We start from the raw sequence: 72,089 nt of genomic DNA, 5'->3' as shown, positions 1-72,089 counted from the left end.
GTTTTTGAACTTTATATAAATGAAATTACCCACTATGTACTGCTTAGTGTGTGGCTTCTTTCATTCAATAATATCTTTGAAAAAGAAAATGTTTGAAAACAATGCAAATGACAAGAGGTTAATATCCAAAATATACAAACAGCTCATACAACTCAATATCAAAAAAACAAACAACTCAATCAAAAAGTGGCTAGAAGACCTAAATAGACATTTTCTCCAAAGAAGACATACAGATGGCCAATAGGCACGTGAAAAGATGCTCAACATCACTAATTATTAGATAAATGCAAATCAGACCCACAGTGAGGTATCACTTCACACCAGTCAGGATGGCTATCATCAAAAAGTGTATAAATAATAAGTGCTGGAGAGGGGGTGGAGAAAAGGGAACAATCCTACACTGGTGGTGGGAATGTAAACTGGTATACTCACTATGGAAAACAATATGGAAGTTCCTTTATAAACTAAAAATAGAGCTACCATGTGATACTGCAATCGCACTCCTGGGTGTATATCCAGAAATGATGAAAACTCTAACTTGAAAAGATACATGCACCCCAGTGTTCAAAGCAGCACTACTTACAATAGCCAAGACATGGAAATAACCCAACTGCCCATCAAGAGACAAGTGGAGGTGGGAAGGGATACATTTGGGAGTTTGAGATTTGCAAATGTTAGCCACTATATATATATAAATAGATTTTTTAAAAAAACAAGTTTCTCTATATAGCACAGGGAACTACATTCAGTATCTTGTAATAACCCTTAATGAAAAAGAATATGAAAACAAATATATGTATATATATGCACGACTGGGACAGTGTGCTGTACACCAGAAATTGACACATTGTAACTGACTGTACTTTAATAATAAAAAAAAGAGAGAGACAAATGGTTTAAGAAGATGTGGTATACATACACAATAGCATATTACTCAGTCATTAAAAAAGAGTGAAATATTGTCATTTGCAGCAATATGGATGGACCTACAGAATATTATACTAAATGAAGTAAGTCAGACAAAGACAAATATTATATATCACTTATATGTGGAATCTAAAAGCTAATACAAAAAAATAAAAAATAAAAACTAATACAAATGAATCTATATACAAAACAGAAACAGACTCACACACATAGAAAACAAACTTATGGTTATCAAAGGGAAAAGGCAGGAGCGGGGTGGGGAGGTGAAAACTAGGAGTATGGGATTAACAGATACAAACTACTATGCATATAATAGATAAATAACAAGGATTTACTGTATAGCACAGGGAATTATATTCAATATCTTGTAATAACCTACAATGGAAAATAATCTGAAAACACACACATATATATACATATACATACACACACACAAGTAAATCACTTTGCTGTACACCTGAAAGTAACACAATATCGTAAATCAACTACACTTCAAAAAACTTAGGGAAAAAAATCCTTGAGAGATTCATCTATGTTGTTGGTTCTCACTGATATATTGTATTTTATTGTATTAATATATTGCAACTTATGTATCCAGTCTACAATTGGATATTTGTATAGCTGATAGTCTAGGTGCTATTACAAACCTTGCTACTATGAACACTCCTGTACACTCTTTGGGTAAACTTACATATGCATTTCTGCAGGGCATATAGAGAGGAATACAATAGCTGGGTCATAGGGTATTATATGTTGAACTTTACTAAAGACTTCCAAACAATTTGCAAAAGTAGTTGTTTCAATTTATACTCCCACCTACAGGGTATGAGAGTTCAAGCTGCCCCACAGCCTTTCCCAAATCTGATAATATCTGTCTTTTCCATTTAAGGTACTTTTAGGGTATATAATGAAACCTTGGTAATTTGCATCTGCCTGCTGAAGTTAATCACTTTACAAAGATCCTCTCCTCCACTGTGACTTGTTTTTTCACTATTTCTCTGCTGCCCTTTGATGAACAGAAGTTCTTAATTTTAATGAAGTACACTTTTTTTTAATTAGTGCTTTTTATGTTAAAAATATTTTGGTACCTCCAAGGTCATGAAGACATTTCCCTAAGCTTTCTTCTAAATGTCTGTTTTTACCTTTCACATATATGTCTACAATCCACCTGAGATTGGTTTTACATATGGCTGAGTTAGGGGGCCAAGGTATCTATTTCATATGGACATGCGGTTGACTCAGCATCATTTATTAGAAAGACCATCTTTGCCCCACCACACTGAAACAACCCCTTTCACATAATTCAAGTGACATATGTAGGTCTATTTCTGAACTCTATTCTGTTTGACTCGTTCTCATGTTAATAACACAGCATCTTAAATACTGTGGTTTTATAACAAGTCACGGTATCTGATATCTTATAATTCCTCTAGGTTTGTTCTCATTCTTCAAAATATTCTTTACTATTTCTGGCCCTTCTCATTTGCATACGAATACTAGAATCTGCTTGCAAACTTGAAAAAAAATTGTCAGGATTGCACTGTATTTATGAATCTATACATCAATTTGGGAAGAACTGGCATCTTTACAATATTGAATTTTCCAATCCATAAACATGATATAGTCCTCTATTTATCTGGGTCTTTTTAATTTTTCTCAATAATGGTGTAGTTTTTACATGTTTTCTTAGATTTATTTTCAGTATTTGATATTTTTTATGCTATTCTAAACGGTATTTTCAATTTCATTTTTGCTTGCTTATTTCTGCTTCATATAGAAATAGAACTGACTTTGTATGCAGCAACATTACTACATGTACTTATTGATTCTTATACAGATAGAGCTTTCAATTTTTTTTTATGTAGACAATGGTGTCATTTGAAAAACATGATAATTTTATTTCTTCCTTTTCAATCTTTTGCTTTCTTTTTACTTCTTTACTTGCCTTATTGTTCTGGCTAGGACCTCAGTATTGAATTACAGAAAGCTTTTCCCCTGAGATAGGGAATGAGACAATTTTCCATAATCCACTTCTAAGTGCAATGTTCTAAAATTCTTTTTTTCTGCAAAGATTTTTTTACCCTTGGATCTTTCATATTCATCCTGGATCACTTGCTTCATTTAAGACTCTCTCTCTCTTTTTTTTTTATAATAAAATATAACTTTGGGTTTTTTTTTTTAAAGAACAGTCAGTACTTGATAAACTTCTGGCATGTGATTTCCATTTTGAACATCAATGTAAAATCTGTTAAGGGATCTATCTCTATTTTCTTGCTTGGGTCTTGCCTTTTTATTGCATTTTGAGAAATGAAAGAAAAATAATAATAAATACACAGATTCGGGTTTATATCAAAGCTATTCAGATTATTTATCCACATTTAAAAAAATGTATTCAAATATAGTTTATTTACAATAGTCTAGTAGTCTCAGGTGTACAACATACTAATTCAGTATTTTTACAGATTGTACTCCATTTAGAGTTACTATAAAATATTGGCTATATGCTTTGTGTTGTACAGTATATCCTTGTATCTTACTTATTTTATATATAATAGTTTATACCTCTGAATCCCCTACTCTTATCTTGCCCCTCTCCCCACTGGTAGCCACTAGTTTCTTCTCTATATCCGTGAGTCTATTTCTGTTTTGTTATATTCATTTGTTTGTTTTATTTTTTAGCTTCCACATATAAGTAATAATATAAGTATTTGTCTTTCTCTGCCTGACTTATTTCACTAAGCATAATACCCTCCAGGTCCATCCATGTTGCTGCAAATGGCAAATTTTCATTCTTTCTTTTGTCTGAGTAACATTCCATTACACATTTTAATTTGAACTAAACTGAGATCAAGATGACTTTTGAAGGCTAAAGATCCATTGATTCATTTTTTTTTCACTCAGCAAGCAATTCTCGAGCAACTGTGATATACCAAGAATGATACTAGGCTCTGGGAAATTTAAAGGTTATATAGTTGCTAATTAATTAATTAGTTCAGTTAACAAGCATTTCTGGAGAAATTACAGTGTACCTGGAATGGTGGAAGGCCCTGGAAATACAGGGGAGTTTTCAAGGAGGTCCTATTGCACAGGGAGAGACAGACATGGATCCTTATCATACAACTTGAGAAGCTCACTGACAGACGTATGCACATGACGAGACACAGAGGGACAGCTGGCATCTGTGAAGACTTTGCACAAGAGGTAACGCGTGAATTGAAGGTTAAAAGAAAAATGTAAGTTTAGGTAGATGACGAGTAGAGGTAGAAATACTGCATCATGAATAAAGGGCCAAAAGCAAGCAAGCAAAACAGCACCATTCATTCATTCAACACACACTTAGTTCAATAAAAAATATTTTAAAAAAAACACATACTTACTGAGTGCTTCTATGCCACAGATGTTGTTTAATAGGCACAGGGTACTGATAAGTAAAAATAGATATAGTCCCTGCTCCCCTGAGTAGCTCGAATGTGAAGGATAAGAAGCATTTATAAAAACATATATATTTGTCTAAATATTCATAACTTACAAACACATTCTTATAACATAGTCTCTGTGTTGTTATATTACTAAGACAAAAGTCAATATGTGTGTATTAAAAAGTTATAATTTCAGAGAAAGTTTCTGACTTATGAATGGGATGTCTCAGAAATTCATTTGCAGTTTGATTGTTCTTAGACAATAGTTTCTAAATGAAACTATATTATAAATGGCGGTTAGATTGACCTTCCAGCCCCAAAAGCCTATTTTACAGATAATACACATGATGTAAAGTATTAACAGTCCTATTTCAAATATACTGAATCATCATTATGTCATGTGTATGGAAAAACAGAAAAATATAAGGCTCTGGAAATATATTGTAAGAGACACAGATCGGAGTCATAGAAGTTACAGTTTAGTGGAAGAGACAAATAACTAAACAACTAAACAACTATACAAATGAATATATACTGATAATCTGAGAGCAGTGCTCAGATAAAATGAAGGGACCAGTGCATGGACTCATGATTTTGCAGGTTATGGTTTACCCCATCAGTATGGCTGAGGTGGCACTCTGGGGAAATACCACCATTAAGAACTAGGGTTAGAGGGGAGGGGATAGCTCAGTAGTAGAGTAGGTGCTTAGCAACATGAGCTCCTGCATTTATTACCTCCAACTTAAAAAAAATCAGTTGCATTCCTATACACTAACAACAAATGATCTGAAAAAAAAAAATAAAGGATACAACAACAAAAGAACTCGGGGTGCAGCTCTGACCATCTCTTGCATTAATTAGAGACCAGCCTCTTTTCAGCCACAGGTTTATACAGCCACAAAATAATTCATATCTTGTCTGTGCAACTTCCCCAGGTTTAGTTACAGCCCTTCCTGGGTGGGTGTCTAGTGAATGAGAATCAGATTCACTAGTTACTGTTTTCCTCCAATGGAAACCAAGTATTGAGTAAAGAAAAGCAGAAGAGTTATTTTCACAGTGTAGCACCTTTGTGTTCCTACACGAGAACCAGCGTTTCACCATCCTTTCTAGCCTCCTACTGCAACATACCAACATTTATGCAACAATATGCACAAGTCAGAAAACCACTTGCAAACCCAGGATGGGATTAGAATACTCGTTATGGCTAATATATTTATTTTTTATTATTAAACTTTAATTGGATGCCAATAAAGTAAAAAATTAAATTTGGTACAAGGCTTGTGGAATAAACCCTTTCCATTTCAAACCCTGTTAAAAATGAGTCTAAAATAACTTGGCTCACCTTCCTGCTTTTGCCATATACAAAATAGTGGCTACATCCACAGGTACTCAGTATGCTGCCAGTTTTATTCACTAAGATTCTTGGTTGCAAGTAACAGAAACCCGGCTGAAAACAACTTAAAGAAAAAATAATTTATTGCCTTAGATTCAGTAACCTATCTAGCTATCATAGAAAAAAAAGGCAGAATCTGAGAATTCAGGGAACACCACCGTCAGGACATTTTACCCACTGAGATTTCGACTTGTTTCTGCTTCTCTTTATGAGTTAGTTTCATACACTGTTACTAAAGATCATCCTCTCCATGAGGTGGGAAAGACGTCACCCCAGTCCCAGGTTAGCTGCTTCCTTTGCAGTTAAGTTGCTTTCTCCCTGTGTCCAAGGAGCAAGAACAGGGAATGATTCTATTTGGCCCTGCACCCCACCGAGATGACTGCCCCTTTCCCAGTCACTTTGGTGGGGAGTGAGATACTACACTGGGCCAGCCCTGGGTCATGTGCCCAGCTTGTGGCCCAAAGGAGAGATCTGCTGTCACAATAAGGAAAATGGCAAATCTTGTGATGCCAACCGAATACAATCACTACCACACAGACTACATGCCAGCGATGCCCAGAATCCAATCTTTTGGATAGCATAAAAAAAGATGTGACAATACCTCAGAATCAACCTTATGAATGATAATTGTCATTGGGGAGTATTGTGAATATAGACAGAATAAGATTGGGGTGAAATTTTATGTGTCATTAAATATTCCTAGAAGTGTAAATTTTTTTAAAACATATTTGTAGTAAACTATTAATCTCTGAAAAATAGAATATTAAAATCATTTTCAGTTATTTTTGAGCTCAAATTTGCCATTTTAGTGGAGATTTTACTATATGCAATACAAGTATAATAAAAGATAATTGAGGCCAATGATTTTTTATTTGGTGGTTGTGCTACATTTTTTCATGATCCATTAATCACATACCCACATGGTATTCATGAGATTCTGTCTTTAAAACAATTCTGTCTTCAACATGACATCTTATAAACATTACTCATAGATTTGAGGAAAGAGGAAGTATACCTAGAGCCAGGATTCCTGCGGGAACTGAAAGCAAATAATAAATATTTACTGTAGTTCAGTTCTCTTTACCATTCCCTCTTCAAACACTTGAAAAACAAATTAATTACAGGGAACAAAGAGCCATCTTTCAAACATGATAAAACCAAAGACCATTGTTTTCAAGATTCACTGACTCAAATGTGAACACTTAAATGATCAAGAAACTAATAAATTTCAGAATATGGTTAACAGCAAGATTTGTAGCTTATGTAAGTTTTGTTACCCAGTCAAGTTCACCAATAATTCACAATATACAATAAACAGAAGTAGTCTTATTATTTATAATACTAAGTCATTTTATCTGAAATTAGTCAAGAATATAGTTATTTTACTCAGAAATGTTATCTGAGTCTTAAGTAAAGCAAATTTGAGATAAATAAGATATTCAATACTCCCTTTGAAATTCTTACACCAAACTTCAATTAGGCTTTAATATTTCAGAGGCTTTGGAATTTGTAGACTCTCGTTATTAAGACTGATTTGATATTTTGGATCTTGTATAAAACTATTTTCTGTAAATTTCTCTGGAATTCTAACTGTAAGGAGACTCTTCTAATCTGGCTATTGTAGCTGATATGACCCTTGATATCGTGAAGACTGAAATGACTCTATGACTGTAAGCTCAGCGTCCTTTTGTCATACAAATGATATTCTCTGTGCTAGCAAGCATTTGATACGTCGCAGGTGCAGAGAACATAGATTACATGTCACTATAAAGACACAGACATTTGAAACCTTTTTAGACTTTTGCACACCTTTTTCAAAGCTTGTAAAACTCATTAGGAGGTTAACAAGTAAACTGAGAAAGCAGCAGCACATGGGAACTGGAATCAGAGTGGAAGACAGGTTTATTGATGGGTCACCTTGGGCAAGTCACTGAGCCTTAGTTTTCTTGGTTTTAGTGGAGATAATAGTACCTACCTTGAAGGACTGTTTAGGGGACTCAAGAAAATGGCAAATGAAGAACTTGGCATGTAGCCATTTCATCAGTAGCTGCTATTATTATTTGGTTCTGTCATAAGGAGTAAGGCTCAGCTTCAAACATTTAATCTTGATTAAGAAGACTGAGAACCAAAAGTTATTTTTGGACTTATCACTAACAACATATCTAACACCAATAGTGGCTTCACTCAGACTTGCCAATGAATGTATATAACTGCCTTCACCATCTTCAAAAGCACCAACAGGCCCTAGTTAAGTGTAATATCCACACAGAATGTTAAACAGCCACATCCCAGATCTCTGAATTCATCAGAACCCAACTGTAAGCTGGGTGTTGGCCATTACTATTCTTGATCATACACCGGGAAAGCCTGACAAGCCCCTGCCTCAGTTAACCCCTCAAAACACTAAGCTTAGCCTGGACAATAAGAGTTAGAATTCTCAGATGCATAGCTGCTGGAGGCCCACTGTCAATACTCTGTCTCAGTGGGTTTAAACTGCAGGTTTAAAAAGCTCCTCAGGTGAGCAGAAATCCAAATTCTGTTTCGTAATGATTTTTGTTGCTACTGTATCATTAATAATGGCTTCATAATAGAGATGTGCTGCTATAATTTTTTCAGACCTGTGATTGGCTTCTAATTCAAGCTACACATCACATATATTAATAGCCTGGTTATTTATCAAGTGATCTTGACTTAAGTCTTACTGCCCAAGCATAGCCTTATGGTTTTGCGGACAGCAGTGGTTAACGACATTGCGGTCTCTGGTGTCTGCCTGAACTCACACCCCAAACTTCGGCAGGTCAGTTAGCAATGCAGGCCCCAGTTTCTCCATCTTCTCAATAAGGATGATCATAATACTACCTCCATAAGGTGGTGGGGATGATTCAATCCAAGTATGTAAAGTGCTTGGCACAGTGCCTACCACAGCATAAACACTCACTAAACCTTAGCCATGGAGAAAGAAAAGAAGAAAAAAGCAGCCTCTGACACCGAGGAGCTGGTCAGGCCTTGGTAACTGGGACTGGCTGTTCTCCTAATGACCTTAAACAATGTCAAAGAATATCAGACAGGACCACTTTAGTAATTATACCTGAACACAGACAAAACATGAAAACTGCCCAAACTATGAAATACAAAACAGTCCCTCTCCCAGCAAATGAATGAAGGCTGCTTCTTTGTCAATTACAGCTTCAGCCTCAGTCTGGTACCCTCCTAAGTAAGATGTATTCAAATATCCACTCATATAATCCCTTCTTCCTGACAGCATCCAATCGAGAACAAAACCCTGCTTCCTTAACCGTCCCCTCTCAAATCACTTAACACAAGTCCAAGTTCTCTAATGAAACTTTTCTACCTCTCTCCCTGAGACACGCCACCACTCCCCAGGGTGCACCCTTTCTCTGGCTGCTGCAAGCAATAAACCCAACTTGTTCCACTCAACCTGAGAAGGTGTGTTCCTGGTGGTTTCTGGCTGACAGGCATTGACGATATTACCCTGGAACTCTTCATAATGAAACCACGATGGGGAGAGCCGGATTTCACCTTGCCACTACATCCTTCTGTCATTTGAAAAATTAGGGGCAGGAGCCAGGAAGCAAATAAGGTCATCCCAACTCGATTTGAGAAGGGCCAACACAGTTTAAGAATTAAGCAGCACTGCAACTTTTGTAAAAGAGTCACTACAACATTTTATCAGAACATTCATTAACCACAAAACACATTCTTAGAATGTAAGTCTGCATATTACCCAGAATCAAAATCACAAAAAACAATAGTATCTCATTGTAAGGTCAAAATTGTAAGGCCATAGGTTGTTCCGATTCATAAATAGGTTGTTTCCGAGATTCATTTAAATTTTTTTCTAACAGAAAATAAATAGTACAATTGAAACTGCATCATAAAAGGTAATTGGGTTTACCCTTCAACCCCAAGCCTATTTAACCCTGAATACACTTGAAGCACTATTTCAAATTCACCATCACTTACGCCTTCATATCCAGGTTAAAAAAAAAATTTTTTTTAAGCCTTTGCAGTGGGAGGCCCATCTTACCAATAACACCAAAATGAGCAGTACAAATCATGCTAAGTGCCAATAACTTAACTCTACAACTGCAGAAGAGGTGTTATCAGGATAGTTTTGGCTGCACCAGGATTTATTATACCTCATAACAAGAAGCCCGGAGTTAAGCAGCAGGCTTGGTTAATTTAGTGACACAGGGACTCAACAATGTATCAAGGACCGAGGTGACTGATCCCGCCCTAACCTTTTGCCCTTATCCTCAGAGCATCAAGCGTGACTGGCTCAAAGGTGCCAGGGTAGCTGCAGCACTTTCCCACACTCCCACTCAGACACTAAAGCCCAGTGAGTAAGAGGAGAGCTTATGCTACGTCCATTTCTTTCTGGGGGGAGAGACAGGAATCTTCCCTTAGAGAAGTGTCTGCCCCCGCAATTTCCCTTACTATGAAAACTTCTCTCTTCCGCCAGGAGTGTATCACATGTCCGTGCCCGAAACCAATCACCGCAAGAGGGAGGCTTCGCAGCCCTACTTGCACATTGGAAACACCACGGAGCTGTGGAAACAATGTTAACGCTATAGGCAACAGTAGGTTTTAGAAGTTCTCCAACTGTTCCAAATGTATAGTCAGACGCCAGCCCTACTGCATTAGCCTCATCAAGTTTCACCCCTGCCTGATATCCGGTGGGAGGTCTGCTCTGAGAACTTAGGAAGGCAAACACCTGAACAAAACTGGGGCTCTGCTAGCAGCCACGAACTGCGAACAGCCAAAGGCCACGAGTGAACAATTAATAGATCAGCCACATGGACATACCTTGCTATCGCCAAGAAAATGGATCTCTGCAGGTCACTCACTAGACCACCTACAAGGAGAAATAAAAAAGATTTGTTGTAAGAAATTTGATGGCTCTCTTAATCCTCTATTCCCTTGCAAAAAGTGGAAAAAGAGGAAAATGCCTTTTAAACTTAAACTAGAGTGTTGAACTAATGAAACAAGGAGGCCACTAGACAGAGATGGCTCTACTTCCTTGGAGGCGTTTGTAAGCAAACCAAAACCTAAGCCTGTAGAGGCCTCGAGGTTACCAAATTGAAACCCGAGGACAACCAATCCCAAACAGCCAACCAGGCTTGAAGCAATAGCCAATCAAGTTTCCTTACATTGGTTCCGGTTACTCCCTTTCTATATAAAAGAACCCTCTCCCCAACCCCAGCTCCTACCTGCAGAGCACTCCCCACCGCTTCCGCTTTCTTGCTTCCCGGGTCCCCTCAATTTTTGCTCAAAGAAACTCTAAGAATTCTTAATACACCTCAGTTTATCTTTTAACAGTTCTGTGTCAGAACAGGGACCCAAGGGCGCCCCGGAGCCCCGGGAGCAGTGAGCAAACGGGCAGAGGTACCTGTGAAGCGCCAGCACCGGCGGCGTGCTCGCTGCCGCTGGACGTGGTGGGCAAGGCCCTCTCGGATACTGAATCCCAGCTCCGCCTTTTGCGTCGAGCTTTCGGACTTTATTGGAGCATTTCCTTCTCCGGACTGGGTCCAGAAACCGGCCAGAACCGACTTCTTACGACTTACAAAGCAGGCCAGGGGACAAACCAGGTTCTTAGAAACTTAGAAACGGAACGAGGACCAGGACACACTGGGCCCGAAGTACAACCTGAACCAGGTCCGATGACCAACTGGGTCCGACTTAGAAACGGAACCGGGTCCGGGGACAAACTGGGTCCGACTTAACTGCACCTGGTCGCGGGACAAACTGGTTCCGACTCAGAAACTGAAATGGGTCTGGGGACCGACTGGGTCTGACGCAGAAACCTGACCACGTCCAGTGTAAGGACCCGGGTGAATAGAACTGTGTTTTAAGGTTAACCTTAACAGAGGTAATCTGAATTACAGTGGCCACAGCGGAGAACTCTGAACCACGTCAGACAGCATTACCCAGGCACGAGGTGCCCTGAGGAAAGGGGGTCTCAGCCAGGCACTCACTATAAAGGGCACAGGGAAGGACAGTTTTCCTCCTCTGCAGTTTCTAGTGACCAGGATGAGACCCGCTGGGACACCCCACTCGCTCCGAATCCAGCAGACAGCGTCCTGGGAAAACTGGCAGAAGCCTGGCAAAGGGTAAGAATTCTTACCAAGGTCAGGTCAGCCCTCCCAGATCTGTGGAGCCTGGTCGAGAGAGGAAGGCACAGTTTCACGTTGTCCCTTCCTTTCCAAATTCACATTGGCAGGAAGGCACATCGGTTATCGGTCCTTTCCTCCCAGGGACAGCTACTGCCTTCTTGTTTGTCTCATTCTGTGTCCTGAGGACGTGGCGTGGCAATTGCCAGGTTGGGGACCTCAAACCTATAGCCAGACAGAAATATGCGTTGCAAGCCATTTGTAGCTAGTACCCCACCGACTGCTGCCAGGTGTCAGTCTTTTGGTTATTTTTGGAAGTGGCTCTGGATCTTGGGAGGGTAGTATTTTCTGCACCCTCTTTGAGAACCCCTCTTGTATCCATGGGGCTGTTCAATACTGACGGGAATATTTACTTTTTGTCACAGCTGAAACCTGAGAAGATATTCAAAAACTTTCTTTTTTAAAAAAATAGCTCTATGGTCAGAAGTTGGCCAAATTGGAAGCTGATACTCAGAACCTGATAGGAACGTTTTTAAAAAGCCTTCTCCCCAAAGTACTGTGCACCCAAAGGGAAAGAAAAACACTCTGAAGCTGTGGTGGAAGGATTTACTAAAACATCCCAAAGACAGAGTTCGATATCTAAAACATAGGAATCTGTTGATTCCCATCTTAGTTGAAGATCTCCCTGACGTAAAGAAGCAAACTGAGCATAACATAGTTGGATAGCTAGGTCAAAGTCTAGATATCATTCTGATTGCAACCCAATTCTCTGAGGAATTTAAAATAACCATACTTTTCTTACAAATTGTGTTTTTACAAAAACAGAAATGTGGCTCCAGGAACAATTCAAAGCCCACATATCCTTTTTACCAATCCCCAGCCTCCACTATTAATATGAAAAGGCTTACAAATACTCTGAAAAAAATCTGGATTTAGAAAGTAAAAGCCCTTCTTGGAGAAACTTACGTCCTTTCTCTGTGCCTTTGAGATATAAATGTTCTACCTGGTCTTCTCGAGGAACTTAGAACTAGCTCATGGAATGCAAACTTTAGGGAGGTAATTCTTATCAGGGGGAAGGGGCGGGGGAAGAGGAGGAACAGCAGCAGTTATTTGGAACTTAGGAGAATGAAAAATATTAAAAGTTTTTTCCACAAATATTAATAAAAGGTTTAGCCATCTGAGCAGGTAAACTTAATGTATTCTATCAGCCAGAAATACAATTTGGATCCAATCATTCTTTTATAAACTAGTAAGTTTTGCATTATTGTATCTATCTCATACAATAAAAATTTTAAACAAAAGCTGTATGATCTCTGCATCTGCCTATATATTGCTGTATGATTCTGACAGATGTGTGATGTTTTTCTACCTTCTGATGGCAGTGCCAAAATTAATTTGTAAAGAGCTCTGTTAATAGGCTCAAAAACAAACATTTATATAAATCAAGTATATGCTCAGAAATATAGAAACCAACCCAAATGTTTTTCAAGTTCATGTGCTCTAGGATAATCTTTGGTCAACAATAGCTAGTTTGTTGGTTGGTTTAATTAAAACAGGTATGTCTTGAGAGTGATCAGCATTAAATAGAATACTTTTATATTACCTAGCTTAAGTAAAGTCAAATAAGCTCATGTAATCTTTGTTACATAATTTGTTAGGAAACAAAGGTAACTTAGGATGATGGCTGCCTGTTCAACGTCTCATGAAATTTTCATGAGTAATCTAAACAAAATTGTTAAGAATAAGTAAACTAAAGAGACGTCAGTAAGATAAAAGTTTATAAACGCACTTTTCAACAATTACTATGCTTTATGGTATTTCTGCTTAAAAACAATTTCCAAAATCTTTTGAGTTACTTAAGACCTTAAAGTTGGACGAGATAAGTTAAATGATGGCTATTTATTGAACATCCACATCATTTCCAAATAAGATAAAATACTGAAACATTAATTACTAAACATAGGTTTTCCACTTTCGGCTTTCTTTTACAGAGGAACTAAAGATACTTGGTTCTACCCACAAACAGGTTTTACGCCACATTAAAAAACTTACCAAGAGGAAGGATATACTTCTAGAAATTGTGAACAGTGTTTCTAAATTTGTTACACTAGAATGCTAGTGTAACGGACAGTGCACACTGCTTACTTCTTAGTTTTCACTAGGAATAAAGGATTCTAAGGGTTAAGAATTCTTATAAATATATATAACTAGAACTACTAGAAATAATAGAGGTGAGAGGAAACAACTGTGTATCTGTAAACTGAACTGGATCCTGAATTCCAGTTTCCTCAAATATCTGGCAACGGCTCTCTAAACGAATGTTTCCAGTTTTCTCCCACTCTTCTATTTTGGGATCACTAAGAATGTGACTGCCCTTGAACTTCCTTGGAAGGGACCACACCAGGTCCTCCTCACTACCCAGGTGGCAGCCAGATTTCAAGGAACTGAACCTGGGTACACATCCCCCGATTGAAAAGGGCTTCCCCAGACTCCTGGGACGGCACACTGCAGCAGATGTCAAGTTACAACTGACTAGGGAGCGCCTCCCCAGAAGCAGATGGCAGCTTGCAGTGGACAGATCTTCCAAGGTCACAGATCAAGATCTTCATCTCCAACACGGAAACGTTGTTCCTTTTGCCTTCTTGCTACTTGCTTTTCCTCTCCGTAAACGCCTGGGAGGACAGTGCTCCTTCCCTCCGACCACTGTCGTGCATCCGCTGCCCAGGCCGCAGCTACACAACACACGTCCCGAGACGTTCTTGCTAAGGTGGCTTAGATACTAGAGTTGTGTTAGATTACTTGCTGGCTGAACAAGCAGGAGTCTGTGCCATAGCAAATACCTCCTGCTGTACCTGGATCAACACCTCTAGTGTCGTAACAAATACAGGAAATTAACAAACAGGCTGATGCCCCTTCAGGAACGTTCTTTGATTTATTTGATACCAACTGGTTTGATGCATGGGGGCCCCGGTTAAGGAGTATACTTCAGTCTCCTGTATTATCCTCCTAATTGTCATCATTGTAGAGTCCCTGGTGTGCTATGTTCTCTCAAAGGTCTTAAATGCACGTTCACAGCCATTGGCAGTACATCAGATGGTGTCTCTGTGCTTAGAGAAACAGAAACAGGATGAAAAATGAGATGAATAGCAAAAAGAAGTCTTCCACGGATCTGACATCACAACCCAAGAGTTTCACGATGAGACAAGAACAACTTAACTCTGTTGGTGGCTGAGAGTGGTGCTAATACCAAATTTGGGGTCAATCTCTCGTGTAGGAGAGGATGACCAAAAGGGAGGAATTGTTTAATTAATTAACCAAAGAGTCCATTAGACCGAGGTGGCTCTAATGGCTTGTCTGCCTAAGTAAGAACCCAAAATCTAAGCCTGTTGAGTTCCTCAAGGTTATGAAATCAAAATGCTAAGGACAGCCAATCACAGAGAGCCAACTAGGCTTTAGCCTACAGCCAATCAACACTTTACTTACTTCTGCCTTTTCTCTGTGAAATCCTCTCCCTGAGTTCCTGACAGTGTAGTATTCCTAAGCATGTTTGGTTTGGTGCTGCCCGATGCCCATAGCTTTTTGCTCAAATAAACTCTTAAAAAGTTTAAAGTGCTTCCGTTTATTGTTTAACAAGAGCACTTCCACTCTGAAGCTTTTTCTGACAGTCTCCCTCTTCCTAGGGAGATGTAAGTCCTGTGTCCCTTCTCTTCTGGACCAGCTTTATCAGAGCACCCATGAGTCTTGCACGTGCTTGCATGCTGCTCTGCTCCTCCTGAAATGTGTCCTCTTGGAGGCCAGCAGTAGTATCTGTATCCTACTGGATGTGTCTAGCATCCAGCACACAGGGGGCTCAGTACATATTTGTTGAATGAGAAGGGGACAAGGAGACATGGTCAAGAAATGCCTAATATTAATAGCAAGCATTTACCCAGGACTTATATGCTGACATATACACTGAATAGACTGATTTATTCCTAAGACAACCCTATCAGAAGCCAATGTTATCTTCATTTTAAATGTAAGAAAACTACATCATAGACAGACTTATCATTCGTCCAAGGTTACATCATACAAACTAGGAAGTGACAAGTGTGGGACTGGATCCCAGAGCCCACCATATTCTTTACCTTTACCCCCAAGAGGAAAAGGATGCTCCACCCACATGAGAGATGGAGCCCTCTTTAGTGGGTCCTAATCTGGAGAAGGATGGCAATGGGTGCTGCCATTGGTGAGATCTGTACCTTTTAGGATCCTGAAGGCTTTTGCATTCTTGGACTTTTTAAGGGACAGGGTAAAAGGTATTGCTTATGGATATAAGGGGTAGAAATGGTGAAAAGCAAAAGCAAGCATCCAGAGTTTTGCTCTGAAAGATTACAGTTTGGAGAGGAACTCTTCATTCACCAACAAAAAAAGTAAAAACACGAATACTTTAGTTACGGCTTAAATATAACATGCAATTACTTATGCCCCAGAGCTCCCCCTGCCATTTATAGGGAACAAGCCATCAAGATCTCATCCCTGATAAGCCACAACCTGAAGATGAATCATGGCTCCAGTTCTGACTTCTCCACTATATTATCCCAGACAGAGATCTTCTGTGTCTTTCCCCAAACTATCCCTTCTCTGAGAGCACTAATTCTGGCCAGGGAACCCATCACTCACCCAGGTCATTATGCCAGAAAATCTGGAATTCTTCCAAGCCTCCTCCTTCCCTTTCCAACTTCACATCCAATTGATCACTGAATTTTGTGGATTGTTTTATAAATCTGTAATCTATTCATTCATCCATTAAGTAAATAAATATTCATTGTGTGCCAGAGTGTGCAGTGATGAACTGGATCCAATTCCCTGCAGTCTTGCCTTCCTAAGCTTCAAGGAGCTGAGCAGCTTAAAGAGGGCATTTTGCAAATGAACAGCCCTCCTACTGCAGAGTAGTGAATGCAAGAAATGGAAAAGTAGAGGGCTGGGAGGGAACACTGGAGGGGTGTATCATCATCTAGAGAAGCCTGAAGGGTTTTCTCTTGGCCGCGTCCAAGGTGAAATGTGAAGGATGTGTACCAGGAACGCAGTGAAGGGGACGGCAAGTACAAATTTCTAGAGGCAAGAACCAAGCCCAGAGTGTAGAGAACTAGCAGTTCATGACGACCTCGGAGCCTCAAAGCTGGCCTCCAGCCCAGTCTTAATTCAGTAACTACACTACCTAGAGACTTTCCATTCCTCAAAAGAAAACAAACCCAGCACCATCTTTCCTGTTTCCAGAGGTTTGCCTTTCAAGAAGGGTCTCTTAGCATATGTCATTCGTTAATCAAGTATCCCCTGAGCATCCCCTCTGTGCAGGTACCTGCAAGGACAGGCCTTACACTACCTCTCACCTGTAGGGAGTTTTCAATGGATTGGAGAAGACAGACCTTGAGGGAGCATCTCTGCGAGTTCTGGGGATTGAGAAACCATGCGCGGAAGCTGAGACTTAAGATGTTCATAACTGGTAAGGACCTATCAGCCTCGCGGCTCATTGCTCACCCGCTGTCACTGGTGGGGGGGGGGGGGGTCCAGGCCTGTCACTTGCTTATCCTCGCCCCGATAATCCCCAGTGCTTTATTCACTCCTCCATCACCCTTCGCCCACAGCCCAAAGCCACTGCTCATCTAGACCCGACTCCAGCCCGATGTCCTCGCGCGGCCACACACCGCGGCGCGCGCTCTAAGGTGGTAGATGTGGTGCAGTCAGGGAGCTCCCGGAGGGCAGCCCCCGGCCGGCCTCCCCGCCGCCAGTGCCCACCCTAGAAGGGCTCTGTCTCGAGCGTCTCCCATCCCCGGACCGGAGAGCGCGCGTCCAGCGCGATAACCCCGTGGGCCCGCGTCACCCGCCTTTCCCAGGAGGACAGGAGAGGCCGCTCTGCGGGCAGACCTTGGCCACCGGGTCCCGGCTCGCAGCCTCCCCGGGGCCAGCGGGGATTCGCGGGGCGCGCTCGATCGGGAGCGCGCGCGCCCGGCCGCTCCGAGGTCCGGCAGAGGCGCGGGGCGGGCAGAGGCGGGGCCGAGGGCGGGACGGCCGCAGCCTCCGCCAGTCCCCGCTCCCTCCCCACCACCCCCGCCGCAGCGCGCCACCTCCCCGCCCCCACCCCCCTCCCCCACCGTGCGCGCTCCGCCCGCCCCGGAGCCTCGCCCTCCGCCACGATGAGCAAATGAGCGCGAGCGAGGGCATGAAATTTAAATTCCACTCAGGGGAGAAAGTGCTGTGCTTCGAGCCTGACCCCACCAAGGCGCGAGTGCTGTACGATGCCAAGGTGCCGCCGCGGAGGGACAGGGAGGAGGCGCGGGCCGGGGACCCCCGGACGGGAGGCGAATGCGGATGCGGGTGCGGACGGTGCCGCGGAGCTGGGGAAGTGGCGGGGCCCGGGCGCTCTCTGCTCGCGGCTCCTCGGCCTGCGAAGCGCCGGGCGGGCGACAGGGGGCGCTCGCGGGGCGCCGCGCTGGGCAGTCGGGGCCGGGGCCCTTCCGTTTCCGCCCGGTGCTCCGTGGGTGGGGTGGGGGCGGGCGCTGCGCAGGCGCTGTCGGAAACCTCGCGGGTGCGGTGTCGCGAGGCTGCGGCCGCGTTGTCGAGACGCTGGGGCCGCGGCGTCGGTCTGCGCACGCGAGGGCACTCGGGACCGCGCGTCCAACAGGCTGCTCGCTCGTGGCCTCTGCGTTCGGGTTAAATCTCTCCTCATACTGCGCAGTCTAGCGCCTCGTGGGCTCCCGTGCGACGCCCTGACCGACCGACCCAGGTCTTACTGCATAGCGTCACAGCGTTGGCCATCAGTGGCGACGTTTTTGCCCTGGGGCCCCAGTCATGTCTAGGCCCGACCCTTCCCGTAGGCCTAGATCCCCACCCGGAGGGCAGAGTCTTCATCCCTCAGGGCCTTGCAGCATTTAGGTTTTCAATCCCATGTCGCGTCCCGTGCCTGTCCGCCTAAGTCTAAGGGGCTCGGGGGAAATCGAGCCACATGTGCAGCTCCTCAGGTCTGGATGGCGAGAGGGAGTGGGCCTCGCAGGCCAGGGGTGGGGGCTGGTCCCTGGCCCCAGGTGTGTCTGGGCGGTGCTGTCCTTTGGGGGACTTTCCAAGCCCTGGTGGCTCTGTTTTACTTTCGGGCTCCGCCCCCGCTGTCCCTGTCTCTTTTTTCTATTTGCTGTGCTTCCTCCCTCCCCTCCTTGAGTCTTCCGAAGGGTGACACGCCCCATCATTTGCCCCAGACGTCCCCCCTGGGGACACCGCTGGGAGGGATGGCGTAATTTGCGAGCCAAACTGGCCCTGGACGCAGCGGAGCCCAGGAGACTACAAGTCCCAGAGGTCTCATGGCTGCAGCTCGCTTGTATGGCCTGGACTCTTTAGTTAGTGACAAATCGGCTGACCAATAGCTTCAGAAGCTGCATCCTTTCTCACACTCAGAGACCAATCAGGGGGTGATTGGAAGGATGTTTCCTATTTTTGAGGCATCCACTCAGGGAAAAAAATGGAATTGAAAGGAAAAATGTTTCAATCCAGCTCTCTGTCTAAAAAAGGAGAGAATGCTTTCTTTTCTTTTAAAAAAAGGTCTATGATCTAATTTTCCTGATCGAGCTTCTGATATTCTGTATGTTCTCTCGTTTGTGGACAATATTTCCTGGTTTCAGGTTGTCGATGTTATTGTTGGGAAAGACGAAAAAGGCAGAAAGATCCCAGAATATCTGATCCATTTTAATGGTTGGAACAGAAGGTGAGTGTACTTGTTAAACCGGACTAAAAATTGATCATGTCTGCACTGAAACATTGCAAACTTCTTTGTTAAGTTTTAGAAACACTCCTAGGAAAGTTTCATTTCCTGTTTTTGCTTTTTTATCAAACCTTGCCTACTCTGAAGAATGATTGCTTCTGAGTCGATTATATTTGGATTCTCTCTGGGTAATTCTGGAAACCCCAGTTTCTTCTGTGTCTGAATGAGTTCCTTCTTCAGTTTATTTGCATCTTTTTTGTGATTTTAAAATATTTAAATAGTTTTCTAAAATGTAAGTAATTCTGAGACACTTCCCTTACTATGAAGTACTGTTAGCATTTGTTTTGTATCAAACTGAAATACTGAATTTTACATACTTGTCCTTTTTTTGTTTGCTTAGCTGGGATAGATGGGCAGCTGAAGATCATGTCCTTCGTGACACCGATGAAAATCGGAGATTACAGCGTAAATTGGCAAGAAAAGCTGTAGCTCGCCTGTAAGAATACAAAAATCACGATATAAATGTTACTCAGTGTGTTTTCTTTTTGTGTTTAGAATTTTTGTGACTAAATAAGAGTTAAAAAATCTGATGGCCATGGTTTATTAAATAATTTTACATACTGAAAGGGTGTTAGTGAACAGTTTCTATTGTATTCTAAGTAACTGCTGTGCTTTCAGAGAGGTTGTTGTGTAGCATTCTGAAATGGAGATTAGCACTTATGTTTTAAAGTTTCGTTATTTCTTACGTTATTTTGTCTTATTTTTTACCTCAAGACCCATAGCAGTCAACATCAGCACTTCAGTTGTGTTTATCTGTTTCAGGAGAAGCACAGGAAGAAAGAGGAAGCGCTGCCGGTTGCCTGGTGTAGACTCTGTCTTAAAAAGCCTCCCCGCTGAAGAAAAAGATGAAAATGATGAAAACTGTGAGTGGCTTGACTCATCTTCTCTGGTTAAAAGGAGTTTTACCTTGTTCTTTCATAGCTTAGGATTGGGGGGGGGGAGATTCATTGGAATTATAGACAGGGAAACATTTTAAGCTCATTACATATAACATTTGCCCCTTTTGTTTCTGACAATTAAAGTAGCAGTCAGTAAGTTCCTAATCAGACCTCATCAGTTATGCACATGACCACTGCCTTCTCAGCTGGTGTCTTTAAACTAAACCTTCAGAGCTCCATTCTCATGTTTTCTTCTTGGTACCTTGCTTCACTTATGAATGCACTAGGGAACCACAGGATCCTAGGTGACTGAACACTTTCAGATCATTTACTTCTGTGGTTTTTGCATCCATTGAAATTGGTGTTTCTTCAAAATAAATTTCTGTTCTGAAAGGTACAGTATTTGTGTTCAGCATTTAAAATAAATGAAGGACTGCAGTTCTCTACCTGCAGTAAGACACACATGGCACCTTAAAGAATTGTAAATGTAAGGGTTAGGAAAGTATATAATGCTGGTTTGCCTGTTATTTTTTGTTTTGCCTAGCAATAAACAGTTCCTCTGATGACAGTGGTGAAGAAAAGGATGGAGAAATAAGTGAAGAAAGTGATATTGAAGAGAAGACTGAAGTGGTATAAAGTTTTTTTTTTTGTAAAAACTCTTTGTCTTTGCTATATATTTTTAGTAGTGAAATTTTCTAGTTGTGAAATGTTTTGTAAAAATACATTTTTTAACCAAACATTATAAAGTTGTACTTCATATTTAAGGGAAAATAACTCTTAAATTGATAGTTACTGTATGAACTGCTCCATGGCTCTTTATACCCATAAAGTGTTTCCACAAATCGTAGTTACTTCTTTCTTTCTACTGAAATTGTGAACTTTATTTTTATAATGGTGGTTAACTTTCAAATGGTGTGTATCAGAGTTTGGCACCTCTCACCTGCCTGCCTACAAAGCTAACGTAGATCCCACTGGTACACTTAAATTGAGAAGAAACAAAATAAGCATTTATAGTGTGGTTAGTGCCCTAAAACAAGTTAACTTTTGCCCTTTAACACACTTTTCATTAGAACACATGGCATCATTACTGGTGTAAGTGTCGAGAATTAACTGTGTTTGTTTCATTGTAGGCTGTTCTATGCTGGGTTTTTTTTCGATATAGACTCTTGACCTGTTTGAGGTAGTTAAAAATGGACTTGTGATATTGCAGAAGGAAGAACCAGAGCTGCACGCAAAAAGGGAAATGGAAGAAAGAACAATAACTATAGAAATCCCTGAAGTTCTGAAGAAGAAGCTTGAGGATGATTGTTACTATATCAACAGAAGGAAACGGGTATACTGCGAGCAAATATAAAACATGGATTTGTAATAGAGCTTTCATTTCACCATATTTTGCAATCACAGACTCAGACAGTTGAGAACCTTGGAGGAATGAAATTCCTATTTTAAGTTATGTGCTGAGTCAGGTTTTCAACTCCTCTGGCAGTAGTATTCTGATAATTAAAGTGTGCACGTTCTTTTCCAGCCCTGGCTGCTCTTTAGAATCTTCTAGGGAGCTTTGCAAAGTCCTGATGCCTGGGCTTCAACCAAGATGTGAAGAGGAAATTCATGTGTGGTGTTGGGGGCACTGACTGTGGATATAGTCTTAGAGGCTCCCCCGGGTGATTCTAATGGATCACTAAGCTGAGAATCACTGCATTTATTTTAAAAATTAATACTGTAATCTGCATGGGATATGATCAGTAGAAGAAAAAAAGAGTTTCAAAGCACATTTATTTTAAAGAAGTGTCTTCAAATAGAATTGGCTTTTTTTTTTAGTTTGGAAAATGATGTATACAAGACCACTGTTTCTTGGACTATATGGTTTATACAATGGGATATATGTATCAGATGTTTATATTTTTGTTAACAGTTAGTGAAACTTCCGTGCCAGACCAACATCATAACGATTTTGGAATCATACGTGAAGCATTTTGCTATCAATGCAGCCTTTTCAGCCAATGAGAGGCCTCGTCACCATCACGCTATGCCACACGCCAACATGAACGTACATTATATCCCAGCAGAAAAGAAGTAAGTGGGGAGGGAAGGTTGGCATCTCATGGTTCTCTTTGGATTTTAGAGAAGTGACTTCCATTTAAAACAGGTAACCCTGTCTCTGTTTCAGTTATGAATTCATTTAATACAGTGCTTAATGATTGACTTAATAACCTGTTTAATTTCAAAATATTATCCCTTTTCCAAAATGTTTAATAACTCTAGATATGTGATGTGGATCCATTGAATATATGCACTGCCTCAACACCAGGACTAGTTTTTTTTCAGTGATGTAATTTAGGGAGAAAACTTTTTTTCTTCCTCTGAGAAGTACTAAAATGGAGGATGAGAATTTTATTGAAGTTTGTTCACAAATAGGTCTTTATCTCAGTCTAAGTAATTGTCCTCATAGCCAGCCTTGTGACATGACCCAGCTGTCGTTGAGTCAGACAAGTAGATTATTGGAGTTAAAATAGGTGTTAGGAGTACCTCAGGTCCACACCCTTCAGCTCCTGGTGATTGGGGCTTGTCCGTCCTCTGCGGCACAGACTACTTGGGCTCCTTCTGTGGCACTGAACATACTCATTTGTGTTCAGTGTGGGTAGGTTAAAATTACTTGCTTACTGCACTTTATATTAGGGATATGTGTTCCCATTTAATTCTTTGCTGTCAGCATCTGCAGACTCTTTATTTTTTATGTGTGTAGGTGTAGTATGTAACATTTAAAATGCTTCCTTATTAAAAATGTGCAAATTCATTGTTGTTATTTTATTGCATCTCTCATCTCTTTAATCTTCCCAGTGTTGACCTTTGTAAGGAGATGGTGGATGGATTAAGAATAACCTTTGATTACACTCTCCCATTGGTTTTGCTCTATCCATATGAACAAGTTCAGTATAAAAAGGTGACTTCATCCAAATTTTTTCTTCCGATTAAGGAAAGTACCACAAACACTAATAGGTAAGTTGGCTTGCAGTTCAGCCATCAGGTATCAGCAATCAAATAGCTACATCTGTTTTTGAAGATTTCCATTTGATGCTACGCGACCAACATGTTTGGGGAGGGAGTAGATTACTGGTGGCTTCCTTTTTCGCTAGGTAAGCTATCATTCACTTTCTGAATGGTTCTCCTAAGTGAACATTCCAGTATAGAGAAGGTGGATTTGGGGTAGCTATCCCCTTCTTTCCAAAGACTATGGGGTGAAGAGAGCACACACGGCCTGTGAAGAGTAGATGTTGGTTTGAACTTGCCTCCCTCACTTGCTGGCTGTGTGACTTGTGGAGGTGCCTTCTGAGCCTCTTGTTTTGGCCTCTGTACAATGGAAAGAACATTTGCTTCTGTAGGTAGTTATTAAATGACGAAGTGCACGAAGGGCCAGCCACCTTTGGCCTTTGAGTAAAGGTTGGTTTTCTTCTTGTTCTGCTGGGTCACCACTTTCTTCCCTTGGTGACCAGGCATGCTCAAATCTCTATTCTTTGGGGGGAACGAACGTCCCCCAGCCTAAGTCTGTGCCTACATCTGTGTCAGCTACTTCCCTATCTCCCTTATGATTTTCTGCCTGAGAGAGAGAGTGGTCTGTTCTCATGATTTCCGCTCATCCATCTTTTCTTGCCTGTTTACCATCTGCCTTTGTCTCCCACCTCCCTTTGCTCCCCATGGACACCAACAACTCCCCACTTTGCTACGCCATGCATTGACTACCTTTCCCCTCCGCCCCTTTTCCCCCTTTTTTCCCAGGTCCCATCTCCTGGTTCTCTGCCTCATGACCGTGTCTTCTCAGCCAGCCTTTCTTCCCCATTGATTCCACCCCATTTGAGAGGCCTGTGTGACTCACTGGGGACCTATGTTGATGTCCCCATGCCCTATTCCAAACCTCGAGATTCCCAGTGTCTGGGGAGGACTGTGTGTTTCCACAAAGCTTGGCGGACATTTGTCACATTTCTAGTCCTACCAGTAGTTACATTGTGATGAGAGAATGTAGAATTCTTAGCCTCTTCCACCAGGGTTTCTCAGTCTTGGCTCGGCGGATGTTTTGAACCATGTCATCCTCTGTGGTGGGACTGCCCTGAGCACTGTAGGGTGCTGAACAGCATCCTTGGTCTCTACACACTAGTTTCTGATAGCACTTTCCCAGATGGGACAGTCAAAACTGTCTCCAGAAGGTGTCAGTGTCCCCTGGCAGGGTGGAATCACTACCAATTGAGAACCACTGATCTAAGACAAGTATAAAAAGGCATCGCAATCTTTGATGGCAGTGTGCCTTGAAGAGTTATTGAGAGGGTTAAAATAATTTAATATGTTTAGTCACTTTAAAATATATATATATGTTTAGTTACTTTTTAAGAAAATATTTGTTTTGGCACATTTGAAAGTGAAAGTTCCTCACCGTCCTGGAGTGGAGGCTGTGTTTATTGTCTGAAGGAGAACTTTGAAGAAACCCTCCAGGTTTTGCAGAGATGCTGCAGGCCGGGGCATGTGTGATGCTTTCCCTTCTCTTCCCTAGGAACCAGGAGGAGCTCTCTCCAAGCCCACCTTTGTTGAATCCATCCACGCCACAGTCCACAGAGAGTCAGCCAACCACAGGTGAACCAGCTACCCCCAAAAGACGCAAAGCCGAGCCGGAAGCCTTGCAGTCTCTGAGGCGGTCCACGCGCCACTCTGCCAATTGCGACAGGCTGTCTGAGAGCAGCGCCTCGCCTCAGCCCAAGCGCCGGCAGCAGGACACGTCCGCCAGCATGCCCAAGCTGTTTCTGCACCTGGAGAAGAGTAGGTCCATTCCCCAGTGCCGGGAGGCTGGGGAGAGCTGACGTTGACTTGGTACTTGGTCTGGGCCAGGCACTGTGGTCCTGTAAGGGGTCCAGCCAGCCGGAGGGGCTGGGGGGAAAACAGGGTGAGCACACGGTCACATCTAGAGTCACATGCTCAACTGTGGCAGTTCGACTCAGGAGTTTGGCACACCTGAGGCTCATGAGGCATTTTCCCTCCCTCGTGAGCAGCCGGGTAAGAGAGGACAGCCCCCACGCCTTCAGCTGTGCACTTGGATCCTTGGCACTGACTGATTCAGAGTTGGCTAGCCATCACTCCCCATTTCCTCCCTCTAGCCCTAGTCTGCCATACTAGGCAACCACTGATTACTTCCTGTCCTTATGGATTTGCCTCTTTGGGGCATGAATTCATATCAGTGGAATCATACGATGTTGTCTTGTCTGGCTTCTTTCACTTAGCATAATGTTCTCAAGGTTCATCGTGTTGTAGCATGTATCAGTACTTGATTCTTTTTTTTTTTTTTTGCCAAATAATAGTCCAGCTACTGTTGTTAATAATAGTCTTATTGTTAAAGATGAGTAACTTCTCTGCTTTTTGTAACGGGTCTTCCAGCAGTCTTTGAGTAGTTGTGTAATTTATAAGGGAGTAATTACCATTTTTTCTTTTTGAAGAGACACCTGTACATAGCAGATCATCCTCGCCTGTTCCTCTGACCCCTAGCAAGGAAGGGAGTACCGTGTTTGCTGGCTTTGAAGGCAGAAGAACTAATGAAATAAATGAGGTAAAGAGTTTGTGTCTGCTGTTTATTCCCAGTGAGTCCTTCCTTTTGTGATTTCTTAAGTCCTATTGGAGGAAATCGGGTTTTCTTAGAAGTGTTGTGTTGCTCTTGCTGTGAATATTAACAGAATTGTTTGTGTTATGTATAATGTTGTGTTTATGGTTTCGAGAATGATAAAATGGTTAGGATTCCAGCCCTACACTTAACATTCATCTTTTATTTCAAGTAAGTGCAAGTATTGAAATGCAAATATTTGCACTTTATAGAACAGTTACCAGCACACTTTTTCTGCAAAGGCCAGAGAGTAAATATTTTAAACTTTGCAGGCCACACAGTCGCTGTCAAGACTACCCAACTCCAAAGCAGCCATAGACATTATATAAATGAATTAGTATGCTTTGTTCCAACAACATTTTATTTATGGACACTGAAATTGAATATCAGATAATTTCTGTATGTTATGAGGTACTATTCAACTTTTGGTGTTCTTCTGACCTTTTAAAAATATAAAACCTATTCTTAACAGTAATACTAATATCCATCCCTTTGAGGGCATGCTGGATGCCAGTGTTGTGCCAAGTTCTCGACCCAAGTTCTCGAGAGTAACTTTACCACCAGAGTTCCATTTTACGAATGGGAAACTTCATTTTAAAACTCTATTTTTAGGGCCAGTTAACTGAGGCAGGCAGTGAGTGTCTGAGGAGTTCGGGTGATGTCTTAGTCCCCTGGGATATTCTGTGACTCTCACCTAGGAGGTGGGATTTCCTTGGGAAGGATGGCTTTACTAGACAGAATGTTTATGGTGGGGGTTGGCAAACTTTTCTTATAAAGGATCAGATTGTAAATATTTTCAGTGTTGTGTACCAGTGTGAAGTTAGTGTGGACAGTTCACAAATGAATAGGTGTGCTGTGTGCCCCCAGAATGCATTCATTCATGCTGGTAATTGAATTTCTTATGATTTTCATATGTCGTGAAAGGTTATTCATTGGATTTTTTAAAGCAGTTAAAAACATAACCATTTTTAGCACAAGATGGGTGGATTTGGCCCAAGTTGACTGGCCCCTGATAGAAAACCCAATTTGGGTTACAATGATGTTAAGGCAAGGTTAGGAAATTCCTAGTACAAGCAGTTCCTAATCTCCCATTTTTCAAACAAGGCCCTGCAGGTGTTAGTATTCAAGGAGAATTTCTTTTAGAATACAGCTGAATATTTAGGCACATCTGAACATTCCCACTCTGGTCACTGGTACCAGGCCACCATCTAGTGGTTATAGGTACAGCTGCAGGCTCTAGTGAAAAAGGAGGATTTCTGGTAAACGGTTGAAGTTCGGCAGGCTCTCGGTGATTCATGAGACCTCAGTGCATTCCCGCCTCCGTAAGTGCCTCTGTTGCAGCATGTTATAACTGAGACTTGCATCCTGACCACCGTTTGCTGCCCCACTGCATCAGGGCAGGATCTGGACTCACACATTCCTGGTTAAGATCACAGGTGGTTCTCAGGCACACCTCAGTTGAGAATCCCTCCATTTGAAACCTGTTATTTTCCCCCATAATGCATCTTTGATAAATAGGAGATGAGTCGGTGCATTAAGATGCAGAATTGAGTGCATGAGGTCCACTGGCTTGCTGACTAGCTCAATGACTTGCTTTTGCACACACATGTGCTTCATGCCTCCAGTGGTCGTAAATTCCCCTTTGTTCACTTCAAGTACCACTGTTGAAACAGTTCCTGAGCTTCAGCTTTGTGCACCAGGGGGTTAGGTGCTAAGGATAGTCTAAGGATGCTGAAACTATTCCTGCCCTGAGCCTTCCCCAGCACAGAAGACTAGCAAGCGAGGCAAGGAATGAAGCCGAGACCTTCGGCACAGAGTCATACAGAAACATGGTGGTGCTAGTTAACTTCTACAGTTTTGTGTCATTCAGTGGTCTACATCAGCCTTTCTGGGGTTGTGTTGGCATTCCTCTGCTTTGTCTTATAGAGGATTTCCTTTGGCCCTGCTATTTCCAGATTAAATTTGGCACAGCCCAAAAAGCAAAGCAGCAGCTCAGTAGAATAGTTTTATAATTTGCTGAAGTATTTCTATGGAAGCTCATCAGAGAATTTTGAAATTCAGCTCTTTAACAAAAGCCCCCAATCCACCCACAGTTCTGAAATTCAAGAAGGAAAAGAAATCATTTATCAGGGTTGAAATCTGTATTCACTTAATTCAGTGGGTCAGATTAGTTTCCAAAGTGAATCTCACATAAAAGAAAATTAGAGAATCTTGAAACAATGGTAACATTACTCAAAACATCTTTGGATTGCTTTTTACTGCTTCGTTGTCTAATACAGCAGAATTTCCAATAAAGGAAAAGGGGCAAAATGACCAAGACAGTTAAAGCTAATTCATAGGTAGTAGCTATTGAAAAATTAGAAAATCAGGTATTTTCCTAACCTAATTTTAAGTCTTCTCGCCTCACTTTTATTTATTTTTATAAGCTTGTGGTTATTTTGATATAGGGGCATATTTTTTCCTCTGCATACAATTTGGCTTAATTTTTAGGTGATTCTTTAAAAGCGTCTCCATGTTGCCGAGGAGGGTGGGATAGCTTTAGAACTTCCACTTTGGTTTGTTCCACATTTGGTTAAGCCTTCCTGTTTTCTGGTCCAGCTGTGAAGCAGCTCCTGAGGTGCCAGAGGGAGGGGAAGCTTGAGGGCAGAAATGTGACACTTGATTTGTGATGTCTTTCTGCTGGCCTGAGAATGTCAAAGCATGTATATTTCTGCCAAGATTCCAAATGTACAGACCTGTTGGTAATGAAGTGTTAAGATACAACTACAAAGCACTCAGTTGTGCTTTTCCCAGGTTCTCTCCTGGAAACTGGTACCCGACAGTTACCCCCCAGGTGACCAGCCACCACCACCATCTTACATTTATGGAGCTCAACACTTGCTGCGATTGTTTGGTAAGAAATCCTGGTCCCTGCTTTCTTCCCCCCCACCCCCTTTTTTTTCTGCTTTGATTTTAACACTTGTAGGCTTATGTACATCTTGTGGTAATTTTAGGTTCTAAGAAAAATCATTGAGAGTTGATCTCTTAAAAAAACACTTGAATGAATCTTAAATTTCATAAAAATTGTGTTTGTAATATTTGTACCACTACTCTGTGTTCAGTAAGGGTTTTGGTTTTATTTGGTAATGTTGATGTAAATTTCAGTTTGAATTAAAGACGAAAGGAGACACAGAAGATCCCTGGGTGTGGCCCACTCGTCAGAGCCTGCCGATTTTAAATGGTTTTACTTTTATTTTTCATGCAGTGAAACTTCCAGAAATCCTTGGAAAGATGTCCTTTTCTGAGAAGAATCTGAAGGCTTTACTGAAGCACTTTGATCTCTTTCTGAGGTATTGTTACTTGGTCAAAACTCACCTCTGCCACCTTATGTATGGCTTTTCTGAGCTCTTCAGCAGGCCTGGAAGCTAGCTCTGTGGTATTTTAAATGGTAACAGCATTACCTAAGGTGTGGTTGGTTCTAACAGTAATTGTAACATGGGAGTTCTGGGCTATTCTTTTTTTATAGTTTATCTGGTTTCTAAGTGAAGGGTATTCATTGTACAGAGATAAAATTTTTTGTTAACTTGGATAACCGTGTTGAATAGAAAATTTTCTACAGAAGTGATTGAGATTGATAATAATTTAACTTTACATTTTTTTATTCATGAGTACGCTAAATATTAGACTTCTCTTTGTTGCATATGCATAAACTAACTTAAATATACAGGTATAATTTTAGTGTCTACTTTGGAGTTAAGGTAAATGACCAGTTGACTGTGCTGATAGTTTGTGAATTCAGAGAAAGTTATTGTTTCCTTCAGCTGACAAAGCCAGTCATTTTGTTATGTCATAGGGTCATTTGCCCTGAGGCTCTGCCCTCCCCTCACCTTTGGACCCCGGCCTCATTTTATGCTGTGGCCCAAATCTCCCACCTGGATGTCTACTGACCAGTTCCTCTTGGTGCTCAAGGCTGGTTGTCCCCCTGCCTCACCCAACCTGTCCTATCTACCAGACCTTCTTTCTTCATTCTCTCTGGGGTGGGGGGTACCTTTTCCGTATATTTAGGCCCTAACCTGCAAGAGCTAATCAAGTAGGATTTACCAGAGTGCAGAACACTCCAGCCAGAGAAATGGGTCTTTGAGTTTTTGAAAGATACTTAGGTGTGGGTATTTTGGATAAAGTATCTATGAGTGGATTTTGACTTTATAACATTTTATTAGAAACAAGTTTCAAAATTGCTCTCTTCCCCTCTAGCCTCCCCATCAAACAAACCCACAACTGTATTTGGCATAAAAATTGTGTAAGCTGAAATCAAATAATACCAAAATGAGGTAGCTGCAAGTTAGCATAGGAGAGCCTGCTAATTTTGAGATATGCCCAGTACAAAATAGGAATTAGAGTTTTAAGAAGTAACTTAGAAGGGTTTACAATTAAATGTAGTACAGTTGAACAACACAAATTTGAACTGTGCCAACCCACTTATATGCGGATATTTTAAAATAATAAGTACTATAGTACTACATGATCGATACAGTTGGTTGAATCTCTGAATTTGGAGTAACAGTGGATATGGGGGGCCTACTGTAAGTTACGCAAGGATTTTCGACGCCCCTAATCCCCACATTGTTCAAGGGTCAGCTGTAATGGGTTTTGTTTTGTTTTGTTTTATTTTTTATTGAAGTACAGTCAGTTTAAAATGTGTCAATATCTGGGGTACAGTATAATGTTTCAGTCATACATATACATACATGTAATGGGTTTTGAAACTGTAGCCAAAGACATCAACTAGAGAGTCAATGCATCAATAATTGCTGTAAAAAGGGTATAATCAGAGAAGAAAGAGCTCTCAAATGAATTTGGACTCAGTTTTACTGAAGAAGGTATTATATTAGTAGAGGTTTAGCCTTACCTTTTTAGGAATTTATACAGGTGGGGGGAGGCCAGGGAAATAAACACAAAGCTAATGACTTAGCTCAGCAGTTAATGTGGCCTAGGCGAGAATGTTTTAGCCCTTCATGGTGAAGTATTTGATACTTCAGGGACAAGATAGCATCCCTGTGTTACAGATTCTTGAATGACTTGCTCAATTTTAGCATCTGCCCATCTCAGGCATAACTCAGCCTTATTTATGTGTTTTGATACTGTAAGCTGGAACTGTAGCACCTTTTAGGACACAAAATGCTCTTTACTAATTAAACCATCCAGTTTGGTTTAACGTAGCCCATGTAAGTTCTGTGAATTTCTCAAGTAAAATTTATGGAGTTTATAATTTATTTTTTATAGTTCATTTTTAAAACAGGAAAATGTAGAGATAGTCACTAAGGCCTTTTTGTACAGAAGTGTTTATAATCAAGGCTGCCACCCAATGGAGTTTAGGTTCTATTTCTGTTTGTACACTTGATAGTGAAAGGATTCCAGTGAAGTAGTAATTAAACATAGAAGCTGGCTATGTGCAATGAAAGTAATCGGTATATAGAAATCAAGATTATATTCATTATTTTTTTCTATCTAATACAAAAAAAGTGAAATGTCAGAGTGGTCGGAAGTTAAGATTTTGCTTCCTAGTATTTAGTCTTTACTGTGGTGATCATCAGGGCTATTTTTTTCTTTTTCCAGGTTTTTAGCAGAATACCATGACGACTTCTTCCCAGAGTCTGCCTACGTTGCTGCTTGTGAGGCGCACTACAGCACGAAGAACCCCAGGGCGATTTATTAAGGTTTTGATGGTTGATGGTTCTGGAAGAACAGCTTTTCTATCTAGCTTTGCGTTCTGAGTTCCCAGTAAAGAACTAGGGAGTTGGTGGGCCTTCTTTACAGAGTGGATGCAACACCCTCCCTCGGGGGGCTCAGGCAGAGGCAGACCCGTTTATTTGAGTTGCTTACCTACTGTAGTAATTTCTGTTAAGGATTACTTCTTAGGTGCCTAAACAGGTTCCAACATTTGACCCTTGCCACATGGTACGTGTCATCTGTGATGGCAGGACGAGAGCAGCTGTGTTCACAGTGAAATGTTCCTGACAGTGTGCATAGGTTGGGCTGTTTCAGTAGATGTTGGAGTTATTTGCTAGTGATAACTACATTTTTTAGTTATTTGTTAGCATTAAACAAAACTGTTCTGCAAACTGTTTTCTACTTATGATGAGGCTGAGCAGCTGCCCAACAGATTCTAGTTTTGCTTGGAAACCGCGAAGTAGTCCCAGAATATTTTAGAGGGAATTAATATTGATGGCAAAAGAAAATTTGCAGCTATGCATTTGCTTGTTACAGTTCCTTTTCCTTAAAACCTTATTTTTGATTAATTAAATAAAGCAGTGCCTGAATGTTTGAGATTTTACAGCTATACTTGATTTTGTAATGTTATGATTCCCTTTCTGTAAAATGTTATTTTTGGTGACCTAAATAAATCATTGCCCATCTTGTTGGAAAGAACCAGGAGAGAGAGTTTTCACTCTGGCCTTGTCCTCTTCTCTTTCTTTATTGTAGAAGAACTGTAATGTAACCTCGATTCATAACTTTTTGCGTTTATTTTGTTTTACCTGTATGCCTTTTTTGTTAAGGCCTTTTGTTTTCCTTTCCTTCTTTGATTTTGCCTCGCTTGTCAGCATGACTAGAGGTGGTTACTGGAAGCTGGTAGCGCCTCCCTGTCTTATTACTGCGCTCCGGGCTGGCTTGCGGCCAGCACGATTATCCTCCTCCATCATTACCGGCTGATGGTCTCTGAAGTCACCCTTCTAATCCTCATCTTAGTCTCTCACAGGCCTACCCCATCCCCTCTTCCCAGGATGTTTTAGAAAGTTCCAACTCTGGTTAAGGGGTCCCAGTACTGTACAAGCCTTGAACATAGCATCTGCCTTTTCTTGTAGCTCAGCTTAGTTGACTTTAACTTCCAAAGATCACTGGACATGAGCGACAAGGGCCACAGGGAGTTTTAAAAGATCTGTAAGTAATTCCATCAGAGAGACTTCTGTACATACTGACCAGTGAGAATTAGCACCTCTGAGTCGAGTAGACATTGTCTTAGTGCACCTAGTTGCTATAAGAGTCAGGTTTTGGTTTCTGATCTGGCGTAGCATTTGGGTTCGTGCTAGATTTCCTCTCCATTTGGTTTATGCACTACTTGTTTAAATCTAGTGTACCTGCAGTATGTTCACAATTGTTGAAAAATTTAAAATCAGTAATTATTCATGGCCTGGAAAAGAAAAAATTTTCTCTTAGAAGAATCTACTTGTTAAATATCCCCAATGAAATAATACAGACTCTTCTTTGAACATTTATATAGTTATATACCTTGAGTTTACAATTAATGCATTTTCTAAATAATAAAAAATTATTTTTTCCCCAAAGGCATTTCTTAATCACAACTTCCCTTAAGTTGATCATTTGTAGCTTAGGTTGATTAAAATAACTGTTCAAAATATTATCATTTTATGGTATATTGTCAATTTTTAGATTGTTACTTTCCTAAACCGCCAAACCTTGCCATTAAGTATCACATCATTGTATTAATGTTTTCCTTTTAAGTCATTTAAAGATGTATTGAAAATATTCCAATAACTTGTATAATAGATCCTTGTACTAGGACTTTGAAAAAAAATGTGAGAACAACCAAAAACACTTCTGAGCTGAAGCAGATTATAAAGCATTCCAAAGTATACTGTATACAAAAAAGAAAAATCTATCATTTTACAAAAGTTGACGTCTGTCATTAGATTATGTTAACAACTCTCTGAACATTTGAGCAAGTGCTTTTACCCTGTTTTGCCATTATTTTCTTAATGACTCAGTGGCCTCTGCCCTTTAATATTTAGTCAAAGGTATGTTTATCTGAATATTTATTGATGACCACCCAACTGTAGTACCCAAAACTGCTAGGTATTGAAGAATGAGTACGAGTAAGGCTTTGGTGGGGGGATGCAGTTAAGAGAATCTCTACAGCCATAGACCATTGTTATTTTTACTAATCAAGTTCTATATTAAGGAAGTGTGTTACTTTAATTACTTACTAATTTTAAAAAGTATAATGTAACCATAAATAGCAACATTTCCCAAAATTAACCTTCTCATTGCCCAAGAAAGAATGGATAATTCTACTCTTCACTGGCATGTGGATGTCAGTTTAAGTTTTCTCTGGTTATAAAGTCTGGCAAGATGTTGTTAAGGGACTTGATATAGATTGGGAAAAGGAATTTCAAGAACTTAAAATTAAAAGCAGTAACTTGGGGAAATCGTGTGTATACTCCAATGAGATGCACTCAATAAACCAGTTAAATCTTTTTTGTTGTTGTTGTTCTTTTTTTAGCAATGCAATTGGTGACACACTTTTTTCTAGCTTCTGCTTGTCTTGTGCTTGAGCCAGAGTCTTCAAGATGTCCATTTGGGACAAATCCTTAGGTGGTGCATTTTTAAGATGATTGAGTTATGTTGTTTTTACCTGATTTCAGTAAAAAACAGAATGCTTTTCTTTGCCTCTCTCCCCCATGGAATACATGTTCTAAATTCAAAGTGAATTTGTAAATGGCCATTTCTTTGCTTCAACTTTCTCTTTGGTGTAAATAGTGGGACCAGCGAGCACAGTGTAAGTCTCCAGTGAAGGTCTTCAAGGCCTGGGATGATGTGCTTAGCCAGCTCCGCTCCTTCTGCACATTGACTGGCGCATGAAATAGCAGGCTGACCCAGATCATCTTACTGAGATTACGTGTTGCCAGTGTTCCTCTTGCATCAAAAGCGTATGTATTACATCTGTCCTCACGTGGCAAGGAATTCAGTTACTATAAATGGGTGAATAGCAAGAGTTCATGTGTTGTTGAACAGTCAAGTTGTGGATTCAAGGGTGTGTATGGTGGGGATTTCTGAGTACACAAGTTTCCAGCAATGATGGATCTGCTTCAGAAAAAGAGGATTAGGGTGTGTTTGCTTGGTGGCTTGCGGTGTAAGCCTCCCTTAATCTCTGTAAGAGACCACTGCCAAAATGTCGACCATTCGCTTAATGTTTGAGGGGATAGAGTTGTGCTTTTGACCTTTTGTGGAGTTGGATTGCCAGGCTGAGACTGGCCTCCAGTCAAGCAGGGAAGGAGCAGGGATACCCCAAGAGTTGGAACATCAGGTTCCTGTGTTTTTCCACTCATCAAAAGGAGTCCAGGAGGAGGCAGATACAAGTCGCCATGTACTGTATGATTCCATTTATGCGAAGTGTCCAGACTAGGCAAATTATAGGAACAGAATGTAGATTAGTGGTCATCAGAGGATGAAGAGAGGAGGGAATTGGAACTGACTGCTAATGAGTCTGAAGGAAAGGGTGATGGAAATCTCTGGAGTTAGTAGTGATCATTGTCTCCCCTCTGTGAATTTACTAAAAAACACTGAATTTGACACTTTTAAAAGGTGAATTTTATGGTATGTGAATTATATCTCAGTTAAAACAGGGAGATCTAGGGATTGGCTATGCCTAAAACTCGAAGAAAAGTATATGATGAAAACTCATTTTTGAGAGCTGAAAGGCTCTCTGATCTAATACTCCAGCATGCCTGCTTTCATGCGTCATTGCCCAAGGCAGGCAAGCTCCTTTCCTCACTCCACTGACTTCACACTTCACCTGAAGGTCAGCAGACCAGGTGCTGTGCCTTCATACAGCTTCCTTCGTAGCTAAATAGGGAGTTGGCAGACCTTCAGACTTCTTTGATTCCCAAATTCTTCTGCATGGCAGGGCATAAGAAATAACTATATCCTGATAGTCTGATGTAAGCCCCCAAAAGATTCATAGAGGGGTTAGTGATAGCAAAAGTCACATGAATTAAGAATAATGTAAACCATAGCCAGTTCATCAAACAGGGCTTCTGGTTTGGAATTTCTTTGCAACATCAATCTTCATCCTTCCAGAAGGTCATGGAAAATCATAGGTAGTAAAGTGCTTGACTGTGTTTTCCTGTTGATTTGTACTTTTCTCACTCAGATTTACAACTTTCATCGGAATGATTTAATAAGTCATCTGCTTTGGCACAAGGTAAATTACACCAGCCTGCAGGTTCTACTTAGTGTTCAGTCTTCACTATTGTAAAGGTGACTTTTTGAGACAATTTCAGGTTGTCGGTCTCTCTTATCCAGGAAATAATTTTGGGTGAGATGATTTGTGAGCTGTATAGAAACAAACCTATTAGAGTCAGAGGATGAAGGCTGTTTAAATGTGTTTGGGCAGTATGTAAAATAAAGTCTGAAAACCAAAACGCTCTATTAGAGGGAAAACCCAGTAAGATTTTCTTTTGATATATGATAGTCCATCTTATCTTTTATATTCTGTAGCACATAAAGCTTAACCAGTCAGAGCATTAAAACCCTTTTTTAATCCACTGCGTTTTGGGGCGGTTTGCTATGCAGCAGTAGCTAACATTGCAATGCGCCTTTGTGGTGTAAAGGTTTTGTACCCTGATCTATGGAACAGCTCAAACTTCATTGCCTTGGCTGAATGCCAAAGTTCTGGCATGTTCAGAAGCCACCAGCTCACCAAGGGAACGTGTATCTGCTCTTGCTCCCATTCAGGTTTCAAGGGAGAAAACGGATAGAGACAGCAACATGTCTTTGGGATCTTGTCGCTAACACGACCTGGGTTTTATTTTGTAAGAAATTTAAAGTTAGCAGAAAACTAGAAAGGAAAATATAAAATATATTTTCACTGTAAAATTAACAACTGTGTTATTTTATATGATTGGTTTCCAGCCACTGTTTTTTAAAAAAATGAAACATTTTGGATTTGTCTAAAATTCTTTTTATCATTACCTGGATTTCAGTCCCCTGCCCTTCTCCCAGAGGCAGTACTACCCTGAGTTTGGTGTAGCATGGACAAATATTGTACACATGGAACTTCTTGTTCTTTTATTTTTCATCATATTTTAACTTGTAATAGATGCATATTTACATATACATACATATGTATACACACATATAACTACATCAATTTGTGTTTTTACATAGACACATTTAGTTTGTCTTTTAACTGCTGTATAAAAGTCTATCACATGAATATAATACCCTGTATTAATTCCGTTACCATTGTTGGGCCTTCAGATTGCTTCCAAGTCTCCCTTTTACTAACAGTCTTTCAAGGAACAGTACTTGTACATAGTTCCTTGTATTCAAATGCCAGTCTTTCTCTAGGTCATACACCCAGAATTGTTGGATGGTCAGACATGTGCTTTTTCACATTTTCTAGAACGTGTTACCCCATTAGACAGGGACCTGGCTTTACAAGAGTTCCTGGGTGTTAAGTTTCAAGTTGTCTTGCGACAGATTTTTAACACAGGGAGCTAAAGGAAAACTGGATGAAAACTTGAAATCTCTTTGAAACATCCTCCTCATTACCACATCTCACATCGAACCCTCCCCCACAAAAGTGTTTTTATGCGGTATTGGGGATTGTTTTTTGATGGGCTCATAGCAATCAGAAATAAAAAATTAACTTCCCAGTGGTAAAAAGCAGGGTAGGAGGTGATGGTCTGCTACTTTGCTCACTAATTGGTTTCCAGGGCAACTATTAATGACATTATGGAAAGGGGTTGATTGGTCATACAAGGAATATTTCAAATACTGTGTTGAATGGAGCAAACACACCACATTAGATAATTTGAGGAGGTCACAGGTTCATAATGCCAACCAGTTCTTTTGGTTTTCTCATTTGAGAGGTCAAGTTTGAAAACCTGCATTTTACCATACTGAGACATGATGTGGTGAACATACCACGGTACAGTCAAGGTTAGGTCAAACAGTATTCTCTATAAACAGGGGAAAATTACTCTTGCTGCCTAAGGAATAAGTAGCTAAATGTTCTTAGATTTTACACATCTCCTGTCAAAAGTGAATCAGTAGACAAGAAGCCTATCCTCCCAAGAAATGTTCTTCCCAACAAATTGTGTGTAGCCTTTGTCCTTTGGGTTCAGTCCAGACCCACTGATCATGATAGGATGATGTCAGCATCAACCTATTGCTTTCAATGTGTAACCATATCTGAGAGCTGCCTGAGGTTTTTTGATTTATGTCAGGTTACGTTAGCTGCTCAGTTTAAAATTCTTAGAACTGGCGATAAGAGTTGCTGTTTGTAGACTTAATACTGTATCATGCATTTTGTACAGAAAAATGAGAAATAAAACTATTGGAAAACTACATCCTTGTCCTCAAAACTTCCAAGCCAGACCCATCACAAAATCATGATTTAAATGAGTCTGTTAATGAAGTAAACTCCTGCTTGCTCCCAGAAATCACTGTAAAAATAGCCGATGCTAGGTTTTTAGTTCTTTCCTTCACGATTTTTGGAATCAAGGCTCTAGCTTTGAAGATACCCAGCATATTTTGTACCCTCAAGGGAAATTTTATAAAGAGGTTTCAGATGTTGCCAGTTTTTCGGTGATTATCTGGCAGTTCCAAACCCACCGCTCTCTGCTATGCTCTGTTTTGCTGAAAATGGGACTCGGCAAATCCCATTTTTCCTATGCTGCTTTGCTTCCTGTTTCTGCCAGTAGAGGGCACCAAAGAGGGAGGCCTGAGGCAGGGAGGAGGGGCTTCACCCGGGCCGGCGTGCTCTCCTTGTCCCGGAAGCGGTGGCGCTTGCCCTGGCGGCAGCAGCTGGGTGCAGCCCACACCTTCTTTCAGCAGTTCCAGAAGCTGCCTCGTGGGAGGCGTCCCCTTCCTCAGACGCCCCTCTAAACTCCCAGGCCCAGCAGCAGCCGGGTAGCAGCGCTCCCTCCTTCACAGGTATCAACACGTCATACACACTTTTAAAGTTCTTGATACGTTTGCCAAATTGCTTTCCAGACGAATTACTGTGATTTACACTCTCATTGGGAATGTGTGAAAATGCTTCTAGAAAGCCTGCTCCCAGGCAATTGTTGTTAATTTACTCATCATTGACTTCTACCAGTTTTTTACGTTTAACTCGAATTCAGTGGCTCCCAAATGCTAGTGGAATTTGAATGGTTGCCACACAGAGTGCGTGGTACACGTAGCCTAAAACATGTATTATTCTTTCACAGATAAAGTTTTCCAACTCTGACCTAGATTTTCAACTAGATTACAATTGCGCCTGCCTATTTTTTATATTTTCAGAGTTATTTTTCAGTAGCTGTTGTTAACGCCCAATCTTAACACTCATAATTTCTTTAGGAGGCAGTTTCCTCCTTTTTAATTGATTTTATTTGTCAGAGGTGACCATTTTATGTTTTCTTTTTTCCCAAGAAATTTGCTCTTGGATTTATCAATAATGTTGTATTTTTGTTTTCTAACATCTTTTATTTTATGCTTTATTTTCTTCATCCTACTTAGACTTAAAATATCATTTTCTAAAAATGGTAAGGTTATTATTATTGTTATTATTAAACTAACCAATGCTCATTTCTTTTAAAAATCACATGATACTAACATTTTCAGCCCCCCAAATAAAACCAAGTTAAAAACTAAAAAGCACAGACACATAAAAGCACAATTAAAAAGAAGGACAAAATCATGGATCATCCCACCACTATAGCAGGTTCCTAGTCATTTTGGAGTTTTTTCCTCCTAGTCTCCTCTTCCAGGCCCTGTGTGTTTCAATGGTTAGTTGAAGTCCTTTTCTTCTTTGAGATTTAAATTAAATTTGCCTGAGTGCCCTTTTCCACACTCCATGGGAAATATAATCCCCTGTTCCAAGTTTTTGTGACCCCAGGAGGACTTTTCTTCTCATGTCTGTATGGTTTCTTCTTCCTCTCCTCAACCGTCTTCTCTTTTTTTCTGGGAGTAGTTACCAACTTTGATTCTTTTTTCGCAAGTTGCCTCTCACCAGCAGACTTAAGCTCAACAGCTATAGTTTAGGTTTCTGTGATGTCTTTCTTTCTCCTGACCTGTTCTCTGTTTAATAAGACAAGTAGAATGGGGGGAAAAGTGCTTTTTGCAAAGATGAGATTCTATACAACAAGGACCTACTGTAGAGCACAGGGAACTAGATTCAATATCTTGTGGTCACCTATAATGAAAAAGAATATGAAAAGGAATATATGTATGCATGTCTATGCGTGACTGACACATGATGTTGTACACCAGAAATTGACACATTGTAAACTGTTTATACTTCAACGGAAAAAAAAAAAAAAAGATGAGATTCTGAAACCCCTGGCACTGAGACAGTAGATTGGGAAAAAAAAAATCTTTCCAGAATTTAGAGTATGATTATATTTTGTGTCTTACTACTGTTGCCAGATGACTTCACTCTTTCTTAGATGATTCTCCATGTCTTACCTGTAGTTTAGGAGAGACATTTTTCATCCAGCATACTCACACTGCCATCTGAAGAGAATGCTGTTTCTTGCTTTTAAGATAGAAAAGAAAATGATAGAGCTGGCTTGTTTTAGAACAATTTTTAGATATCTTAAGGAAAGTTTTGAAATACTAGATGCGACCTCACAGCCTTAAGTTGAGTGAGTTCACTTCTGGGTAATGACAAAGTTTGGTGGTTTAAAACGGCAGTACTCCTTCTCATCCCCCGGTCAGTTCTGTAGACTGAGTTGGGCAGTTCCCCGAGGTGTTGGCTGTGGCCCCTCCTGTGGCTGCATTCAGCAGAAATGTCCCACATGGCTTCACTCAAGACTGGCACCGTGGCTGAGGTGCTTGCCATGTCTGCTGACTCGTGGGGCCTCTCCTAGCAGGGGAGATAGAGGTACACGTGGTGACTCCTGGTGCCAAGAGCAGATCAGAAACCACCAGGCATCTTCCACGATATTCTGCTGTCCAAGCAAGTCACAGGGCCACTCCAGATTCAGAGGGAGAGGAAACAAACTCTGCGTCTTGATGGAGAGAGCAGAAAGCAACACAGTGCGGGGTGGACTCTTTGGCAGCCAGATTTGCAGACTATCTATCAGAACTTAATGTGAATCCCATTTAGTTACATTCAGGAAAGCAACATACTAGATACTGAAAATTTACATATCTGGTATTTATTCTGCCACAGGGACAGTGAGGATAAATAATTAACTGTCTGGTGCATTGGTCAGTAAAGGGCCAGGCAGTAAATAATTTAGACTTTGTCGGCCATACGGTTTCTGCTGCAGCCACCCAATCTCTGCCATTAGACGGTGAAAACAGCCACAGACAATGTGTACCTGAATAGATGTGTGAATGAAAAGTATTGCTGCCGAGTCAGTAAACAGGATGCTGTAGCTGTCAAGCCGTCATATTGTGGCCGCCCTGACGGTGAGCCCTAAGGGAAGTCAGGATGGAAATAGGATGCCTGCCAGCCAGAAGGACAGCCCCTGAGGACACTCAGGATGAGAAGCACAGGATACTGGTCCTAGATAGTTAAGGTACATATCAAAGGGATGCTTTCAGTGAGCCCAGACTCTTGGATCTTCCCATACAGAGAAAAGCACTAAATTCCTAAACTTGAGGCAGCTAGTTTTCTTTAATTAACACTAAGCTTTTTGGGAAGGGTATATATAGCTCAGTGGTAGAGCCCATGCTTGGCATGCACAAAGTCCTGGGTTCAATTCCCAGTACCTCCATTAAGAAAAGAAAATTTTAAAAAACCAGTAATCTTTTTGATGCAGGAAAACAGATGTGAGGCGTGAGGAGGGCTGAGTCCCAGGTCTCATTTGAGCCCCTGGTACGACGTGCCCTGCCAAGTGTGGGTCCTGGGCTTCGCACAGGAAAGAATTCAAGTGCGAGCCACCGTTGAGTAAAGGTAGATTTACTTAGAGAGATACACACTGCATAGAGTGTGAGGCAAGAGAAAGGCGAGGAAAGAGGTGTGGGAATTGGGTGCTCAGGTTAAAGTACAAATAGGTACGCACTCCATAGACAGAGAGCGGGCCGTCTCCAAAGGGGAGAGAGAGCGCAAAGGGCCACTAGGCGTGGTGTTGTCACTTTTTATGGTCTCAGTAGCTTCACACGCTTACAGGTGGGACCATTCCAACTGCCCTGGGAAAGGGGCTGAGATTCCCAGGAATTGAGTCACCGCCCATTCTTTGGCCTTTTGCTTTTAGCCTTGGGGCTGTCGTGGCACCTGTGGGCATGTTCTTTGATCACGCTGTTACAATGAGCATATAATGAAGCTCAAGGTCTACTGACTAGAAGTTAAACCTCTTAATCCTCAAGGCCCACTAGGAGGTGAACCTTCCAGCATGTTGGTGTTAAATTGCTGTCATTCCTTGAGTGGCTCTGGCCTGCCCCCTTCCCTCCTGTCTCATTTTGATGTTCTGATTACCAAGTGTTTGTTGCAAAAACTCCTATGTATCCTGGCTCCTCCCCTACCTCTTGGGAGCTGTCCCTTAGGGCTATCTGAGAGGTCGCCTCCCGAGCTTGAAGTCCTCAGAAAGCCCGCCAAATAAAACATAATTCTCAACTTTTAGGTCGTGCATTTCTTTCAGTCAACAGGTAGGACTGGGTTCCAGTACAACTTTCTTGACAAAAAGAAGGTGATGGGCAGGATTTGTCCTGCAGGCTGTATTTTGCTGCCCCTGGTCTAGAGAAATACTGTGGTGCTTTTCTTGTGTTCTAAAGGGATTTTAAATTAGTTACGTAGGAAGGAGATTTCAGATTCTAATAATACCCACATAAACTATCTGAAAGTAACTAGAGTTAATATAATAGTGAACACGTAGTTAGCTTGTAGTTGTTATTTTTGTACCGTTAATATCACCCCATGCTAATCACATCAAGCATCATTTGTGGAGTCCGTTTATTACTTGAGAGCCATGCGTGGCGGCACAACCTTTGTCCTTACTGGATTACCATTGCCTTTTAGATTCTTAAGAATGCCTTAATGTCCTTAGAGAAAGGACATTTGATAATGTGAAATCCTATTTGGTAAGCAGAAGGCAAACAGGGGGATAGTTGCTATTTTAAAAATACACTTGTTAGTTTTATATTCCTTTGGCTCCAAATATTTGAGTTCCTCAACTCTTAATAATAAAACCCAAAGGAAATCATGATTTCAAAACCCTCTTGATGCCTTTTTGTCCTGAATTTTTTTGACCTCTGCACTTTTCTGTAAACCCTCAACATCTCATATTTCATTCGTGGTACATTGGTGCTTTATGAGGTCATCGATTGGGTTTTTTTCACATCCACACATGCCCATGTGCAGGTGGGAATTAATGGAGTTTCATCAGTATGCATACCATTTAAATGTCCAAGAGATCCCAGGGAAAGGAATTTCCAGCCTCAGCACCAAAGATACTTGTTTTCATGGATTTTTATGTGTGTGCATTTACATAAATTGCATATACCATTCTTTGCATCTCTACGATACGGCTTCCATTAAATCCAAAGAGAAGTATTTCCTTTTGAACTTAAAATAAGGACGCTGCTCAATATGCCATCTATGAAAAAGTAAATATTTTAAATGTTTTTCAAACTTGCTGTCAGAGTCATGCCCTTTATAAACTCTGAGATATTCCACTGCTGTTTCATTCTCAGTTAACATCCTTTATTTTCAAACAGAAAAGCTGCCCTCTGGGCTTCGTTTTCTCAGGTATTGACCGTGGGAGGTCATATGATGCTGCCTTTTTCAGTCCTGGCCTCCAGCTTGCCTCCTGGGTCTGGCAGTCAACTCCATCCCCAGGCCGCAGAGGGCGGGGGCTTCCGGCCTGGTTCCAGGCCTCTGCCCCCTGGGAAGGGCAGCTGAGGTTTGGCGAGAAGTGTGTGCCTACTGTGTGCCCAGAGGAGGTTGAGAAAATCCATAACTGCTTGAAGAGTTGCTTTGCCTAAGTGTCTGCTTTATAGGTGTGAAGGGATGCCCCCAGCTTCTCCCACTTAGCCTTGTCTGTATCGCTCATGTTTGATTCAGATGGCGCTGGCCGCCCGCTGGCTTCATGCCGACGACAGGAGAAGTGCTTCAGACTGAAAAGTGAACATCGCTCGAACAGCAGTTGGTGCCTGAGTTGCTGCTCCTCTTCCTCCTCCTGCCACAGAAAGTTCCTTCTCTCGGCTGCTGCGCCCACTGTGAGTCTCTCCCAGGAACTGTCCCAGAAACGAAATAGACAGAATCCATTCCTAACACTTTGTTTGGAAGTGGGTTTAGCCTTCCTTAAGAGGCCCTTCCAAATGGATGCTTCCTTGGTATTATCTTTTTTAAATTGAAGTAGAGTCAGTTTACAATGTTGTGTCAATTTCTGGTGGACAGCATAGTGATTCAGTTATACATACATATATTCCTTTTCAGATTCTTTTTCGTTAGAGGCTATTACAGGATATTGAGTATAGTTCCCTGTGCTGTACAGTAGGACCTTGCTGTTTATCTATTATCTTTTCATTTCATGATTTTTCCTTTCAACTCCGAAGCGCTCATCCTGAAGGCGGGCTCCTGCCCTCCAGGTGGATGGGTTCAGGCTTCTAGAACCCAGCACAGAGCCTGGGTCTCTGGGAGGGGCTGTTTTTCTTTTCTGCTTCCTTGAGGAAAATCAATCCACAGCCATGCACAGACCTTATTCTATTTCATCCACCAGCCAGCTGCCTGGCAATTTTTTTAAATATATGAAGTTACCATGCATTGGGTTAGTTTCTCTAAGCTTCCTTTTGAAACCATCTCCTTTGATTCTTGTCCTATTTCCTTTTCAACCATATGTTGAAGTATCTTCTTTAGAGATACTGAAATTGAGACATTAAAAATGCTTGTGAGGCTGACGGCTAATGTTGGTGATTCAAGGCTTGAGGGGGCATCAAGGATCCACTATGAAACAAAATACCCCTTTTCCTATATTTTCTAAAAGGCACAGAGAAGTTTGAAAGTGCCAGTAATGAGTTTTTTGAAGACTTAGAAATGACAGTTATTTCATTTCGATTTCTTAGATTACAGTGTAAATTGCCACCTCATAAGGATGTGGACCTTGGCACGTGGGAAATGAATACTTTACAACATGCCTTTCACTTTTCAGCCTAATTGCCTTCATAGAAACCTCTAGATTCATTCTGTGGACACTTCACAGTATGTATTTTTGAGAAGTTACTCTTCCAATAGACTGTTCAATACTTCCAAGCTGATTATTTTCTCTTTAATGTCTCATTGTGAACAACACTCTTAAGAAGGATATTCTTTTCCCAAGGGTAGTTTCCTGTTTCCCAGATTTTCTATACCTAAACGAACCAACTCTAATCTTTTCCAGTGAAAGACCACAAAATTAGCTTGCTATCAGGATATGCAAAAAGAGTGAAACGATGTAATTTGTTTTCAGTGTTAATGACTGAATTGTGTATTTCGATCAAGTCAACCAAAGAGCATCTGAGCATATTTTAGCCACCTTAAAATATGGAATTATTTAAGGTGGCATTACACAGATAATAGCAAGTAATTAGTGACAATCACACATTTTTTGCTGGAGACTTGCTAGAATTGTGGCTCGGCCTCAAGTCAGCTTGAGTAACATCATATACTTTCGGGGCCCATGGCTCTTGTTGAACTTCACGAAGGCCAGGTTGACAAATAATCTGTGCCTGGGCCCCTCTGACCGCAGCGCCGTTTTTCATAGTTGACTGTTCTGTAGCTAATTTGTCAACATAGAATCTATTCTACATTGCATTAAATTAAGTGGTTTAACTTGTGCATTCGTTGCTACATGATTCTGTAATAATCATTTTGTTTTGGTCTAACAAGGAGATCCTTTGCACCCGGACTCCAAAACCAAAATGTCAAACTCTGTGTGTGTGTGTGTGTGTATTCACAGTACCTCTTGAAAAAAGAAAAGAGAAAATTTGTCCAATGAAGTATATTTTATGTTTTATAACAGAGAAGGGTGCTGTAATGATTTTTCAGCTAAAATGAAAATTACAAATATTCAATATTTTTTAAAAATTTGGCTTAGATCTATGAAAGTAATGCATACAATATGTTTATTTTTCAATATTTTCTTATGGGAAATAGTGAACATATACAAAAGTTGACCCGGTAGAATATTGAGCCCCCCAAATATGATCATCAGTTTCCACCATGATCAACTTATAGCCAATCTGTTTTATCCATACTTTTACCTACTTCTTGTACCACTCTCAAGTTAGTTTGAAGTAAATTTCAGATATCATATCATGTAAAAATACCTTTACAAAGGGATGCATTTAAAAATGTTGGACAAAATTAAGTATAAACAGGTAGTAGGTTAGTAAAAGCTATTATCTCAATGTAATTCAAGAAATGGAGTGAGGTCTGGCATTTAAATATCAACGTTATGGCAGGAAACCAGACTTTTACAAAATAATTAATTAGGTATAACTTGAGAGCCAGTCAAATTGAAATGTACTAATTGGTCAATAAATATTTTTTCTATATACATATTTGTCTATTTGTATGTGTATAGAAAAAAATAGAAACAATCACTGAGATTTTAACCATGGTTGCTCAGAGTAGTGAGACTTTTATTTGCTTTTTTGTGCTTTTCCTTGCTTTACAAATTTCTTGCAGTGAGATTTATTGCTTCTGAAATGATTTTGAAAGTATTAAAAAAATGATTTTGACTACATGTAAGCTATTGTACAAGGTGCCAGGTGGAAGCAGAAAGATAATAGTAGATTATGTCTTGTCCTCAATTCATGATTACTTTGGGTTGGCTTCGTCTGTACACATAGAAAGCCAGCACAGCAGGCATTTTTGCTTTTTGCTCCCTTCTTTGTTCTCCCTTCCTTCCTTACATTTCCTGTGGGGGGCATCTCCTTTTCCTCACTCCCAGTCCCTGTGGCTTGTGTATGAGGTGAGAGGCTTCCTCTCCAGCTCCAAGTTTGGGCACAAGACTAGACTGGGTAATCCCCGCCCCCAGACCCTTGGGCACCTGGTGATTGGTTCAGGAGGAACATGTGACCAAGGCAAGCCAGTCCAATAAGAGCTTGAGTTGATTAGACTCAGGAAAGATGTAAATGTGGGCAGTTACTCAAAAAATTAAACATAGAGTGACCTCATGGCCCAGCAATTCCACTTCTAGGTACCTACCCAAGAGAATTAAAAACTTGTGCACAAATGTTCATAGCAGCATTATTCATACTAGCCCCAATGTGGAAACAATGCAAATGTCCAAAAAAGAAAAGAAAAGAAAAAGAGATGAACAAATGAGGTCTATCCACATAATGGAATATTACTTGGCCATAAAAAGAAGCAAAGTAAAAAAACACAAACAAAGCATAAATACAAAACAGAAATAGACTCATAGACATAGAATACAGACTTGTGGTTGCCAAGGGGACAGAAGGTGGGAAGGGATAGACTGGGATTTCAAAATTGTAGAATAGATAAACAAGATTATACTGTATAGCACAGGGAAATATATACAAGATCTTATGGTAGCTCATGGAGAAAAAAATGTGACAATGAGTATATGTATGTTCATGTATAACTGAAAAATTGTGCTGTACACTGGAATTTGATACAACATTGTAAGATGTTATAAATCAATAAAAAATGTTAAAAAAAAAAAAAGAAGCAAAGTACAGATACATGCTACAGCATGGATGAACCTTGAAAACATTATACTGTGTGAAAGTGCCAGTCACAAAAGGTCATAGAGATTATATGATTTAATTTATCTGAAATATCCAGAATAGGCAAATAGATGGAAAATAGATGAACGGTTGCCAAGGGTGAGGAGGGGGCCACAAGCAATGGTGGATGGGCTCGCAGAGGAAAATGCTAATGGGTATGGGATTTCTTTATGGGGATGATAAAATTGTTCTAGAATTAGATAGTGGTCATAGTTGCCTAACTTTGTTAATATACTAAAAACTGCTGAATTTTATGCTTTATTTTTTTTTATTGAAGTATAGTTGGTTTACAATGTTGTGTTAATTTCTGGTGTACAGCATAGTGATTCGGTTATACATATATATATATATTCCTTTTCAGATTCTTTTTCATTATAGATTATTACAAGGTCTTGAATATAGTTCCCTGTGCTGTACAGTAGGGCCTCATTACTTACCTATTTTATATATAGTAGTTAGTATCTACGAATCCCAAACACCCAATTTATCCCTCCTATACCCATTTCCCCACTGGTAACTATAAGTTTGTTTTCTATGTCTGTGAGTCTGTTTCTGTTTTATAAGTAAGTTCATTTGTGTCATTTTTTAAAAAGATTCCACATATAAGTGATATCATATGGTATTTTTCCTTTCTCTCTCTGACTTCACTTAGAATGACCATTTCCAGTCCCATCCATGTTGCTGCAAATGGCATTATTTCATTATTTTTTTTTATGGCTGAGTAGTCTGAATTGCATGCTTTAAATGGATGCATTTTATGATATGAGAATCATATTTCAATCTAAATAATGCTATGGAAATAAGAACATGTAAGCATGCCAAAAAAAAGTAAATAGATATATTTTGACACTAAAAGCTTGAAGAGTTGGGGCAGGCATGTTAATCATTAAAGTAAAACAGTAAGTGTTTTAAAAACATCTCTCATAAAACTAAACAAAGCAAAGCAGGTCAGGGGATTTATTTGATGTCTTCTGCCCAAGTCCAATTTCAGACTATTTGGCCCAGTCATTTTTAGAATAATTTGCAAAAGTGAAGCTTGCATTTTGCTGCCTTCTCCACCAGGTGTCAAGCATAATATAACCTTTTCTGTTTTGGTCCAGGATACTTACTTACTGCCTTGGTCATATTAGGTACGTGGTAAGCATTTAACTGATTAGATAAATGGATGTTTCTTCTTACTATAATGTTTTCTTAAGAAAGCACATATTGGGTGTGTAGGGTTATCTTCCTCTTTAAAATGAATGCTTTCAGGATGTCGTACTTTGTATTTGTCTACTTTAAAGTTTCTCCTTTACTTATATGCGCAATCTTCTCTTTCATAATTTATTTGTTCAGATCAGGATTGAAATAATGTTCAAACTCTGTAATTGTTGATAGGTCCTTTAGCCTCTTTTTAATTGGTAGGTTTTCTCCCTCCCTCCATATCTTTTGTTTTTTTCAAATCCTCTTGCAACTTATGTTTTGAAGACATTAGTTCTTTGTCTTGTAAAAGTGCTCACAGGCTGGATTTTGCTACTGCCATTTATGTGGTATTGTTGAACACTTTCCTTTGGCCCCTCTAGTTCCTGTACATTTGCAGAGGGGACAAGAGGCTTAATCAGATTCAAGTTCAGATCTTTTGACCAGACTACTTCACAGCTGCTCTTGTTACTCATGTGGTACTTTCAATCTGGTTGTCCCTCTCGTGAGGTCAGCAGCCATTGATGATTATTGATTTATTGAGGGCTGAAAAATGGTGTTCCTGGTAGCCAGCCTCTACGGCGGCCCCCAGTCCTCCCTGCCTCCTCGTATGCAAGCCCTTGTGTCATTGTTGCCGAGTCCAAACTCATTCTGCTCGCTGCAAGACAGGCCAATAAATCAGGAGACGAGGTGTTGGGGCAAGGAATAGCGACTTTATTTGGAAAGCCGGCAGTCCGAGAGGACGGCAAACTAATGTCTTGGAGATCCATCCTGCTCTAGTCAGAATACAGGCTCCTTTTATACAAAAAATAAGGGAGGGGGTGTGGTTGATTGTTGTAATCTTCTTGCTGCAGGCATTCTTTGTTCTTGCAGACATCCCCTTGGGCCAGGTCATGGTGTCCCTGTAAACCTGCAACAAAACAAAGCTTATTCTCTACTACATCATGTCCTTCTGTACTGTATCAGGGTTGGTGTGCGTGACCCATTGAATATGAGGCAAGTGATGATATGTCACTTGCAAGGTGACGTCATGAAAGGCAGTGTAGCTTCTGCCCCTCTTTTTCCAGCATTTGCTCTGAGCAAAGGCAGCAGCCGTGTCAATAAGACCATGTGGAAAGGAATGGAAGCTTCCTGACAGCAGCCCCATGAGTGAGCTTCAGGTCATGTCTTCTAACCCTTTCATGCAGTCTATTAGCTGGAATCCTTCTATAAAGAGAAAATTTCTTTCAACAACTATTTGATTACTCTGTGGTACTGTTGGTATAGGAAGTAATAGTTATTCTTTTAGCTCAGAATTAGAATCATACCATATATATGCCTTTGTACACACACACATATATATACATGCATATATATGTATACATATATTTGTAGATGGATGGATATATAAATTGATAGATAAATTTAAAGAATTTAGAGCATTTTCTTATATTTTTACCGGTTGTCCTGCACATCATATGATACTTGTTGTGTAATATTCCACAGAGTTTATTTAACCATTCCACTTTGTTGGAAATGTAATTTGTTTCCAGTGTTACTGCTAAGAGCTCCTCAACTGGAAAGATTTTTGCATAATGCTTTTTATGATTTTAAGTTTATTTTGTTAGGTCAGATTCCTACAAGTAAAATTGCTGAATCCCAAGTTACAGCATTTTTAAGACCTGATCCATTTTTCTAAATTACTTGCCAAAAAAGAAAAGAATTTCTCCTGGCACCAGCAACATCTGTGTAGCCATTTCACTGCATTCCTGTTAGGAATCTATGTTATTTATCCATTTAATGTCCGTACAACAAACATTTATAAAGTATCTGCTCTGTGCCAGGCACTGTTCATAAAACAAAAAAACTCAATTTCTTAACTGTTTTTGTTCCAATCGTATCTCCAAATTTTTGTTTGGAAGTTTTTTAATATCTGCTTTTAAAATATCTTTTGATACTTCTTCTTTTTTACCCTCTGAGTCGAGCAGGCGCTTATTTGTGTCCGCTCACCCCCGTCAGCTTTATAGTCTCTGAACCTTCTCTCTCCATCCCTTTCCTGTTTTGCTTCTTTTATTTCCTGGAGGCTGTGAAGCCAGATAACCACCTTGTTAGGACAATGAATTAAATGAGGTGACTTTGATTCATCTACTGTCATCATCCATTCTTGTAAATGAAAGTGTAAATCCTTTTTTAGGCCATATTTTATTTAGCTTGATTTATTATTTCTCACAAGAATAGCTTTCCCCGAGAGTCCTGGAGGGAAAGCAACCTCATAAAGATGCAACAAGACATTTTCTAAGAAAAAATCTTTTACAACAGAGACTGTCATCCTCTAAACTGAAGAGACATGAACTGGTTTCTCCTTTAGCAACATTTGGGGTGATACATTGAGAGCAGAGATTAGATTGCCTTTAAAATCACTATCTCATAGATTACATCTTTAAAGGAACCAGGGGTTAATTCCAGACCAAATCACCAAATAGATTTGTTTCTTTTGAAGGGCTACCATTTGTGTGGTTTCACTTCCACTTTAGATAATAATTATCCCCTCCTCCATCCTAAGGGTAAAGTAGAAAATTTTCAGTCAGAAGAGCAGAAAGAAAAAAATACCCATTGCTTACAGCCCCACAACCCAGACAAGCTCAGCACCAGTATTTCAGGCTACATCTTCATGTGGGCGGTTCCTTCCGCTGCCTACGGGTCATTCACCAAGATTTGGGATTGACTAGATGCTACGTAGTATGGGACAAGGAGTACATCCTGTAGGGAAAGGGCAGATTTATAAAACCAGAGTTGGCAAGAGACAGCAGGCATGGGCACCCCATCCTCCCAAAAGAAAGGAGTTAGGTTTTTGCTGTCTTTGCATGGGAGGTTCACGTCCTAGTAGAGTGACCTTATCTCTTGTAAGCTTTCATTCTTATAAGAGAGTATGAGAGTGACCATGTCAGACGTGGAATAATCAAGAGGCTGGCTCTGGGAAGTCTAGATTTGAGTGCCAGGTGTTTGCAGGACTTCTCCAGAAATGCCAGCTCCCCAGGACCCCAGGCCTTTGGAGTCCATGGGAACTTATGGCCCCTTGTTTCTCAGGACGGGAGCCAGTGGACCTCAGGGAAGCTGTGTTTAGGTGAGGACCCTTTCACTAGAAGAGGTGGAAGCATCTTTTTTACATAAAGCACGATCCCAGCTCAGTTTCAGTCCAGGTCACCCAGCTAGGGTTAGGGGGTGAGCTCCTGGGTCCCTCTTGGACCCTAATTTCCTTTTAACTGGTGTTGTGCATGTGTCTGTATGTGTGTGCATGCCTGTTATCTCTCTCCACACACACACACACACAAATTCACATGCCCACGTGTTCTGCACAGTTCCCAAAATGTCCTCAAAATGTTCACGGTTTCCAAAAACTTCACTTTCAGACACAGAGTTCTTCCTACTGCCTCCATAGCTTGAAAGCATCCTATCCTCTCTGCTTTATTTTTAGTATGCTCTTAACTTGGAGTGCTTTTGCTGATGTTGTATTCTTATTTTTAAATCAAAACAGCTAAGATTCACCTTTAAGTTGAAGAGTTTTTGTGTGTTTTTGAAAGGTGCCCCTTTCCAGGGACAGAGCTCTCGTGTCAGTCAAGGCGTACATTTTATTCATGTCTATTTCTCTTGTCAAATTTAGCTACTTCTCAGCTCTTGGGGATCAAAATGAGAAAGTGTGGGGTCCAGGCCTTGGCTCCTTGGTTTATGTCTGCTTGTTTCAGTCAAAACTGGGATTTTTCCACGGAGAAGCAGGGGGTAATTATAAAACCATTATACGATTTCTGTTTAATCCCTCACAGAGAGAGCAAAGCAGGGCTGAATTATCTAGCAGGAGATTTTAGAAATTTAGAGGCAAGGTCAAGGAGCCAATCTTGGCAAAGTGCCCCCTTAAGACGTCTGCCCGTGCGATCTGGCTGGCGGCTTGTGCCGAGAGGGCAGAGGAGGGGGACCGCCCGTAGTGTAACACCTGCGCCAGAGCTTCGTGCACGTGCTCACTTAAGCCTCCCAGCAACTCCTGGAGGGATCTGTGTCCCTGTGGAGCTGACGAGAGACTGAGACACAGAGAGAAATAACATGCAGCCAAGAAGGGAAAAGCAGGAATGAGAACCCAGGGCTGCCTGTCTCCCACTACCGGGGCCCGTGACGCCTTCGTGGGCCCCATCTTCCAGCAAAAAAATATTTTAAAATATATTTTACTTCTGTTTGGGCATAAAGACAAATGTAATCCAGGCTGGAATCATTCTTACATATATTTTTTTATTATAGTCTTTTTTACTTCTGTTTTGAAAAGAAATTAAAATGCAAATCATTTTGAGGGGTGGGCTGTAAACATATTTTGGGCTGTGGATCCCAGAATTATTGTACCTAATGGAGAAGTTGGCCCTGTCCACTCTCATGTGATTCTTCTTGCAGTTTCTTTGTTTCCTAGGAGAGGGAAAGTTAAGGGAAGCCAGAGCTCTGGGGTCAAGAGAAGAATAGCAGAATACATGACAATGTATTGACAAGGTATTAACAATGACAAGACTCAATATGTAGAAGCAGAGAATATCTGGCATTAAGCAGAGTTTGAAAGTCACTGTGATCAGTTGTTTTTCAAAATCTTTCATTAGTGCTGGAACCTTTTGTGGTAAAAAGATGCATTCTCTTATGCAATGTTAGTACAGCCAGCCCTCCATGGCCTCGGATTCCGCATTCGCAGATTCAATCCACCATGGATCAAAAATATTTGGAAAAAGAAATGTCCAAAAAGTCCCGAAAAGGAAAACTTGAATTTGCCATGCACTGGCAACTATTTACATAGCATTACATTGTCTTTACACCCATTTACATAGCATTTACTTTTAGGTATTTTAGGTATTATAAGTAATCTAGAGATGATTTTAAGTACTGATTTGGGGAGGATGTGTGAGATTATATAAGGGCCTTGAGCATCCTTGGATTTTGATATCCGAGGAGGCTCCTGGAACCGATCCCTGTGGATACTGAGGGATGACTGTATATAAAATTGGTCAAAGTGGGCAGGGGCTGGAACCCCATTCCAGACACCCTGCCACCCCGAGGGGCTCCTGAGGGACCCTCACTGATCCTGAAGGTGCTTTGGAACATAATCTGAAACCTCACCTCTGTCCTAGGGGAGTTCAGTGAGACTCAGAGAAGCAGAGCTGTTCACAGTAGCTCAGAGGTTCAGTAACATTTGGACCCAGGCCCGGGTATCTGGATCCCGGATCTGGGCCATTTCTGAGAGCTTCCTCCTTCACTATACCTTCCTAGGTCCAAAGGGTCACAGCCAAATCCAGTTTTGAATTTTCAAAATATGATCCAACTGGAAGACAAGTGGAAATAATGATCATAATATTGAAAATGAATTAAAGAATGAATGGGGAAGACATTCAAACACCAGGAGAGATTCTGGACTTCTTTGCAAGGTCTCCTTTGGGCTTGAAGCTCAGGCTCTTAGGTCCTCCTCATCTTCCCTGTAATGAGTCCAGTTGTCACTGTGAGATTTTTTTGGTTGTTGTTAATGGAGGTACTGGGGACTGAACCCAGGACCTTGTGCATGCTAAGCATGTGCTCTACCACTGAGCTATTCCCTCCCCCACCATCAATTATTTTTAACTAGGAGTTACATTTGTCCTCAGTACCTCCATTAACAGCAACAACCAAAATCTCACAGTGACTGCGTAACCTTGGGCAATTTGTGTAATCCCTGAAGCTTCAGTTTTCCCTTCTCGACAGTAGAAGACAACGATGCCCACTGCCTCACTTCATTGCTTTGAAGATCAGATGTGGTAATATCTGAAACAGCACTGAGCAGTCTTTCTCCTGGGTATGTGTCTTAGGGGAATTCTCATACAGATAGATACGGAACATTTCCAAAGGTGTTCATCATGACACTTCTACCAGTGGAGTGTTGGGAACGCCACCACTGGTGGCAGTGGGGGAGGTTATTGGTCACCTGCAGTGAAAGCATACCCTGGAACGTCTCTTAGCAATGGGAAGAACTGTACTGGATTTGCACCCACTTGAAAACAGTGCTGTTTGGAAGAAAGTCAGTAAAGTGATGTGGTTTAGAGCCCAATGCCATGCATGTAACATAAAATATGTGACACACATGCACCCCTAAATGTTCTACAAGGCCATATACCAAAAAAAAAAAAAAAAAAGTAAAAAAAAACCCCACACATCAAGGACATTAGAATGGAGACAGAGAATAAATAAAACAGAATCAGGCTTGTAGAGCCCAGTGATGAAAATGTACCATTGACCAGGGAGTCTGAAACCCCCAAATAAAATTGCTAGCAGTGAGCCAGTCACCTAGGAGGCTTAATGAAACCTAACTCTGCAGCGGGGTTTCTCAATCTCAGCATGATTGACATTTTTAACTGAATCATTCTTTGTCGGGGGTGGAGGGGCCGTGCTGGCTTATGCATTGTAGGAAATTTAGGAGCATTCCTGGTCTTCAACAACTAGATGCCAGTAGCATCCCTTCCCCAGTTGTGTCAATCCAAAATATCTCCAGAAATTGCCTAAGGCCCTAAGGGTACAGAGTCACCCCTGATGGAGACCCTGATTTTGAGAGTGGTGAGAGAGAAACTGAGGATGGGCTACCAGAAGAATAGTCTTACTGCTCTGGGCTGGGCCAAGTTCAAAGTAACAAATCTGTACTTGGTATGAAAAAGTTATGTTCAGGCAGAGAAGCCAAGAAAGAAAGAAATGGGAAGAACAAAGTGTCAACAACAGCTGGACCTGTGTCTCTCTAGCAGAGTTCCTTTTTCGGGGCGCTCGCCATTGGAAGACACAAGCATATTTCATTTGTTATGAAGTTAAGAAAAAGCACTTCATGCTTATGGAGATGTGTGTGGGTGTAGGTATACACATATGTACACACTCACAGGTATGATTCTTCCCCCATTTACTCATTCATAGGAAGATTGTATCCTGAATATTCTTGCTTCTTCCCCTGTTGATTCTGACTATGGTGAAATATTACTTTTCTTTTTGAGCTATCTGCTAAACGGATAGTCCATAATTTGATGGAGTGGAAGATTATTAATTCTGCAGGAGGAATGTGGGAACTTTCTATCATCTAGTGAGTGATTTTGTCTGCTGTGTGGTGTATATTTTAATGCAGCCTTGTGTACCTTGTATTCTGTCGCTTGTAATTTATGTCCCCTTGGAAAGGTAGATCTTCCGTTTAAATATATTATTAGCAACCCGTGAAAACATCTGTTTTGTAAATATCCCATCAGTTCTGTTTCCACAACGTGTTTATGACCAAATTGGAAGATGTTAGAAGAGGTAAAGAAAAGGGAATAAGGATGTTACAGCTTTCTAAAACTCTGGCTGGTGTTAATTGAAAATGAAGGCACTTTTATTCCCCCTTGTCATTTTGATGTATCTGTGAGCTTTTGTAAACGGATTTTCTTTAAAGCTTCAGAGATTACAAGGTATGCTATATTCCACCTCAGCTGCTTTAACTGATTAGCCACATCTTCCATTTTACCAGTGCAGTGGCTGGGGTGAAAAATAATAGATGATAGTTCCAGCCTTCTAAATTAAACTTCAGTCTGTTGCATTTCAGCTTAGGACAAAAGAGTTTCCTTAGAGGGTCTAAGTTTCTCTTTGACATCAGTGTTTTCAACTGTGATACATACTTAATTTTGCAGAAACGGTTCTTTTTATTTCAGTCTATTAAGATGTGCTACTTGAATTTTGCTATAAACTAAGGTTAGTTCCTGCACTCAAGATAGCTGGGTGGAAGACCAAAACAAAACCTCTTTATGTTTAGACAGTAAGTTTGCTCAGGGTCAATACATGTATCTGAAAGAAAATATTTTTCTCACATAACAGAAAAACTTGTCATTTTCCTGATCCAGTCCTTTATTTATGAAAATGTATTAGTATCCTATGAATTTGGACATGTCTATGTAGAACTACAGCATTTTAAAGAAAATTCCCACTCAGATATATACCTCAAAACACCTATCTGAGAAAAAGATTTCAATATATCAAAATTCCAATTTGAGCTGCCAGCCAAAAGTTTTATGTAAGGGAATAATTTTTTTTACCTACTTTTATAAAATAAGAAAAACTGATTTGTAAATTTGGGATAATGTAAACCTGTTCATATTTCAGTTCTTTAAACTGTTGTCAAATATAAGCTTTCTCATCAATAGGTTACCACTTGTAATCATTTCTCAGCTCTCATCCAGAGTGATTAATGCTAGTGGAGTGATGGCCCCATAGGTGGATGTGGGGTTGGCCCAGTACCTGGGTGGGTGATGGCCTCATACCTGGACCAGGTTTGGAATCTGCAGGGTGAAACATGGGATGCTGAGAGCCAGGTGGTCTATAAGGTCCAAGCCAATAGGGAAGCAGCTGAGGGTCAAAGTCCTTGAGTTCCCCTCACAGAGCAGGGCCAAAGGGTTAGAGGTGGTCTAGGCAGAGGTCAAGATGTCACAGTTTAGAGCCCATTTGGGACAAGGCAGAATGGAGAGACCGATGTGAAGATAACCCCTTGCATGTTCTCGAACTGGCCTCCAATCCCAGATGACAGACATACACCATAGTTGTAGGGAGAGGGAACTGAAGATGTGAGTCTGTTTTCAGTAACGGGGAGCACCCATGCGCTTGCTGCTGGAAGACAAAGAGGCTTGCTTGGATCGGCCGAGGGGGTCCCTGGAAAGGCTTAGGGGGCCGCACAGCCAGGAACAACATTTTCAGAGGGGACCACAGCGACTTGGACACAGAGCCCCATGGCAGACTACTGAGAGCCACGCAGCTGTCAGGATAGAACACAGACATAAGATACCATGACCTAGGGAGCCAGTGAAACCAGGCGGGTGAGGATAGGTGAGCTGCAAAGAATGAATGCTGTTGGCACTTCCTTATGTGACTCTTCTGGCCCACAGAAACATAGTGCAAAGTAATCAATGATTATTATTACCTTCTGCCTCTTTTATAGAAACTAAACATTAGTAAAATGGTGTTAGAACAATTGGTGTAACTTCTTAGGATACTGCTCTATTTGGAGTCTTTGAACACAATCTAACTTACTTTCTAAAATCTTGACTGTCTTATCAAGATTCTGGAAGATTTCTTATGAGTAGGGAAAGCAGGGAAGCAACAATGTATATTACCCATGAAGAAGAAATTCCTATTGCGGCATAATGTATAGGCATTAAAATGCAGAGATCTTAAGTTCAGTGACTTTTTGCAGAGGAACACCTCCAGCGTACCCGTCACCACAATCAAGATCTGGAACATCACTGTCTCCCCAGAAAGTTCCCTCATGTCCCTTTACAGTCAGATCTACCTCCAGCTCTCCCACCCCCTCCCCCAGGCCATCACTATTTGAATTGTTCACTGTAGAAGTTTCATTTGTTCTAGAAACTGTTGCAGCATGTACTCTTTCACCTCTGGCTTCGATTACTCAACAAAATGATTCTGACATTCTTTCATGTTGTTGCATGTCTCAGTACTTCCTTTTCATTGCTGAGTCAGATAACACCACGCTTTGATGGATTAGCCACTCACTTGTTGATGGAAACTTGGGTGTTTCCAGTTTTTGTCTGTGATGAATAAAGTTCCTGTGAACATTTACATACAAGTCTTTGTGTAGACATACATTTTCATTTCCATGGGGTAACTACCCCGGGAGTAGAAGACCAGGAGTAAGAGTATAGAAACTTTATTAAAAAGTGTCAAACTCTTTTCAGACTATATCACACCATTTTATACCCCCACCAACAATGTAGGTAGGAGACTTCCTGTTTCTCCCCAAGCTCCCTATCACATGTTAATGCTAATCTTTCCATTTAAATCATCTTCCTGGATTTATAAAGTAGTGGTATCTCATGGTGGTTTTAATTTGCATTCCTGATGATTGATGATGCTGAGTGTCTTTTCATGTGCTTCTTGGTCATCTATCATCTTCTGCAAAGTATATTTTCAAATCCCATTTACAATTTTTAGTTGTCTTTTTATTATTGATTTGTAGCAGTTCTTTTTATCATCTGGATTCGTCATGGATTATGTATTGCGCATCTGATCCTAGTCTGTGGTTTGCCTTTTCATTTTCTTAATGATGTCTTTTGGGGAGCAGAAGTTTTTAATTTTGATGAAGTTCAGTTTATTGCTTTTTATCTTATGGTTAATGCCTTCTGGGGTCCTGGTTAAAGAAATCTTTGCTTACTTCAAGGTCAAGAATATGTTTTCCTCTGACTTCCTCAAGAAATACTATGGTTTTTGCCTTTACATTTAAGCTTATGACCCTATGAAGTTATTTCTTATTTACTGCTTATATACAAATCTGTCAGAGACATGAAAAACAATTTATATGACAAAACATCTCTTTGTGAAAATAATGGCATGCAAAACATATGTCCTAAAAATACATTATTCATAGTGGCCTATTAAATTGCAATCATGTATTAGTAAGGAAGTGATTTAGAAAATCAGCTGCCTTTCATTCTGTTGGGAGAGCTTGCTAATTACTGTAAAACTCGCATTGTAATAACATGGGAAAGATTATCTAGCTGAATTCAGTTTTGCTAACAAAAGAATGTGCAGGTTTTTACATACATTTCTTTTACCCAGATGCATTTCGCAATTTACGAAATAATTTCGTATTAATGGCATATTGTTTCTGGAAATAGTTACGGTTTTGAAAATCTCTTTCCTCAGCTTCTATGCAGAACAAACTCATCAGCCCTTTTCTTTTATGAGTGGCACATGGTGAGCCCTCCAAGAGGTGCTGGAGATGGTCTTTATCAGCAGCAAGGCCAGCTGTTCCAGACCCCCTCCATCTCTATTTCTAAGCAGAAACTCCAGGAAAGTTTAGTTTGCAGATGGAAATTCCTCCATCCCTTCCTTCTTCTTCCATTCATCAAGATTTGAAACACCTCTGATATACCAGGGGTAGTATACATAATTCGAGGATCCCCAAGGATACATCTTGATCATTAAATGTAATTTTCTTCTTAATTTTTACCTACATGAAATATGTGAATAAATAACTGTATCAGTCAGGGTTCTCTAGAGAAACAGAACCTATAGGCTATATGTGATGTGTATGTGTGCGTGTGCGTGTGCGAGTGTGTGTGTGTGTGTGTGTACATACATTATACATATATATCTATATAACATACATTGAAAAGATTTATTTTAAGGAATTGGCGCATGTGATTGTGGGGGCTGCCAAGTCTGAAATCTGTAGAGTGGGCTGGCAGGCTGTAAACTCAGATGAGATAATATTGTAGACTTAAGGTCTAAATGTGTATGGTAGGCCAGCAAGCTTGAAACTCAGGCAAGACTTCTCTGTATAGTCTTAAGGCAGAGTTCCTCCTTCTCTGGGAAACCTCAGTTACTGCTTTTAAGGCCTTAACTGATTGGATGAGGCCGACCCACATTATGGAAAGTAATTCCATTTACTTAAAGACAACTGATCATAGATTTGAATCACATCTACAGAATACCTTCACTAGACTAGTGTTTGACCAACCAACTAACCGTAGCCTAGACAAGTTATCACATAAAATTTGACCATCATGATAATATTTAGCAGATTCTTGAGTAGTAAGTCATTTGGAGCCAAAATATTTTATAAGAAAACCCAATTTTCCAAAAGCAGTATAGTTTATCCCAAGTTCGTCATAGAGGACTGCATGCATTCAAAGCTTTACATAATGAAAATATCTGTTCCTCCTTACTTGAAAGTAAACAATGTCTATCACAGGCATAAAGTTGTGGCTTATTTTCTATTGAAGTGGTTAAAGAGGAAGAGAGTTCTTTCTCTTAGATTCAGGTAGTGGATAGCCCAAGCTTTATATTTTCTTCTGAACATAAAGCTGAGGTGTTGGACTATCAGATGAGCTGTGAGACCTCCCCATGTGGAGAGTATTAATGTGTCAGCTAGAAAGAGCATTCAGTATGTCCCTTGAGGATTGTGTATGAGCATCTATTCACAGATGTTGCAGGAGAGGGAAATGTCACGTCCAGGGACCTGCAGGAGTACTTAGGACAGACCACATGCCAAGAGAGAGTTCTTGGCTTCACACAGGAAAGAATTTAAGACTGAGCCATACTAAGGGGAAAGCAAATTTATTTAGAGAGATACACATTCCATAGGCAGAATGTGGTCCATCTCAGGTGAGAGAGAGCCTGGGTGTGGGGTCGTAGGTTTTATGGGTTAAGTAATTTCATACGCTAATAAGTAGGAGGAATATTCTTGCTATTTCAGGGTAGGGTGGGGATTTCCCAGGAATTGGGCCACTGCCCACTTTTTGGCCTTTTATGGCCCCTCTCAGAACTGTCATGGTGTAAGGGGGAGTGAATTTTAGTATCACAGTGAAGGTATAATGAGCTAAAGGTCAATGACTAGCCTATTCACCAAGCCACTATGGTTTCAGCTGGTTCCAGCCAGTCTTGATCGCATCCCAGCAGCTGGGCGCCTTCTTCATTTATCTAACATTGTCCTGCCCCTTTCCCTCCTGTCTCATAGGGGCTGAGGCATGGGCCTCTTTTCAGGGAACTAGAAGACAAGCCTAAACGTCATCCAGAGAGATAACCCAACATTCTTGGGGGATATCATAACCTTGGATGACAACATTAAGATGCTCAGTGCTTAAGGAAACAGTTACGTTTCCTTAGTGGATAAACACCTTTTAATCCAAGGAGAAGTTAGAATTTAGAAAAAAGTTTAGGAGAGTCAAAACTATAGCACTAATATTTTTTCTATTTAAGAATAACATATATGTATTTGACATTCTAGGTGTTTTTAATATTTAAGAGAATTTGCCCTATTAAATAACCAATCAGCTTTGTGATACCAATTCAAATTGTGTGTTTTACTTATTAATTTCAACTTGTGCTTTTAGCTTGAAACCTTTTGAAGTTTATAAGCAATATTAGAAAATTCAGGAAAACTTAAGTTTATCAACATATTGACAAATTTAATTCATTCAATTTATAAACATTGCTTAAGTACTTGGGAAGATTTGTTACAATTGAAGCATGTTTAAAAAATAGAATATATTAAAAATTTAAATGCTGTTTAACATGCTAAAGAGAGTCTAATCAACTGCATTGGCAATGGGAACAAACATAAATTAATGATCCCTGGAGAGTGATTATTAAAACTTGGTAGATTTATAAATACAACAATGTGATGAGCAAATTGAATGTAAAAGCCAAGAAGTCATTTTTGAGTTGGAAACTTTAATAAATTATTTTTAAATATCACAGGTAATTTAAATTATTTTGTGTGTGTGTAAAAGCTGATATCAGAAAAAGCACAAAACATTCATTGACATTTAATAATTAGCGTTACTACTTTCAAGTAGTCAGAAGCTACCCAATGATTGTGATTCGGCTCCTAACATATGTATGTGAATAAGAAGGCTCACTTAATCTGTAATGGAAAAGAATCTGAAAAAAAAAGTATTAATTTTTACAAATTCTTATTCTTTATTAAAGTGTAGTCGATTTACAATGTTAGTTTCACGTGTACAGTGAAGCAGTTCAGTTACACGTATACATACATATTGAATGAATTAAATTTGTTAATATATGTATGTATATGTGTAGCTGAATCGCTTCACTGTACACGTGAAACTAACATTGTAAATCGACTACACTTTAATAAAAAATAAGAATTTTTAAAAATTAAAAAAAAAAGAAGGCTCACATAAATGCCCCCTCACACAACAGGATCTGTTAGAAGGACAAAAACCTGCAGTGATTGAGGAAGGAGATTTCTAGAAGTTTGGTTACTTCTTCTAATCAGCAAATGTTCAGAAGTATTGAGTTTGAGTCTTCGGATCTTAACTGTCTGCCTTCACATTTCTCATCGTATGGAATATGAAGCAAAATTACAGAAGTAGCTGATTGTTTACTGAACAACCGGAAACCCTACCTGGGCAAAGTTAAGTCCAGTCCTCCTAGCCCTCATCCTAACCTTTTTGGACCCTGTCAACCTAAATAAACCTAGGAGGCAGTAATCAAGCAAAAAGCATTTATTTGAGATCAAAGAATGCAATTCGGGGCACACAGATTTGGGTAGTAACCTAAACAGGGTCCCACTAGGGATTAAAAGTCAGAGTTTTTACAGGCAAAGAAGGGAGGTTTGTGTTACAAAGAATCTTAATTGGAGGTGGAGGCAGAAGCTAGTCATGGCTAAATATGATTGAATACTAAGGCTATCACTAGAGGGAGGTAAAAGTCCATTATTTCTGTGACAAGTGCAGGTGTTCTTGCAGAGTCCTTGGAGTGTTTGTGGTTCGGCCCACTTCAAAAGTTCTTGGTTCTACCCGGTGAGGATGTGCATAAGGCCCACCTTCTTAATGGCCTCCTGGCTCCATTTGAAAACCCCTTGACATAAAAGACTCCATTTTATTTCACATTTCACAGTCCTTTTTCCTAATTCTCTTGGAACCTGTCATCCTCCCCCTACATGAGAAGGTTAAGTCTATGATCTGAGACTCCCACCGATTGGTTAGTAAGCATTTCCATTTTCAGCTGTATCAGTGTTTATTTCAGTTGTCATTTTCTTCGTGGTCTCTTCTCTCCAGATGGTGGCTTTTGCCTCAATATTAAAATAATGACAGCCTTCAGGAAGCAGGTGGATAGGTATTTGTAGAGTGAAAGTGTTCCTAAAAAATCTCAGATAACTCCTTGCTTCCTGCCAGAGGCTGTTCTAGCCAGTTCTAAAGGCCTGTATCTGGATCTCTTGGCAGTTGTCAAAAGGGGAACAGTTTGTGTTACTTGTCATCAGCTTTTTACACGAAATGGAGTTTGTCTTAGATCTACCAGCAAGCCCACTCTGGTCTTTGTCTCTCTTGCCTTGTGTGATGTTCTAAAATATGTTCACAAATTCTTTGACTCATTCTTCAAAAAGTAGAGCCTAATTCCTCTCCCCTCAAGTGTGGTCTTGTTTCTAATTGATAAATAATGTAAGGTGGAAGCGATAACACAAGACTTCTGAGAATTCATCATAAAAGGCATTGTGGCTTCCTCCTTGCTCACTGTTGGATCACTCACTGTAGAGAAAGCCAGCTGTCCTGTCATAAGGGCACCCTGCAGCCCTATGAAGAGGTCCATGTAGCAAGGAACTGAGGCCTCCCACCAATAGCCAGCATCAACTTGTCCACCATGTGAGCCATTCTGGAAGCAGATCCTTCAGCCCCAGTCAAGTCTTCAGATGCCTGTAGCCCAGCCAGTACCATGACTGCAGTCTCATGAGAGACTCTGAACCAGAACCAGTCCCCTAATTTGCTCCCAAGTTCTTTACCCATGGAAACTGCAAGGTAATAAATGTTTGTTGTTTTAAACTGCTTATTTTTAGGTTGACCTGTTATGTATTGATAGATACCTAATACACTTTCCTTGGTTGAACCCCTGATAGATACCTAATACACTTTCCTTGGTTGAACCCCAGGTTAGGCATCTTTGCATCTTCACTTCCTCCTAAATAACTCCTTCTCATGCTCACTCACTCAAGGCTCCTAACAACGTTTCTAGTTTTCCCCATCACCTTTGAATATCTCATATTTAAGATAATATTTGTATCACAAACTCCCTTATGTCATGCCTTGCATTGATTTTTATATGATCAATGGTTTATTTTCCTCCAGTATCAAAGCTTTAAACAGTGCAGCATGTTGTTGGACATTTTCCTCATTCTTCACAGAAAAATTCCTGTAATTTTTGAGTAGTTTAAATGTATCACGTCTACTCTATATTCTCCTTCTGGACATTAAGAGCTTACAGACATGATTTCATTCGGATAAAGCCCGTCAGACAGGGAGTCTCATCTTCCTACTTTGTGGTCAGTGGTTAAGAAAGATGAGCAGCTACGTTATGTGCTATATGTTCAAATTTTGCATCAGTACCGCTCAACCCTGCCTATGTGTTAGAATCACCCGCAGAGCTTCATAAAGATTTAAATCAGAATCTCTGCTGGGATGGAGAGAGAAATCTACATTTTAAAAGGCTTCCATGTCTCCATTAAGCATTCAAGGTTGAGGTCCACTCCTTTGGATCATACCCAGCTTAGAATTCAGTCTTTCACTACCAGCTCTAAAGAAAGCAGGGTGCTAGTGCTTCTGCTACTATTTAGGTCTATCATCTTAGGAAAGTCACTTTACCTCTCTGGATAGCCATCTTCTAGAAGAGAGCAGTGGTTCTAAACCTTGGCTGTGGTGCCAGGGAGCTTTAAAAGCTTTATTCCTGAGTTCCACCCCCAGAGTTTCTAATGCAGCTGTTTCGGGGTGTGGTCTGGGCCTCAGGATTTTAAGAAGCCCCCATATGCAGTCAAGGCTAAGAACTAGTAAACAGATCATTGCCAAGATCCTCTCTAATACTTTTTATTTTCAGTGCCTGTGATGTGGGTTGACATGATCCATAATATTAAAATATCTTACCCTCATAGGGAGGAGTTCTCAAGCCACATATTTGACTCTTGATGTATGTGGTGCATTTTTCATGAGTTATTTGAAGTTACTCAATAAATAGAAGGGTTGGAACTGGAAAGGGTTAACCTTGGAACACTTTCAGAGAAGTTGAGTTTTTATCAAAGTTGGGAAGCCAGGGAGGACAGTGGGAGGACTGAGAGGAGTGGCTCTTCTGACACCAGCTTTTGTGGATTGTGCATGAACATAGACAAAAGGCCAACTTACTCAGTTTTTCCAAAACTAGACATTGGCTATGATTTTTTTAAGGCTGTCCCCCCTAATGACCTTATTGTCTTGATACTGCACCAGGGCAACAAATAAAGTACACGTCATCTTTTATTTTTAGTCCTTAAATAGTGTGATGGAGGAAATGTTGTGCTTCCATTTCTAGAAGCAGGAATAGAAACAATCCTGTGGTTGCTTCACAAAGTGCCTAGTGTTGGTTTGAAAGCAGTAATGTCAGTAAGGGGTGCTTGTCGTAGGTGACCTCTAAAATGGCCCTGGTGATCTCCGTATTCTGGTGTTCATGCCCCTTGTGTATCTCTCTTGAGTGTAGGCTGGACCGAGTCATATGCTTATAATCAAGAGCATACAGCAAAAGTGATCAGATGTCACTTCTGGGATTAGGTTATAAAAGACTTATAAAATATTCACACACTCTCTTTGATTCATCTCATGGACTAGCTCTGATGAAGCAAACTGGAGAGGCCAACATGGTAAGGAACTGAGATGTCCAGTCCACTGCCAGGGAGGACCCGAGGCTCTTAGTCTAGCAACACTTGAGGAAGTGAATCTTGCCGAGAACCACCTGAGTGAGTTTGGAAGTGAATTCTTCCTTATCAGTCCTTCAGATGAGACTTACATCTTGACCACAACCCTTTGAGAAACCCTGAAGCAGAGGGCTTAGTTAAGCTGTGCCCAGATCCCTCACCAACAGGAGCTATGGGATAACAAATGTGTGGTGTTTCAAGATGCTAAGTTTTTTTTTAAATTGAAGTATAATAAGTTTACAATGCTGTGTCAATTTCTGGTGTGCAGCATCATGTTACAGTCATACATATACACACGTATATTCCTTTTCATATTCTTTTTCATTAGAGGTTACTACAAGATACTGAATATAGTTCCCTGTGCTATACGGAAGGACCTTGTCGTTTATCTGTATTATATACAGTAGTGTGTATCTACAAATCTCGGACTCCCAATTTATCCCCTCCCCTCTCCCTCCCCCCATAACCTTAAATTTGTTTTCTACGTCTGTGAGTCTGTTTTTGTTTGGTAAGTGAGTTCATTTGTGTGAAGACACTAAATTTTATGATAATTTGTTAGACAGCAATAGATAATGAATACAGTGCTGATGATGAACTTGGCTGGAGGAAGTTTTTGGCTATGCTCCTTTTTGAGACTTGGAGCTCAGTGAAAGTGATGGTAACAGCTGAGTTCAAGCAGGGTTCACCCCTACAGAGGTTGACTTCAGGGATCTCTGTGCTTGGATCCTCCATAGGATATCTGCAGTCTCTGAGAAAAACTACCAGCCTGCCTACAGATCCTGGAAATATGACTTGTCATTCCAAGGAGGAAAGTCAGGCATCTTTCCTCCTGGCATGAATGTTCATCTTGCTAAGTCTGTGACCAGGGGAGTGAATCTGCTGGTAAAGGAAGAATGGAAAGAAGGAAGTGGAATACAGGCTTGCTACGTATAAGCATGTGCTCGGCACTTGATCCAAACATTAGTCCTAAACGTGAGGTCAGTGTGGTTCTCCCATTTCACCCAGGACGACAGGCTCATGGCAGTTAGGTCACTTGTTAAGACCCCAACCTACACTTTTTTTTAGATTTTTTTTTCCACTACACTAAGCTATTTATAATTAATCATTGTGATGTGAATGGGTTATTCTCACCCATAATTACTGCTACACAAATAGAAAAATGACCTCCTGAACACACACCAATTTTTGCTGAGTTCTCCTCCTCCTCCTCATTGTCATCATCAGGTTCATCATTTCCGTGGAGAGACCGAGAAGCAATACAGCGTGGTTTTTGACGTCTAGTTCTAACTTCAGTTGGAAATAGGTTTCGATGCCTTTGCCAGTGCATATTGATTGCGAGTGAGTGCTGGAACTCAGTGTAAAAAGAATCCTGGGGCCAAGTTTAGGCTCAGTTAGAAAAGAGTTGCAATCAGTTAGCTATTAGTTGGGAGTAGAGCAGACTGACAAGGATTATCGTTGTTTTCTCTAATGAATGTCAGCCCTGACATAGGGACCTAAGTAGGAGGATCAGTTCATCCTGGTTTGTCTGGAACTTTCCTGGTTTTAGCACTGAAAGCCCTGCATCTTGGCAAGCCCTCAATACCAAGCAAACTAGAACTGTTGGTCATCTTATACCAAAGTATCTTTCTGGAAGCCAGGTAGACCAGAAATTGGAGGTATTGTAGTGCCTTGCTACTCAAATGCGATCCCTGGGCCGGCAGGATTAGTATCCCTTGGCAACTTATTTGCAATGCAGAATCTCAGGCTCCACCCCAGACCTATGGAAGCTGGAAGCCTAATCTGCCCTTCTACAAGATCCCCGGAGAAGCGTGCCCAGGAAAGTGTGAGCGGCTGCCTTGGGGCCGTGGGCCCTGCTGGAGGACCACTACTTACAGATGAGTGGCTCCCGGCCCTTGTCAGATGAAACACACAAGATCAGTCACAGTACACATGTGACACAGTCTCAGGAACACATCCCATGCTCTGCAGACATGCACACCCCTCCCATTCGAGAATCACCTGAAAATGAGAGAAGGGAGAGTGAGGCTCATACACAGCTCCCTAGAAACTGCTCGGACTGATGCTGCAGTGACAGCAGTGGAGGCGGGGCTGCTGCAGGGGCAGCTGCTGCCTGAAACTGCTGCTCCGAAAGCAAAAGCGAGCAATTCTGCAGAGGAGGACGGGAGACTCATTTGTCCTCTCTTGCTCCATGTTCATCCTTTGGTCATGTGGCCGGTGATGTTCTGTCCTAGGATCCCTTTCTAGATGCTGTGGGTGGGGCTGGGGGCAGCGGGGTGTTGCTGCAAAACCAGCCTCTGTACCCCCAAAACCGGATTGAGACTCAGAGGCAGAGTCTTGGGGAGATCCGAAAAGAACAGCTTTATTGGTTTGCCAGGCAAAGAAGAGTCACAGCTGGCTCGTGCCTTAGGGGCTGTGAATCCATCTTGGGGTTGGAGTCTTGAGGTTTTATAGAAAAACTGGGTGGAACAGAAAAGGTGATAACAATCAGGGCACTTTACAGGGTGTTAACATTCCTCTTAACCTTGATGATCTTGCTGGCCTAAGGGAGGTACTCCGGAGGGTCTGTTCTTCTGAGATCACCGGCCCATTACCTCCTTCCTGGGGCATAGCCTCTGGGTTAAAGCTGTTCTTGGTGGCGGTTGTTAAGAAGCCAGTTAGTTTGCTTCCTACTCCTTCAGAGGTGGGGTTTGTAGAGAAGCCTTGAGGTTCTCTCAACCTGTGATTCTCAAACTTGAGCAAACCTCAGAATCACCTGGAGGGCTTGTGAGAGCAGTTTGGTGGTCTTACTTCCAGAGTTCCTGTTCTGTAAGTCAGACATGGGACATGAATGTTTGCTTTTCTTGCAAGTTCCTGAGAGTCCCTTGCTGTTCACAGAGTGTGGTTTCCGGGCCAGCAGTATCAGCATCACCTGGGAGTTTGTTCAAAATGCAAACTCTGACAGATTCTCAGGCCTATTGCAGACCTCCATCTGCTTAAAAAATTTTTGTTTGTTTGTTTGTTTTGGAGGGGGAGGTAATTAAGTTTGTTTATTTGTTTATTTTTAAATGGAGGTACTGGGGATTGAACCCAGGACTTTGTGCATGCTAAGTGTGCACTCTACCACTGAGATCTACCCTCCCCCCTGAATTTGCATTTTAATATGATCCCAAGTGATAGGTGAACTGTGGCCCCGCAGACCATGAACTGTGGGTAGCAAGTGTCAGATGGCCACGAGAAGTCGTTTTTCTTGTTCCAGACTTGTTGGAGGTGATGGCAGTTTTTCGATCTGTCTCTGCCCTCTTTGAGTGTCTGGTTGGTTCACCATCCTGCCTGTCATCCCCAGCCTCCTCTAGGTTGTCCCCTGCCTCACTGTGAGCTGTCTTCCTTTGAATACACCGCTGTGTATCCCTGAAAGGAAATACTACTTGACTCTGCTCTGAAATATTAGTTTTCAAAATTCTAAAGAGGGTGAATGCTTAAATATCTACCCAGCTTCCTGCTTCTCTGCAGGCAGGTGGTGACCTGTGCACTCCCTCAACTCCCTGCCTGCTCGAGCTCTGACCCCTCACTTCCCCCTCAAGGTCTTCTAGCAAATATGCGGAAGACCGAAACACTACTTCTGCATGGCACTGTTACAGGAAGGCTCCAGATTTATATTTAAATACCCAGAAAAATGATGGCAGTGATGTGCATGTGCTGGGTACGGTTTTGTCTGCAAAAGATTATGGAAGTAATATAACAATGCAAAAAGTTGGGAAAATAGAATAGAGCATATTCACTCAATATCCCACTACCCTAAAATATAGTTACATTTACATATATTTTCTTCATCTGTTGAAAACTGTATGTGATAGATAGAATAATGGCCCCTCAGTGATGTCTGTATCCTAATCACCTGAACCTGGTAATTTGTTAGGTTCCATGAAAACTTGGAAATTAACAGATTGAGGATTGAACAGTGGTTGCTTATTGCAGACCTTAAATAGGGAGATTATCCTGGATTATCTGGGTGGGCCCAGTGCCATCGCAAGGGTCCTTAAAAGTGGAAGAGAGAGACAGAAGACGATTTAGAGGGAAATGTGACTGTGGAAGCGTGATGTGATATGAGGACTTTGAAGATTGAGGGAAGGGCCGCCGACCAAGGAATGTGGGCGCCCTCTAGAGGTTGCAGAAGGCAAGGAAATGGATTCTCCAGTACAGTTTACAGAATAGGATGAAGCCTTGAGGACACCTTGATTTTAAGAATAAGACTTATGTCGAACTTCTAACCTCCACAATTGTAGGATAATACATATGTGTTACTGTAAGCAGCTAAATTGTGATGATTTGTTACAGCAACAGTAGAAAAGTAATGCACCATATTTTTCATAGTTACATAGTTACATCATGCCTAAATATTTTTTTAATGTTGCTATAGTTTTTATAATTATTCAAGTGGTCATTTATCATTCCACAGAGCTGAAGTACTGTCATTCTTTAACTGTACCCTCATTTGAACTTTAGATGTGAGAAGAGCTTTCTGTATTTTCCTTTTTTAAGTTTCATTATCTTCGAAGGATATTCTAGAAGAAATTAAATATTTTCTGTATTTAGCTTTAAAAAAACTCTTAAATCCACTTGAAATTTGACTTCATATGTGACACAAGATAAGAGTACCTGATTTTCCTAATTTTATTATTTTCTTTTCTATTGTTTTATAATGGTTTATTTATTAAATATTCAAATATATATATATATATATATATATATATATATATATATATATATATATATAAGCTCCTTTTTTTGGCTACCGATTCTCTTGTACTGACTGGTTTGTTTTCTTGAGCCAGTATTGCACTGTTTGAATTCTTGTTACTTTTCACATGTAAATTCCTGTGAGAACTAGTTTTCTCCCTTATTACACTTTTTAAAAATAGTACATACTTAAAAATTATTTTTAATTAAAAAAATTTTAAATTGAAATATAGTCAGTTTTATTTTTTAATTTTTTTTATTGAGGTGTAATCGATAAATGCCTTTATATTAGTGTTAGGTCTTATTACACTTTAAATTTTTTAATTGATTTTTTTCAGGTGAATTTGAATTTATTGTTTCTAGCGTCTAGAAAAATCCCATTGAGAGTATCTGGTGTCCACTGCTTTGGAAAAGACCTTCAAAACGCTTACCCTACAGCCACAGCCCTCAATCATGTGACCCCCTCTTCTTCCCTATTTCCATTTTTCACAAACTTCAATTATAGTTAGGCCATTTCTTTTGTATCTTCCTTGTGGATCATTTTGCATTTTATGAATCTTTGTGCATTCTTTTCTCAGTCCAGCTTGCAATTCTCACAGTGAAATTATCTGTGATTTGTCTTATGAGCTTTTCCCAACAGTCCTGGGCTTGAATCTCAGCTCTGTTTCTTACTAGCTGCTTGGCCTGGAATGAGTCACACATCCTCCTTGAGCATCAGTTTCCTCTTTAAAATGAGGTCCACAGCATCTTCCTTGCAGAGTTGTCAATTGGATTATAGCTCATGTATACAAAGAATCTAGTGAGATCCCTGGCACTTAGTAGACAATCAATGAATGTCACAATTCATCTCATGAATTTGTTATCTACCCTCACTAAATCATAAATTTCTTTAAAAGTAAGGACAGTTTATTGTTCTTATGTGTATAGCCCATGGAACCTAGGATGTAACAGGTGCTTAATAAACTTTTACTATTTCAATTTCCTCCTCCCTCTCGCTGTCTTATTAAAATCTCTTTCATTCTCCAAGGCTCCTGCCGCAGCCCCAACTCATTTATGACTCACCATCACCGCCTTCCCCACACTTCAGCTAGGTGGGTGAGTGCAGTTGAATGATGGAAATGGAGGACAAGGGAGAAAAACAGGGGTTCAGAGGTGGTCCATTGGATCCCTTCTAGCTCTAACTTTTTATGTAATTTTGGGATTTTATGGGGAGGGAGTTATTACTGAGTTCTTGTTAATGTGCCCACAAGTTTCCACATATGCTAGAGCTTCTTTTCAGGCCATTTAAACCTCAGCTCTAAATGAGGAAATATTTGCAAAAGACACATCTGATAAAGGACTGTTATCTAAA

The 72,089-nt window shown here is 40.7% G+C and overlaps 1 protein-coding gene across 3 annotated transcripts; it reads left to right on the top strand.

Moving 5' to 3' along the window:
* The first annotated feature begins 18,007 nt into the window (after positions 1-18,007).
* On the top strand, positions 18,008-32,583 carry MSL3 (MSL complex subunit 3). Of its 3 annotated transcripts, none has more exons than XM_031445949.2 (13): positions 18,008-18,156; positions 19,523-19,605; positions 20,003-20,098; positions 20,425-20,525; positions 21,085-21,170; positions 21,751-21,873; positions 22,453-22,613; positions 23,379-23,537; positions 25,081-25,343; positions 26,015-26,124; positions 28,969-29,068; positions 29,420-29,504; positions 31,771-32,583. In XM_031445949.2, the coding sequence occupies exons 1-13, from the start codon at positions 18,055-18,057 to the stop codon at positions 31,868-31,870; spliced, it is 1,569 nt and encodes a 522-aa protein (XP_031301809.1). In that variant the 5' UTR covers positions 18,008-18,054; the 3' UTR covers positions 31,871-32,583. The 3 variants fall into 3 exon arrangements, 2 of the variants coding, with proteins under 2 accessions (XP_031301809.1, XP_031301810.1); XM_031445950.2 differs by lacking the exon at positions 18,008-18,156 and adding an exon at positions 18,201-18,227; XR_010379261.1 differs by lacking the exon at positions 28,969-29,068 and having other exon boundaries at positions 31,771-31,797.
* The last annotated feature ends 39,506 nt before the right edge of the window (positions 32,584-72,089 follow it).

The sequence above is a fragment of the Camelus dromedarius genome, chromosome X, assembly GCF_036321535.1.
Source record: "Camelus dromedarius isolate mCamDro1 chromosome X, mCamDro1.pat, whole genome shotgun sequence".
NCBI lineage: Eukaryota > Metazoa > Chordata > Mammalia > Artiodactyla > Camelidae > Camelus > Camelus dromedarius.
Note: the sequence above shows the minus strand (reverse complement) of the source record. Positions and strands in the feature narration are given on the sequence as shown.

Excerpts from the sequence above, each read along its gene's own strand:
- MSL3 (XM_031445949.2), top strand. The coding sequence starts at position 18,055 with ATGAGCGCGAGCGAGGGCATGAAATTTAAATTCCACTCAGGGGAGAAA. Across the intron at positions 21,874-22,452 it reads ATATCAACAGAAGGAAACGG|TTAGTGAAACTTCCGTGCCA; the intron begins GTATACTGCGAG and ends TTTTGTTAACAG. Across the intron at positions 29,505-31,770 it reads CACTTTGATCTCTTTCTGAG|GTTTTTAGCAGAATACCATG; the intron begins GTATTGTTACTT and ends TTCTTTTTCCAG.